The sequence below is a fragment of the Triturus cristatus genome, chromosome 1_1, assembly GCF_964204655.1.
Source record: "Triturus cristatus chromosome 1_1, aTriCri1.1, whole genome shotgun sequence".
NCBI lineage: Eukaryota > Metazoa > Chordata > Amphibia > Caudata > Salamandridae > Triturus > Triturus cristatus.
This window is the reverse complement of record NC_140579.1, coordinates 698132522-698204610: the sequence shown is the minus strand read 5'-3', so window position 1 is coordinate 698204610 and position 72089 is coordinate 698132522.

Genomic DNA, 72089 nt, shown 5'->3' with positions numbered 1-72089 from the left:
GTGTCCTACCCCAGTGTATGTACACCCCTGTACGTTCGAGTCGTACCCCCACCCCTGTACGTGTCCTACCCCTGTGTATGTACACCCCTGTACGTTCGAGTCGTATCCCCACCCCTGTACGTGTCATACTACTGTGCATGTATACCCCTGTACGTTCGAGTCGTACCCCCACCCCTGTACGTGTCCTACCCCTGTGTATGTACACCCCTGTACGTTCGAGTCATACCCCCACCCCTGTACGTGTCCTACCCCCGTGTATGTACACCCCTGTACGTTCGAGTCGTACCCCCACCCCTGCACGTGTCGTACTACCTTGCATGTACACCCCTGTACGTTCGAGTCGTACCCCCACCCCTGTACGTGTCCTACCCCCGTATATGTACACCCCTGTACATTCGAGTCGTACCCCCTCCCCTGTACGTGTCTTACCCCCGTGTATGTACACCCCTGTACGTTCGAGTCGTACCCCCACCCCTGCACGTGTCGTACTACCTTGCATGTACACCCCTGTACGTTCGAGTCGTACCCCCACCCCTGTACGTGTCCTACCCCCGTATATGTACACCCCTGTACATTCGAGTCGTACCCCCTCCCCTGTACGTGTCTTACCCCCGTGTATGTACACCCCTGTACGTTCGAGTCGTACCCCCACCCCTGTACGTGTCGTACTACCGTGCATGTACACCCCTGTACGTTCGAGTCGTACCCCCACCCCTGTACGTGTCCTACCCCCGTGTATGTATACCCCTGTACATTTGAGTCGTACCCCCACCCCTGTACGTGTCCTACCCCCGTGTATGTACACCCCTGTACGTTCGAGTCGTACCCCCACCCCTGTACGTGTCGTACCACCGTGCATGTACACCACTGTACGTTCGAGTCGTACCCCCACCCCTGTACGTGTCCTACCCCCGTGTATGTACACCCCTGTACGTTCGAGTCGTACCCTCACCCCTGTACGTGTCGTCCTACCGTGCATGTACACCCCTGTACGTTCGAGTCGTATCCCCACCCCTGTACGTGTCCTACCCCCGTGTATGTACACCCCTGTACGTTCGAGTCGTACCCCCACCCCTGTACGTGTCCTACCCCCGTGTATGTACACCCCTGTACGTTCGCGTCGTACCCCACCCCTGTACGTGTCCTACCCCTGTGTATGTAAACCCCTGTACGTGTCGTACCCCCCTGTATGTACACCCGTGTACGTCAGAGTCGCACCCCCACCACAACCTCCTAAGTACGGAGCGCACCCCAGGCCCCAACATCACAACCGCATGTACGAGTCGTACCAAGCCACACACAAGGACAGCACCGTACAACCAAATGGCCCATGTACACACCGTACACACGCTAAAAACGCACGTACGCAACCAGGACAAACCAAAACAACACAAGAATACACCATTCGAATGGCACAAAGCCACTAAACATGTCCAACAAACACTAAAAAAACACATTCACTGACCTGCAACTGCCAAAAACAAACAGAGGGCCAAAACACCACCACTCCTTATAACACACCCACCCAAACTTCAAACACAGCCACACCCACCAATGGACCAATAAAAAGGGCCCACACACACAAACCATGAGCCTTTGCAACAGACTCACTGCTGCCAGACACCACATACAACCTACTGCACCATACTACAAGCTTCACCACACCTTACACTTGCACACCTTCACACAACCACCTTCACAAACACCCCCTCATCACATTCACACACACACACACCTGCACAACCACACCCACACACCCACAACCATCCACACACCCCCCCCACCATCCACACCCACACCCCTTACCATGCCCACTAACAAGAGTCCAAAGTTCAGTAACCGAGAGTTGGAGGTCCTTGTCGATGAAATCCTCAGAGTCGAGCCACAGCTCTTTGGAACATTGGTCAGACAGACCAGCATTGCAGCAAAAACAGCCATGTGGCAGACCATCGTCGATGCTGTGAATGCTGTTGCGGACACCAGAAGGACCAGGCATGAATGCCAAGCCAGGTGGTACGATCTGCGGAGGAGGGTCCGAGCCAAGATGCTGGAGGAACACAACCAGGCCAACGCCACTGGAGGAGGGCCCTCCCGCAGACCCGTACACTACCAGCCCTGGGAGGAGAGGGTGATGGCCATACAGCCGGTGAAGGCAGTCGAAGGATTAGGAGGACTCCGAGACCCGGGTGAGTACACAAACAACGCACCTCACATGGGGGGAACGTCATCCACAACCAAAATCACTAACAGGCACGCAACCACCCCAAGCTATCGCATGACTCAACCACACTCCATGAACACGCACATGCCACTGGCGCCACCATGCCCCATGCACCCAGCTGGACAATGTCAAGTCACAGGCCACAGAAGACACCAACACATGACACGGTAACCCGGATGGCGGGAGGGTGGGCCCCAAAATTCACATAGTGCAACTCAGAAGCAGACAACAATGCCCTGTGCCCATATGGCCTAGGTCACAGCCATACAAACACTGTGTCCCCACACAGGAAAGACTCGCCAGCAAATGGCGGACGCCTTGCATCAACACATGGGGGTGAAGGCACTGTTTTGCACATGACAGCAGCTAATGAACAGCCAACATTGTGAAAGAGTGGCAGCACACACCACCACAGCAGCAGCGCAGAGACAGACACTACACCCAATGGGTGCCTGGAGATCAGAAAAAACTCACATCAACAAGCCAAGGGCCATTCAAAGATCTGCTAACAGTGTGTGCCCAGGAAGCTGGGCTGAGGTGACAGAGGGTGACACACAGAGGGAGGGAGAGGGGGACACAGAGGGAGGGAGAGGGGGACAGAGAGGGAGGGAGACACAGGGACACAGACAGAGGGAGGAGGCTGACACACGGAGGGAGGGAGAGGGGGACAGAGAGGGAGGGAGACACAGGGACACGGACAGAGGGAGGAGGCTGACACACGGAGGGAGGGAGAGGGGGACAGAGAGGGAGGGAGACACAGGGACACGGACAGAGGGAGGAGGCTGACACACGGAGGGAGGGAGAGGGGGACAGAGAGGGAGGGAGACACAGGGAGACGGACAGAGGGAGGAGGCTGACACACGGAGGGAGGGAGAGGGGGACAGAGAGGGAGGGAGACACAGGGAGACGGACAGAGGGAGGAGGCTGACACACGGAGGGAGGGAGAGGGGGACAGAGAGGGAGGGAGACACAGGGACACTGACAGAGGGAGGAGGCTGACACACGGAGGGAGGGAGAGGGGGACAGAGAGGGAGGGAGAGCGGGTCAGAGAGGGAGGGAGACACAGGGAGACGGACAGAGGGAGGAGGCTGACACACGGAGGGAGGGAGAGGGGGACAGAGAGGGAGGGAGACACAGGGAGACGGACAGAGGGAGGAGGCTGACACACGGAGGGAGGGAGAGGGGGACAGAGAGGGAGGGAGACACAGGGAGAGCAAATCAGCCGTGTGTTGTGTGGGAATGTCTGCTCGTCAGCAGGTAGACTGCGTGCATGTAGCCAAGGGTGGCCAGTGCCAGAACCCCCCCTTTTCCCCATGGCAAAACACAGGGCCATGTCACAACCTGTTCACGAGCACAACGACAGCTACCTGCATTATATAAGTGTGTGGATCCACTCCATGTGCACATGTACAGTGCTACACGGAAGGCACCAATGCATGGCTCGCCACACCTGCCCACTCCACTGCTGACTGCAGACACACTTGACGCAGCAAGTAAGACTGTGCCACACATAGTTAAAGGGGCCAAAGTGGTGCCCAAGGGACACACCCATGCACAAGTGCACTGTGAGTGGAATGCAAGACAGATCCTAATTGCAAGAGGAAATGTGCCAACGTTGAAACTGATGAAACATGGATGTTGCATGGACCAAAATTAACATTGTCTCTCTCACACACAGGTCAACGTCATGGTTCACCCCCCAACACTGGGGGGGAAGACTCACAGGACCCGGATCTGCGGGAGCCCGATCCCACCGGCTGCGACGACTCGCACCACTCTGTGGACGACCCCGACCAACCTGGCACCTCTGGTGTCCAACCACCTGCAGCACCTGCATCAGGTACAACAGGGCCAACCACCACCCCCACTCCTGCCACATCCCAGGAGACACCCAGGATCCCTGCCTCACCACCACAAAGCAGCCAGGCTGGCCAGGAGGGACACGGTGTCCCGGGCACCCAGGAGGAGGCAGGCGACAACGCCAATGCCACCCCTCAGGGGTCCCGGAGGGGTCCCGGAAACCCGATGTGCCCACAAGGGCAGGCCAGGTGCAAGTGGGCAGGGGTGGCGGGAGTGGAGGACGGCGGAGGCGCCAGCCTGACCAGTTGGCTGGGGAACCGGTATATTCCCATGTCCGTAACATCCTGGACTCATACCGGCAGGACACCACGGGCATGGCCCAGGTTGTGTCCATCCTCGAGGGGATCAAGACCCAGCAGGCCCAGAAACATGCCTGTCTACTGCAACACCAACGGAGGATGGAGGACAGACAGGCTGAGCAAGTGACGGTGTTCCAGGGGATTCACGATACACTCCGTCGGATGGCCGACAACATGGGCAACCCTCCCTGTGCCAGAAGGCGTAGAACATCACCACCCACAGGGAGGGATCAGGAGGAGGAGGAAACATCCGATGGAGCATCCCAAACATCGTCACGGCCTGCTTCTGAGGGTCCCCGCAGGAGGCCGGGTCGTCCACGGAAAGGACCGTGAGGGTCGGCGCTACATCACCATCTCCCAGGACACCTGGCCTGGCACCTGGCCCACTGGAGCAACAGCATCACAGCATCACGAGACATTCTCTGCCACATGGCCTTGCTGGTCACTGTCTGACCAATGTGGACAAAGACTGTGGCATGGACTCTGAGGATTTCCAATGGCAAGGACACCAACTCCCCTACTGAACTTTGGATTCCAAAATCCCGGAAAGCCCCTCACGTCATACCCCCCCCCCCCACCCCCCCACAAAAATAAAAATTCACACCATTAAGAGAAGATGCCTGCTGGTTGCATTATTACCTTACATGTGTCTTGTAAAGTCTAAACATGCCTGAGTTCTCTTTTGACTTCAACCATCCACACCCTGGGGCCTGAGTCTGGCACAGGACACACGGGCCACAGTGTATTAGGCAAGACAGACATGGAGCACCATACACACCCGTGATGGGCCCAACCAGCTGAGGGGGTGGCCGCACAACCGTGCTGACAGACACATTGAGTACAGCAACAGTCATGCGCAGAGGTCAGGGATCCAGTCCAGTGTCCTGGGGGGCACCCAGGTATGTGTAGACAGGTGGCAGAACCATGTCCTGCAAGCTTGAGTCCGGTGGATGCAGAGAATGGGGGCCTGGCCAACGTTGGATGCATGGGGATGACACATGTCACAATACCCACACAGTCATGGACATCATGCATAATACACAGTCTCAGCCCACACACACAGCTTGCATCTTGCTACTCGACACATAGACACATAGCCACTATCAGGGGAAACCCTGCCAGACATGCTGGATGCACCGTGGCAACACACCAGCATTGACTGAGAAGAGGCACCTTGGAGGCATAGGGACACCTTTATTAGTCATGTATTCGGGATTGCAGAGGCAACTTGAAGTACACATGAACACCTCATGTGGAGTAACATGTGGGTCCAACACTGGCACCCCCCTTCTGCAGCACAAATGCGTGATAGCCATGGAACTGGCACACAATTGTCGGCCAACAGCTAAACACCCACAGCTGCTCACGGAGAGACTGCCATACACCATTGATCCGCTGATGTAGAAGTCCCACACCATGTCAAGCCAATGCAAACCGTATGTGTCAGAGAGCAGTGTTACACACATTGATGCCATCATCACAATCCACTATCCCATCACTGATGACTGTCAACCAGTCAGACCATCTATTCAGGTGTACACAGCTGCATGTCGTGTCCCATGGTGATGCTACATGGCTGCAGAGGAACCAAACATCGACAGGGGCAGTGTGCATACATCGTGAACAACTGCCACACCCAATACACCCCTGATGCATCCCTTACCCTAAGGCGACTTCCAAACTTGTCCGTGCGTGTAACGATGACGTGTCCATGAGGAATAGCAGTGCCACAACAATGCAACCAGCAGACGGCATGCGCAAGCACCTGGGGATGAGAGACACACAAGAAGTCAGCCACAAAAAGCACAGCCACTTGCAGGTGCATGTACTCGACACATGTATGGATGACAACATGCTAGGTCACAATTATGACTGGGGAAATACAACCATCACTGCCACCATCACTCCAGTGACACACCCACACACACATCTGGCTCACGTGCCATACATGCAGGTGGAGACACACATCACAACACATGCCACACGTGGATCAATGTGTGCACACTCAGACACTGGTACTCACCACTAAGCAAAGAAGTCGCGTATGAGCCGAGTCCGGATGTCCTCTTGCGGCTCCACATCCTCCACATCACTAGCCCCATTGCCAAGCCCTTCGTCCTCCACAGGTGGATGGTCCTCGTCATGATGATCCAGGATGAGTGGCACAGCTTTCTCAACTGCCATGTTGTGCAGCATGCAGCAGACCATGAAGATTTTGCAGACCTTCGCAGGGGCATATGGGAGCGTGCCACCGGTCTTGTGGAGGCACCGAAATCGGCTCTTCAGCAGGCCAAACGTCCTCTCTATCACTCGCCTTGTCCGGCCATGGGCGGTGTTGTAGCGGAGCTGGGCCGGCGTGATGGGGTTGCGGAGAGGTGTGAGCAGCCATGGCATGTTGGGATAGCCAGCGTCCCCTACATGGGAAGCACATGGACATCGTTAGAAGTGGTGAAGCGGTCGTGCTGGTAGGCTATGCAAAATACAGGACAGACAGACTGTACCCACCAACAACACATGCTCGTTCGTTGCGCAGCTGCATCATCCTTTCAGGAATCCTGCTACGCCTCATGATGTAGGCATCGTGTGCTGATCCTGGAAAACGAGCACAGACATGTGAAATCACCATGTTGGACAGACACACCACAAGGGCATTGATGGAGTGGTAGTGCTTCCGATTGCGGTACGCTACCTCCCGTGCGTGTGGTGGTACCAAAGCTACATGTGTCCCATCTATGGACCCAATGACATGGGGCATCCCTCCCAGGGCATAGAATCCACGCTTGACCCCAGTCAACTGTTCAGGGGTTGGGAACTTGATGAAGTCATCCAGGTGAATCAACATGGCCTCTAAGAAATCATGCAGCACACGGCAGAACATGCTCTGGGACATGCCACCAACATGAGCTATGGTATTTTGAAAGGTACCCGTGGCTAGAAAATGTAGGGCTGCCATTACCTTCAGCTTGGGTGTCAGTGCCGTAGGATACCTGTGCAGCGGTTGCAGGTGTGGTGCCAGTCTCGCTGTCAACTCCAGAATCAACCGTCGTGGGAAGCGGTAGCACCGGATCCGATCATTCTCCCGCATGGCAGCCAAGTCCGGCATTGCTCGGGGAAGAGGCGGCGCTCTGCAGTAATTTGGAAGTGACAAGGAAGAGTGAGTGCACCACAACAACAAATCATTTGTACTGAGCACATGTTAATCTGTCTATACACATATGCTACATACGGAGTGAGGTATGTGCCACAAGCCCTGGACATGTATGGCTGCCAGGTGACACTCCTACCAAGACCCAGCTACACACGGAGATTGAGAACCTCGCCATGCCATGGGATTAGCTGTGTCCCAGTGCAAGTGAACATCCAGACGCAAGACAGGAGTGACATACACCCACACATCAGCAGAAGTAGGAGGCCGATTGCAGAGACTGGTAGCGGAACACTAGAGCCACAGGTCACATGACATTACACTAGGACAGCCCACACACCTTGCCATGAAGGTGCACATGTCATGACTCACCACACATTCATTGAGAGGATGCAGACATGTCCTTGTCATGCTACTCCGTGTCCCATGCATACATGCGCACCTCACATCCGAAACCACATGTGGCATGGTGTGCGGAACAGTGTGCAATGTCAATCTACACACAGACACATGTTGGTTGCTGCAACAGCTGCAGCTTTTGAGGGTGCTCCAACATCAACCAAATGGGAAGCCCACACACATACATGACATAGTCACATCGTGCACCGTGGGTAGTGACAAGTCAGGTGTGCTAACCCCTGTACCGGGCATCAGGGGACACTTCCGTGTGTTGGTGTCCGTGCCATGCCAGTGTCGGTCATCCCAAGTGTGCAGTACGACATGCACACATGTCCAAGGAGTCAAGGGCATGCCTGGCACACATTGCACCGTCACACATTACATCTGTACACATCTCATCATACATCTGGTGCCTTCTCGACTCAGGAGTAATGTGCCACATCACAACCTGTCACACCTGTGCCCCACACATGTAGTAATGCACAGACAATGCCTTGATGTCCATTCATGGACAAGTATGTCCATCCATGGACAAGTATGTCCGCCCTATTCCTTCCTGTGTGCTGCCTGTCACCACTGTGATGTGTGAAAACCGCCGTACTGCTGCTAAGAGGGCCTGTGTACGTTCCCATATCACTATGGGAGTGCTGCCGTATGTGTACCCATCGTGATGGCGAGCGTACAGGCATGTGTACGGTCCGTACCACTACGAGTACGCATACGCAAGAACACCCATAGTGGTAGGGCCGTACACACGCCTGTACGCTCCCTATCACTATGGGTGTCCTCGCGTATGCGTACTCGTAGTGGTAGGGCCGTACACACGCCTGTACGCTCCCTATCACTATGGGTGTCCTCGCGTATGCGTACTCGTAGTGGTAGGGCCGTACACACGCCTGTATGCTCCCTATCACTATGGGTGTCCTCGCGTATGCGTACACGTAGTGGTACGGGCCGTACACACGCCTGTACTCTCCCTATCACTATGGGTGTCCTCGCGTATGCGTACACGTAGTGGTAGGGCCGTACACACGCCTGTACGCTCCCTATCACTATGGGTGTCCTCGCGCATGCGTACTCGTAGTGGTAGGGCCGTACACACGCCTGTACGCTCCCTATCACTATGGGTGTCCTCGCGTATGCGTACACGTAGTGGTACGGGCCGTACACACGCCTGTACTCTCCCTATCACTATGGGTGTCCTCGCGTATGCGTACACGTAGTGGTACGGGCCGTACACACGCCTGTACTCTCCCTATCACTATGGGTGTCCTCGCGTATGCGTACACGCAATGATAGTGAGCGTACAGGCGTGTGTACGGCCCGTACCACTACGAGTATGCATACGCGAGGACACCCATAGTGATAGGGAGCGTACAGGCGTGTGTACGGCCCGTACCACTACGAGTACACATACGCGAGGACACCCATAGTAATAGGGAGCGTACAGGCGTGTGTACGGCCCGTACCACTACGAGTACGCATACGCGAGGACACCCATAGTGATAGTGAACGTAGGCACGCGTGTACGGGCCGTTGCTATGCATTTGGGGTGCCCTAGGGCCCCGGAACGCACCGTACCTCTGTGTGACGCTCCAAATTACATAGGGGACACATGAGGGACAAGTATTAAGGCCTACATGCATGCTGGTTGTCATGGAGACCAAGTTCACATTTTGAATTTGTTCAGGAAGGTGCACAGCAGAAGTCAGTTGGAATGAATCTACTTTGTTGCAATGTGTTTGTGGGGCTGACATCATGCAGGAGAAAAAAACAGATTGAGAACCCACAGACTGCTAGGTTTGAAGGGATTGGAGGAAACATAGGATGCAAATGTGAGTGACCAATCACTCTGTACTCCTGTGCATGAGATGGGCCAGCAAGGCAGATATAAGGCAGCCAGGTCCCATGAGGGAGCACTTGCCTGCACATCTCTGTATTCCATGACCCAGCTGCTGCTACTGATTCCCTGGAACCATGTCAAGGGCTGTGGAGAGGTCACAGCCATTCACCCTGGAGGAGAACATGGCTTTGGTGGATGTGATCCTCCCACGGTACCCCATGCTGTATGGGCGACCAGGTTATCAGGTGAGTTCAGTGTCCACTGGCACAGACTGTGTCCCTTTTTTGTGACTGTGACTTCTGCCATTGTGTCCAGGTGTGACACACATGCTATGTACTGTAGGGGGGTCCCCGGGGAGGAATGCCTGATGTCTCCCAGCAGTGCCCTGAGACAGGAGGGGTGGGTTCCTATCACTTCCAGCAGTGCCCTGAGACAGGAGGGGTGGGTTCCTATCACTCCCAGCAGTGCCCTGAGACAGGAGGGGTGGGTGCAGAGTCCTCCCAGCAGTGCCCTGAGACAGGAGGGGTGGGTTCCTATCACTCCCAGCAGTGCCCTGAGACAGGAGGAGTGGGTGCAGAGCCCTCCCAGCAGTGCCCTGAGACAGGAGGGGTGGGTGCAGAGTCCTCCCAGCAGTGCCCAGAGACAGGAGGGGTGGGTGCAGAGTCCTCCCAGCAGTGTCCTGAGACAGGAGGGGTGGGTTCCTATCACTCCCAGCAGTGCCCTGAGACAGGAGGGGTGGGTTCCTATCACTCCCAGCAGTGCCCTGAGACAGGAGGGGTGGGCGCAGAGCCCTCCCAGCAGTGCCCTGAGACAGGAGGGGTGGGTGCAGAGTCCTCCCAGCAGTGCCCAGAGACAGGAGGGGTGGGTGCAGAGTCCTCCCAGCAGTGCCCTGAGACAGGAGGGGTGGGTGCAGAGCCCTCCTAGCAGTGCCCTGAGACAGGAGGGGTGGATGCAGAGTCCTCCCAGCAGTGCCCAGAGACAGGAGGGGTGGGTGCAGAGTCCTCCCAGCAGTGCGCCTGAGACAGGAGGGGTGGGTGCAGAGTCCTCCCAGCAGTGCCCTGAGACAGGAGGGGTAGGTTCCTATCACTCCCAGCAGTGCCCTGAGACAGGAGGGGTGGGTTCCTATCACTCCCAGCAGTGCCCTGAGACAGGAGGGGTGGGTGCAGAGTCCTCCCAGCAGTGCCCTGAGACAGGAGGGGTGGGTTCCTATCACTCCCAGCAGTGCCCTGAGACAGGAGGGGTGGGTTCCTATCACTCCCAGCAGTGCCCTGAGACAGGAGGGGTGGGTGCAGAGCCCTCCCAGCAGTGCCCTGAGACAGGAGGGGTGGGTGCAGAGTCCTCCCAGCAGTGCCCAGAGACAGGAGGGGTGGGTGCAGAGTCCTCCCAGCAGTGCCCTGAGACAGGAGGGGTGGGTGCAGAGTCCTCCCAGCAGTGCCCTGAGACAGGAGAGGTGGGTTCCTATCACTCCCAGCAGTGCCCTGAGACAGGAGGGGTGGGTTCCTATCACTCCCAGCAGTGCCCTGAGACAGGAGGGGTGGGTGCAGAGCCCTCCCAGCAGTGCCCTGAGACAGGAGGGGTGGGTGCAGAGTCCTCCCAACAGTGCCCAGAGACAGGAGGAGTGGGTGCAGAGTCCTCCCAGCAGTGTCCTGAGACAGGAGGGGTGGGTTCCTATCACTCCCAGCAGTGCCCTGAGACAGGAGGGGTGGGTTCCTATCACTCCCAGCAGTGCCCTGAGACAGGAGGGGTGGGTGCAGAGCCCTCCCAGCAGTGCCCTGAGACAGGAGGGGTGGGTGCAGAGTCCTTCCACCAGTGCCCAGAGACAGGAGGGGTGGGTGCGGAGTCCTCCCAGCAGTGCCCTGAGACAGGAGGGGTGGGTGCAGAGCCCTCCGAGCAGTGCCCTGAGACAGGAGGGGTGGGTTCCTATCACTCCCAGCAGTGCCCTGAGACAGGAGGGGTGGGTGCAGAGTCCTCCCAGCAGTGCCCTGAGACAGGAGGGGTGGGTTCCTATCACTCCCAGCAGTGCCCTGAGACAGGAGGGGTGGGTTCCTATCACTCCCAGCAGTGCCCTGAGACAGGAGGGGTGGGTGCAGAGCCCTCCCAGCAGTGCCCTGAGACAGGAGGGGTGGGTGCAGAGACCTCCCAGCAGTGCCCAGAGACAGGAGGGTTGGGTGCAGAGTCCTCCCAGCAGTGCCCTGAGACAGGAGGGGTGGGTGTGATGCACAGTGTGAGCCTGGCTCATTGATTGTGTAGTTGCCCTCATTCCACCTGTGTCCTTTCAATGGCACGTACTGCTTTTGGCCTTCCCCCAGAGGATCATGTCCCTATGACAAAGGTGCAATGCATTGGATGCACACTATGCCTTGTTGTAAACAGCAAATGTGTTCTAATCTGTGTCCCTGTGACATGTGCCAGTTGTATTGATGTAGTGTCACTTGTTCATCCTCACAGGTAGACGCCTCTGCCAAGGAGCATATATGGCTGGACGCCGTCAGCGCCGTGAGGAGTGCGGATGGTCGGAGGCGGCACCTGTCCCAGGTGAGGAAACGCTGGCAGGATATCCGGTGCTGGACGCGGAGGATCGCACGGGTCCTGCTGGGGGACTCACCTGAGTGCCATAAGAACCGCGGGCGCCGCCGTCTCTCCCACATCCAGAAACGTGTGCTGGCGGTGGTCTTTCCAGACTTGGACAGGCGTCTACAGGAGATGCAGCAGCCGGAAGGGGGTAGGTACATGTGTGTGTTTGTTGTGTTTCACCAGCATTTGTAAGTGCACTGTTCCATGGATACACTTCCAGGGTTTATGGTGCTGTGCAGATCCTGTTCCCCACAGTATTGCAGTGCTCTCCTGCCTCCCTTCCCCTCCTTGCAATGTGTTCCCTGGTCTGTGTGTAGTCACTCCATCACATGGTTATGTAGCCTGACACCTTCTACAAGTGTACAATGCCTGCAGCATCATGTGTGGGGGTGGTGTGTAACAGGTTTTGTGACCTTGCCTGTGCCCTGTCCAGTTCTGGACTTGTGGGTTCCATGTCAGTTGGCACTAATGCTGAGTCCAGACATGGGAGTTAATCTCTCGAGTGGCAGGCCTTCCAGCAGGCATGTCCCATGTGGTGGCTTGTGACATGATGTGCTTGAGTGTGCATTACGCATAGTGCAGGGATGTTAGCTTGTGTTGCAGTCATTCCCATTCAGGAGCATGGAGTTGTGTGGCCACTACTGTCCCCAGGGGCATATTTTCCTAGGTATCATGTGTGTAATCCGAGAATGTCGACAATCTCTGTGTCTACAGCATAGGTTGTGCTCTGTGCCATTGTCCCCTGGCACCATGTTTATTGACGTGAGATGTATTACAAATGTCCACTGTCCAGCCTGACCTGATTTTCCAAGTACATACTCGCGGTGGCCATTGCCTGTGTGTCTTGTAGCAATCATCTGATGATGCCCATTTGTACATGATTATTTGGACAGGCACACCTTGGGTATTTGGTGTGCAATCTTGAATTATTGCATCCCATGTGTATTTCACCCAGACTAAGAGATGTAAGTGCTTCCTGTGTCTCCACAGATTTGTCTCATGTAGGGGGTGGGTGGTGCGGCCATGGCCTACATGTCAAGACCTGTAATCTCCTTGCTCGGACTGGCCAGTGTGTGATGTTTGTCTGGGGATACACTCAAGGTGCAGTGTGCCAGTCAGGGTGGGCATGTTATCAGTATTACCTATGCTGCATGTGCCTCTAGTTCCTGGATATGGTCCCTGCTCATCCCAATTTCCTGCCACGCTGTGTGGTGCAGATGCAGTGCTGTATTGTCCCCAGGGCCTTGCTCCTCAGTCAAAATTCCATGTCATCTCATTTGCTATTGTGTCATGCTCTCCATAGTTTTTCCATGGCATGGTGGGTCACACAACTGTGTCTTGCAGGGCCTACATATGTACCTTGTTTTGTAGTTGTAACTCTTCCTTTGTTTCAGGCTATGCACTGTAACCTAAGTAGATTTGACTCATGTGACATATGTATACAGGTGGATGATTAATTTCTGTCTCTTCACCCTGCCCACAGCATCGTCGGGGGACACGGAGGGAGACATGGACACAGACGGCACGGAGGGACCGAGCACCAGTGCCAGCGGTGACATCGGGGCTGGCACTTCGAGTGGGACTGAGGCGGAGGAGAGTGAACCCGGGGACCTGTCGACTGGCACAACAGAGTATGAATCTGACGGGTCCGAGGATGATCTCTCCGAGTGGGCGGTGGCTGCACCACCATCTGACAGCAGCCCTACATCTGGCACCGCCCCCTCCATTGGCATCAGCCGCCTCCCACGTGCTCGTGTCCCTTCCCAACGTGCCCGGTCACCACATGTCTCCTTCCTGCCAGGCACCGCACCCCCTGCCCCTGTCTCCACTGCTGCCGCCAATGCTGAGTCTGTGGACATCCAGCGGCAGTTGCAGATTGGTCAGACTGCTATCCTTAATGTCCTCCATGCCCACAGCCAGGTCCTCAACAACATGGAGGCATACTTGGAGGGCATTCATTCATCGCAGGCTGACCAACGCAACTTGCTGAGGTCCATAGACTCCACACTGACTGCAGCAGTGGGTCTCCTGCAGCGCTACGTCCCACCCCCTACCCCTGCTCCTTCCACACTTCCCACTCCCATGCCTGTCCCACATACACCCAGACGTAAGCATGCACCCACCACAACAGACACAGGCACCACACCAGCAGGGAAGGTCCGCCGCACACCTCCTGACACGCACACACAGGGTGAAGTAGGCACACCCACTGGGTCGGGGGGCAAATGTGTGACACGCAGCCAGAGTGGGAGTCCGCATTACTTCGTACTAGTTTTTTGCTCATGCTGAATAAAGCTATTTATTTTTTGCCCTTGGAACACTCCTGCTTTGCTGGCATTGCTGTTGGTGGGGCTGCTACATGGTTGTGGGTGTTGGTCATGTGTTGGGTGTGTGGGAAATGTAGTAGTGTGCTGCTCATAGGGGGGACCCTGGGATCTGTGTGCCATCACACGGTGTTAGCTACCTTTCTCCATTCATGTAAGCAGTTGCTGCATGTTGCAATTGTCCCAAGATGTATTCCTTCCTCTGTGTACCCTGACTTCTTCCCTGCAGGGTGTCCCCTGACTTTAGCGCAGAGCTGTGTGTACATTAGCTGGGTGTGTGACGTAGTCCTTCACCTTTGCACATGCATGCTGAGCCATTCTCCACCTGCATCATTCGTGGCATCCTTGGTAGTCATTGTACTTGTGTATGTGGACTATTGACATGACTTCATGTGGACATGTTTTCTTTTTGGCCCTATGCATGTGTATATTCCCAGCCTCGCACACATGTGGTACATGTACTGCAGGGTCTTTGTGCACCTGACTGACATTTGTGGGCATGGTATCTGTGGCTACTCCACCCTTTGCGTTCCATGGGCACTGCTGGGAGTGATGGGCACCCACCCCTCCTGTCTCTGGGCACTGCTGGGAGGACTCTGCACCCACCCCTCCTGTGTCTGGGCACTGCTGGGAGGACTCTGCACCCACCCCTCCTGTCTCTGGGCACTGCTGGGAGGACTCTGCACACACCCCTCCTGTCTCTGGGCACTGCTGGGAGTGATAGGCACCCACCCCTCCTGTGTCTGGGCACTGCTGGGAGGACTCTGCACACACCCCTCCTGTGTCTGGGCACTGCTGGGAGGACTCTGCACACACCCCTCCTGTCTCTGGGCACTGCTGGGAGTGATAGGCACCCACCCCTCCTGTGTCTAGGCACTGCTGGGAGGACTCTGCACACACCCCTCCTGTCTCTGGGCACTGCTGGGAGTGATAGGCACCCACCCCTCCTGTGTCTGGGCACTGCTGGGAGGACTCTGCACACACCCCTCCTGTCTCTGGGCACTGCTGGGAGGACTCTGCACACACCCCTCCTGTCTCTGGGCACTGCTGGGAGTGATAGGCACCCACCCCTCCTGTGTCTGGGCACTGCTGGGAGGACTCTGCACACACCCCTCCTGTCTCTGGGCACTGCTGGGAGTGATAGGCACCCACCCCTCCTGTCTCTGGGCACTGCTGGGAGGACTCTGCACCCACCCCTCCTGTGTCTGGACACTGCTGGGAGGACTCTGCACACACCGCTCCTGTCTCTGGGCACTGCTGGGAGGACTCTGCACACACCCCTCCTGTCTCTGGGCACTGCTGGGAGTGATAGGCACCCACCCCTCCTGTGTCTGGGCACTGCTGGGAGGACTCTGCACACACCACTCCTGTCTCTGGGCACTGCTGGGAGGACTCTGCACACACCGCTCCTGTCTCTGGGCACTGCTGGGAGGACTCTGCACACACCCCTCCTGTCTCTGGGCACTGCTGGGAGGACTCTGCACACACCCCTCCTGTCTCTGGGCACTGCTGGGAGTGATAGGCTCCCACCCCTCCTGTCTCTGGGCACTGCTGGGGGGACTCTGCACACACCCCTCCTGTCTCTAGACACTGCTGGGAGGACTCTGCACACACCCCTCCTGGGAGTGATAGGCACCCACCCCTCCTGTGTCTGGGCACTGCTGAGAGGACTCTGCACACACCCCTCCTGTCTCAGGGCACTGCTGGGAGTGATAGGCACCCACCCCTCCTGTCTCAGGGCACTGCTGGGAGTGATAGGCACCCACCCCTCCTGTCTCTGGGCACTGCTGGGAGTGATAGGCACCCACCCCTCCTGTCTCTGGGCACTGCTGGGAGGACTCTGCACACACCCCTCCTGTCTCTGGGCACTGCTGGGAGTGATAGGCACCCACCCCTCCTGTGTCTGGGCACTGCTGGGAGGACTCTGCACACACCCCTCCTGTCTCTGGGCACTGCTGGGAGGACTCTGCACACACCCCTCCTGTCTCTGGGCACTGCTGGGAGGACTCTGCACACACCCCTCCTGTCTCTGGGCACTGCTGGGAGGACTCTGCACACACCCCTCCTGTCTCAGGGCACTGCTGGGAGTGATAGGCACCCACCCCTCCTGTCTCTGGGCACTGCTGGGAGTGATAGGCACCCACCCCTCCTGTGTCTGGGCACTGCTGGGAGGACTCTGCACACACCCCTCCTGTCTCTGGGCACTGCTGGGAGGACTCTGCACACACCTCTCCTATTTCACAATATGTACGCTCATTACATACACGGATGTGGGTACGATCCATGCATTCGTGGTGGGGGTACGTGTCGTACTTACACTGTTGGGGTGGGGGGTACGCTCCATGCCTTCGAGGTGAGGGTACGTGTCGTACTTACACTGTTGGGGTGGGGGTACGCTCCATTCGTCCGCGGGTGAGGCCACGGGTCGTACTTACACTGTTGGGGTGGGGGTACGCTCCATACGTCCGCGGGTGGGGGTACGGGTCGTACTTACACTGTTGGGGTGGGGGGTACGCTCCATGCCTTCGAGGTGAAGGTACGTGTCGTACTTACACTGTTGGGGTGGGGGGTACGCTCCATGCCTTCGAGGTGAGGGTACGTGTCGTACTTACACTGTTGGGGTGGGGGTACGCTCCATTGGTCCGCGGGTGAGGCCACGGGTCGTACTTACACTGTTGGGGTGGGGGTACGCTCCATACGTCCGCGGGTGGGGGTACGGGTCGTACTTACACTGTTGGGGTGGGGGTACGCTCCATTGGTCCGCGGGTGAGGCCACGGGTCGTACTTACACTGTTGGGGTGGGGGTACGCTCCATACGTCCGCGGGTGGGGGTACGGGTCGTACTTACACTGTTGGGGTGGGGGTACGCTCCATACGTCCGCGGGTGGGGGTACGTGTCGTACTTACACTGTTGGGGTGGGGGTACGCTCCATTGGTCCGCGGGTGAGGCCACGGGTCGTACTTACACTGTTGGGGTGGGGGTACGCTCCATACGTCCGCGGGTGGGGGTACGGGGCGTACTTACACTGTTGGGGTGGGGGTACACTCCATTCGTCCGCGGGTGAGGCCACGGGTCGTACTTACACTGTTGGGGTTGGGGTACGCTCCATACGTCTGTGGGTGGGGGTACGTGTCGTACTTGCACTGTTGGGGTTGGGGGTCCGCTCCATGCATACGGGGTGGGGGTACGGTCCGTACATATCCGTCCCCACGCTATGTGATGCTTGTGCGGGCCGTCCCCAGGCCCTTGCCACGTGGGTACGAGCCATCCCGCCATTGTTGGGGTGACGTAGGTGTGGGCGTGGTACAACTCGTACCCACGCTCTTAAGGCGTGGGTACGGGACGTACCTGTCTGGTTGTGTTGCAAGTTCGCGTCGTCAAGGACTTCCGTTGTGGCGGTCGCTGGCTTGGCTGGACACGGCCCCACCCCCTCGTAGTGACCAGGGCCTGGGAGTCAGGTATGTCCAGGGCATGTGTGCTGTGTGACTATGGTAGGGGTTTTGTGGCCTGCCCCTGGTCCTGCCCCCCCCTTTCCCCCCCTTTCCCCCCTCCCTTAGTTGTTCTGACCTTCTGCGGCGTCTGCGTCGTAACCTGTAGAGGAGGGCGACTGCTATGAGGGCCGGGATGACACGTAGGTTCGGGTCCATGTCTGTCCGTCGCGTACGGGTACTCCTTGTTCGCGTCGTCCTGTCTGTCCGTCGCGTACTGGTACTCCTTGTTCGCGTCGTCCTGTCTGTCCGTCGCGTACTGGTGCTCCTTGTTCGCATCGTCCTGATTTCCCGGCAGTTTTTGGCAGCCGGAAAATATTCACCGTGCGGGATGACGTCGTTGCGAATCGTAATTCCTGGTTCGTGAATGGCAGGCTGCGAGCGTCCCGACGTCAGGTCGGCGCTTTCCCGGATCGCATTTGTATGTTTATTTTGTTCGGTCGGGGTTTTTTACGATTCGTACGGAAATGGTGTTTCCGTGCGAATCGTAATTCCATGTTGGTAGATTTTGACGACTGGGTACGCGTTGGACGGAGAATATGCTCCGTCCGACGGTTCGTACCCGGTTTTTACAGGATCGTGATCGGCGCCAATTAGTTAGGAATTAGAATTTAAAAAACCATGCAAATTCACAGAAAAAAACATAGGTTTCACACACGTTATATTTAGGAATTAGCATTTAAAAAACCTTGCAAATTCACTGAAAAAACCATAGGTTTCACACACGTTATAGTTAGCAATTAGCATTTAAAAAACCTTGCAAATTCACTGAAAAAACCATAGGTTTCACACATGTTATAGTTAGCTGGACATTTCTCTCGTAAAAAAACACTGAAATTCCCCCGTTATAGTTAGTTCAGCTAACTATAACTCGCGCACCCGCAATCCACTGCTGATGACGTCACATATTACATCACTCATGACATGGTCAGTGACATCACTCATGACATCACTCATGACATCTCAAATGACATCACTGATGACATTACTGATGACGTCATCCAGTGAATGTGTGATTTTCTTAAAATTTGCAATATCTTTTATATATATAGGGAAAGGTCTGTTAAAGAATGAGTGGGTGTACAAGTGTGTGAAGGGATGATTTTCTGTGTTGCGTAACTGACTCGATAAGTGAGTCGTTTAACTGCATCTTACTTCAGACTAATGACTAAACTGTATAAATGTTTGTATGTGTCTGTGTGTTGGTGTATAAGTGGCGGCATGGTTTTGTGAATAGCTATTTAAGTGTCTATATGAGTTATTGATTGCTTGTCTCAGTATCTGTACGAGTTCCTGAGTGTTTGTGTGGGTAAGGTGTGTGACTCTGTGCATAGATGAGTGAGTGGGTGATTCTATGAGTGGATGTTTTTAAAAGTGCATCTGTGATGGACTGTATGGTTGAGTGAGTGTATGTATGGCTGTGTTATGGATTGAATGTATATCTCAGTGGTACATTTGTGACTAACTACATATTTGAAAGGCAGTATATATGTGTGTAAGAGTATATAAGTGGCTAGATGTGAGAATGTGTGATTGTGACAGTGACTGTATGGATGAGTGTGTGCTTTTGTCAATGATTCTAATAGAGCATAAAAATGTGATACTATTTTTGTGAGCAAGGGAACTTGAGTGTGTATAACTGCATAGGTGAGTAAATGGCAGTGTGATTATTTGTATGAATGACTAGGTGTGAGAGTACATCTATGGATGATTGGTAGTGTGTGAGTGTCTATATAGGTGTGTGTATAAATTCATATGATACTTTTTTATGGAGTGACTGTAACTATGAGTGACATTACAGGTGAGTGTGTGGAGGTGTATGAAGACCTAAAAGTTAATATGTGGGTATGCAATTATTGGTATTGCATTATTTATGGATAGGCTTTCCTGTTTTCAGTTTCTATTTCTGGTAAATTCTGGTGGGGTTTTTTCAGTGTTTTCAAGTGATTTCAATACCTTAAAAAAACAGTCGTTATCAGTGGTTTCACATTTTCGCACCACTTAAAACAACAGAAAAAGTGTTTTTTCGGTGTTTATGGAACGTTTTGCTTTTAATATTGCTTGCTTTCTGCACTGATAGAACATGGTATATAGACAGTGCACGTTTAGTGTACATGAGGTCCAAATAGATTTTTGCAAATTAAACTTATTGTAGTACACCATACAATACTTCTTCAGTGAGTCTTTGGTCATGTGCGCTCGCTCATTCCTTCACATGTAACCTTCTGTGAAAAGGCCCTCTGAACAATGGCACTTGAGAAGGGCAATGCCAAAACAGCCAGTACACAATTTGTTAACTCTGGTGACTGACATAGCTTGCCATGCCAATACTGGTGAACTTGAAGATTGCGATTCTCAGGGCAGGTTCTACAACATTTGCATTGAGCTTGGCGCTTATGCATATAGAATTATTGAAGCGGTCAAAAATGAAGCAGCACTTTTGAAACTACGGAGGAAATTCCCCTTTACTGAAGGGATCTAGAACTTGCTCAGAGTACCACAGTGAGGTTTCATTGACTATAAATGCCATTGATGGTGAAGGGACATTTCTATGCATCATTGCAAGCCATTTCTCATACATTGTAAATTAAACGTTCCTGAATTGCTCAACATTGCTTTGCTTGTCAAGTGGCAAGCACTCTAACATGCAACATGTTGCAGTGCCAAAGTCACTAAAGGTGTCACCCAACCTACTCTTAAGGAGATGTTTCACATCTACACCAATTATGTTGAACACTTGGCAGACAAGGGTTTTTTCAGACTCTATTTTTTTTTATTATGTCTACTACAGCAATTATGTATTCCTGTAAAAATCTAATAATGCAAATTTCTTTCACATCACTATCAATATGCCACCAAAGATCCTCACATTTCTTGCCTTTGGCATCATCACTCACCAAAAATTCTGCAAACGGTTGCCACATGGATATTATAGCATTCCTAGCCCCTTCGACTGAGAACCATCAGCTAAAGGACACAGTTGGGGTGACTCTTTCTTTGATGCCACACAAAGCACGAAATGATAAATATTTGCGTTTTAGTTCCTGCACATAAGAAAACAGTGCACCAGAATAGATAAAAAAGTCAATAGCATCCCCCATTAACTCTGAAGATTGTAAAGATGCTTTCAGCATACCATCTAACAAGTGGCAAGGATCTCCTACAGGGAATCACTTCAGCTCGGGTATTAATTTTGACAGGTCATCACACAACTTTTTTATATACGTAGCTGAATCACTGCAAATACAAACAATATCACTCCAATCTTTGTTGAACTCGGAAAGAACCATTTTAGCAGAGCATTCCAAGTGACACTGAGTTCCAAGTTTTCCAAAAGTCTGGTGTCATGTTTTCACCACTATCCCAGATGTTTGGTGATATCTCTCTTTATACATATACTTGTCACTATACCTTGCATTGAATGTTTAAAGCCTGAGGTGTTGGCAATTCACCTACTATCAATACTGACCCACTAGAAACTGTGGGTTGATGTATTAAGGGTTTTTACCTATTCTCTGTGGGTAAATGTGATGACAAATATTAGGAAAGATTCTTATGAAACCAGGCATTTTATCAGTAAAAGAATCAGACGCAATCAAAATATCAAATATGATTTTGATATTTCCTGATTCTCTAAGTTAATAAAATAATTAAACAATACCTAAACATGCTTCTGAACCCTGCATCTTTAGACCAAAGACCACAAAAATGAAAAAAGCAAAAGGAATAAGAAACAATATTTTAGTGGCATCCCTAAACAACAAAACTCAAGCAGAATAATGTTAGCCGAGTCTTATTTACTGCTAGCTTGTATAACAAAGTTACATTGTATTGGCCCCTTCTGAAAGAAAAACAATGACTCTTTCACTCTCTTTTTCCTTTCTTTGAATGGGGTTGTGCAGGTGTTTTTTCAGTGTTTATATGTTTTCACTGGTGAGGGCTATTTCTCTTTCAGTGGGGTTTTATCAGTTATTATAGGTTTAAACCTAAAACCCCAAAGCCTATTTATGGATATGAGAATGGAACTCTGTAATTTTGAGTTGGTATATCAAAGGTTTTATAAGGGTGTGAGAAGATGTGGTAATTTATCACATTGATGACGTCATCAGTGATGTCATCAGTGATGTCATTTGAGATGTCATCAGTGATGTCATGAGTGATGTCACTGACCATGTCATGAGTGATGTAATATGGGACATCATCAGCAGTGGATTGCGGGTGCGCGAGTTATAGTTAGCTGAACTAACTATAACGGGGGAATTTCAATGGTATTTTATGAGAGAAATGTCCAGCTAACTATAACATGTGTGAAACCTATGGTTTTTTCAGTGAAGATATATATATATATATATTCACTGAAAAAACCATAGGTTTCAGGTACGTTATAGTTAGGAATTAGCATTTAAAAAACCTTAGAAATTCACTGAAAAAACCATAGGTTTCAGGGGCGTTATAGTTAGCTGAACTTTTCACTCGTACAAAACCATTGAAATTCCCCTGTTATAGTTAGTTCAGCTAACTATAACTCGCGCGCCCGCAAATCACTGCTGATGACGTCACATATTACATCACTCATGAAATGGTCAGTGACATCACTCATGACATCACTCATGACATCTCAAATTACATCACTGATGACATCACTGATGACATCATCCAGTGAATGTGTGATTTTCTGAAAATTAAATATGTTTTATAAATGTATATCTCAAGGTCGATGGAAGAATAAATGGGTATATAAGTGTCTAAATGGATGATTTGTTTTTGAAAAATTGATTGTATAACTGACTGATTAAGTGTATCTTAGTGAATTCATGGCTTAGTGAGTAATGTTTAAATATGTAAATATCTGTATCAGTCTCTCACTTTGTGTATAAGTGGCTGCATGGGTTGGTGAGTAGCTACATGAGTGTCTACATAGGTTATTAGTTGGTTTTTTGAGTATCAGTATGAGTGTCTGAGTGTATGGTTCGGTGGGGGGTATTAAGTAGTGCATAGGTGCATGAATGAGTGACTCACTGTTTGTATGTGTTGAAGACAGCATGTGTGCAGGACTGTATGGGTGGATGAGTGTATGTATGGGTGTGTTAGTGAGTGAATGACCGTCTCAATAGTGTCTTTATGAGTAACTACATATGTTTTAAACTAGTATATGTGATTATTGGTGCATATAAGTGAGTATATGTTAGAGTGAGAGATTGGAAGAGTTCCTGTATGAATAAGTATGTGTTTCTATTAGTGATTGTTTAAAAGACTAAGTATGTGTAAGTTTCTGTAGAAGTAAGTGTGGTAGTGTGTGTATAACTGTATATGCAAGTAAATGGAGGATTGATTCTTTATTAGCATGAGTGACTATGTGTGTGAGTAACTCTATGGATGAGTGGCGTTGTGTAACAGTATGTATAGGTGTATGAGTACATATGATGAGTGAGTACATGTATGAGTGACTGTATAGTACTGTTGGTGAATGAGTGTATGTGTATGTGGATCTTAGAATTACTGAATAGGTTGTTGTAACTGGTATTGGTATGTCCATTGTTTTGACAATTGTAGTTTCTATTTTTGAATGTGTGTATCAAAGGTTATATTAGGGTGAGTGGAGGTCTGGCAGTGCTCTCTATCACAAGGATGATGTCATCAGTGATGTCATTTGAGATGTCATCAGTGATGTCATGAGTGATGTCACTGACCATGTCATGAGTGATGTAATATGTGACGTCATCAGCAGTACATTGCAGGTGCACGAGTTATAGTTAGCTGAACTAACCATAACGGGGGAATTTCAATGGTTTTGTACGACTGAAAAATCCAGCTAACTATAACGCCCCTGAAACCTATGGTTTTTCCAGTGAATTTCTAAGGTTTTTTAAAAGCTAATTCCTAACTATAACGTGCCTGAAACCTATGTTTTTTTCAGTGAATTTCAAAGGTTTTTTAAATGCTAATTTCTAACTATGCCTTCAGAGATAGGACATGTGAAGAAAGAAGAAAAAATATACAGAAAGAAAAAAAAGAAATGCAGAAAGAAGCAACAGAAGTCCTCAAAGACGAAGAAAAGTGCAGGAAGAAGGATAACGTGCAAAAAGAACAAACAGAAGAGCAGAAAGAAGCCTTGTTGCAAAATCATCCTGTACCCTCAACTTTTTCAGACGGATACTGGTGGGAACTGAGTCTGACTAACCAGTCCTAGAGCCAGTGCTATGTTAAAAGACTCTTAGAATACAGTGAAAACACCTACATGCACTAGGGAACACTATGTGTTGGGGTCCCCCTGTGATTAGCATGACCTCCTCTTTAAGCCCCTAGTAGATAATAGGGCAGGGGGATTAAAACTACCTCTTAAAACGTGCCACAGGGCGTGTTTGCACACGTCACCTCAGTCCCCGTCCCCTCCCTTCCCCACTGCGTAAACACGCCCTGTGGCCGTTTTAAGTTGGGAGATTAAGTCCCCTTGAATCCTGAGGGTCCCTAGGGTCCAACTAGACCACTAGGTACCTCCAGTATGCGCCACAGAGCTGTGTTGCAGTGAAATTTAAAAAGGGGCACGGCCTAGACCACCTCTCTGGAACACAGCGCAGTGGCGCTTACTGGAAGCACCTGGTGGGCTAGTTAGCCCGCAGGGGCCCTCAGGATTGAAGGGGAATTATATCCCCAACTTAAAACATGCCATAGGGCGTGTTTGCACATGTCACCTCAGGCCCCGTCCCCTCCCTTCCCCACTGGGTAAACACACCCTGTGGCCGTTTTAAGTTGGGAGATTAAGTCCCCTTGAATCCTAAGGTTCCCTAGGGTCAAACTAGCCCACTAGGTACCTCCAGTAAGTGCCACAGAGCTGCGTTGCAGAAGTGTAAAAAGGGGCGTGGCCTCAGAACACCTGTCTGCAACTCAGCTCCCTGGCGCATACTGGAGATACTTGTTGGGCTAGTTTGCCCTCAGGGACCCTCAGTATTGAAGGGGAACTAATTCCCCAACTTACAACTTGCCAGGGGGCACGTTTGCAGAGTGCTGCAAGGAGGGGGCGTGGCCTCCGGCGCGATGCCGGTCTTTTTATTTTTTTATTTTGTTTATGAAGGGGGGCTGTGTGGCCCCCCTTTTTTTTCATAATTTATCGGCCCTGGGGACCCCATCCCCCAGGGCCTGCCTCCTAATTTTTTATTTTTTTTAAAATCATTTTTGGAAGGGGGCCACGTGGCCCCCCTCTCAAGGCCTTAATCGGCCCCAGGGACCCCAACCCCCGGGGCAAGGCCTTTTTTTTTTTATTCTTTAGTAGGGGGCTGCGTTGCCCCCCTCCTCAGGCCACTTATGGCCCCTGGGACACCATTCCCTGGGGGCGGCCATTGTTTTTTAATATTTTTTTTAAAATATATTTACAGAAACACCTAGGACATGCTGGACAAACCGTACGTACCTATCACCATGACGAATTGCGTTATATTCATTAAAAGGTGACTATGCATACAATGAATCCATGTGGAATGTATTTACACCACTATTGAAGCTCTGACATGTCTGACACCCTACCATGCCTAATCCCGGCGCCCCCGCCGGTGGGTACTCTCCAAGTAGACACCCTTGTCGTTTATTTATACAAACATGGGTAGCTATTGACGGGCACATTTAATATAGGGGTGGGCCGAATTTGCGAAATCCACTTTCGCAAATTATCGCGAAAATGTTATAAATTATCGCAAACACGTGGAAATATCGCGAAGATGCTGAAGTTTTTTTCCCGCATGTTCGCGAAATTTTCTGCATGGTTGCGGCTCGCCAACTTACCCATGTGGTTGCTCGCGGGCGCGGCCATCTTGTTTTCAGTTGTCTCGCGGTGCATGATCGCGAGAAGAAAGACGTGATCGCGCAACGCATGACGTCACTGCGGGCGCGAACTGTCATGAGACAGCGCAAATGGCTAAAAACAATACAACATCTCATGGAGAACGTGACCGGATCAAGAAAACTTGTCGGCGAACGCAGGGATTCAGGTAAGGCGATCGCGCGCGCGAGAATGTATTATTTTACAGCGAGAGCAAGAAACAAATTATTGCCAAGCTGCAGAATGCGGAAATTTTGACATTTTCGCGCTTTCCGCGGAACGCGAAAATGTCAAATTATCGCAATTTCCGCGAACGGAACAAAATTTTAGCCCAGGCCTAATTTAATACACATGCACACCACGCCATTCAAAGGGGATTCGTCAAAAATTCGACCAAAACTATGCAAGAAACCCCCCACACGGTTAATAAAACACACATCCACCGCCGAATGTGTAATACTTTTAATTCTACTCTCTGAAAAGGAGACGAACCTCTCTTGAGAGTCACAGCGTGCTCCTGGCTGAGCCCAATGCTGTGTTACACCCACCAGTTCTGCCGAGTGCCACATGCCTCTGTGTTGTATACCACCAGCTAGTGCGTATGCTATGACACTCTCTAGCCCATGTGCACTGTAATGCCACACTTGCCTTTACATGGGTTATATTGCCCCTTCTAACGTGCCTTCCTCGATGCCTATGTTATAACGCACAGCGCTATGCCATACATATTACAATCTGGGATCCATATCTTTGTCACAGTGCATATGCAACGTTACACTCCCCAGCACATATTTTATATTACAACTTTAGACACTAGTTAGGTTACACAACACTGCCCTGTGCATATTACACTCCAAGGCGCATATCGCATAGCACGCGCTAGTGCCTGTGCTATCTCGCGCTCTCCAATGAATCTGTCATTGCGCACAATGTATTGCATATTATATTTCACGCTCGGTTCATCTTATATCACACTTTTTGGTGCATAGTTTATATCATACACTATATCTAGTTTTCATATTCAATCGTGCTCTTAGGACTATGTTCTGTATAACACTGCGTTCACCTACCCTTTTCACGGGCATTACATTTTGCGATGGGGGTGGAGGGTCAGGGGGTTTTTCTGCCAAGTGAGCCCGGAGTCACAGTCACAAACGTCCTCTTCTTCCTGAATAAAAGTGAGATTATGCTGCACACTTGTTCATATTTTAAGTAGTTCGCACAGACACACATTTTAAAAACAATAACGTTCCTAATACCCACCTTCTCTGAACAGTTAGCTTGCTGCCCCATCCCCCTCCTCCCTATCCTCTGTTGTCTGAATCCATGGACTAGCCTCCTCCCTCCTGCCATGCATGGTCTGATGTGCTGCCACTGCCCTCTATTTAGCATGATGTACCAGTCCACTCCTCCTGCCCTCCATTGCCCAATTCTATGCCCCATCGTAGACCTCCTGCTTAGCCTCTGTGCTTAGCTTGCTGCCCCTATTCTCCTTCCCCCGCCCTCCGATGTCTTTGTGCATGCCCCTGCTCCATCCTTTTTGCCCACCATGTTCCATTGACCTGCTACTCCTATCTACTATGAGTGTTCTGTTGAGCTGCCACTCCCCTCCCACCTGCCTAGCATTGTCAGATGACTGTAACCTATCCCTGCCACCTCCACCTTGCCTGTCCACATGCCATGCCCCTATCCCCTTCTTCCTGTCCTCCATGGTCCATTTTACTGCCACACCCTTCTGCCCTCCCTGGTCTGTTGTGTTGCAACTGCTCCTCCTCCCTGCCCCACGCTGTCTGTTGTGAGGCCCCTTCCCCTGAACTCTCTTGTCTGTGCCCAGGTCCTGACCCTCCCTTCTATCCTCCTTGGTCCTTTGGTCATGCCCCTGCACCCTCCTTCTTGCCCATCATAGCCATTGTGCTGCCACTAACCCTCCCGCTTGCCATACATGGTCTTCTGTGCTGCCACAGCCTGTTCCACCTTCCCTCTGTGGTCAGCTAGCTGCCCCTGACCCCCTCCCACCTTCCCTCCATGGTCTGTGTATATGCCATCATAGTCTCACTGTTGCTCTCCATGGTGTGTCTTGCTTCTAGTGCCCATCCTGCCTGACCTTCATGGTCATCTTGCTGCTCCTGCCCCCTTGCCCCCAGCCCTCCGTTTCCATGTACAGACCCCTATTCCCTCCCTCCTGGCTTGTCTGTTCCATTGTAATGCCCCTGATCCATCCCTCCTGCCTTTTATGGTCTGTTATGCTGCAGCTTACTCTCCCTTCTGTCCATTATGGTCAGCTAGCTACCATTGCCTCTTTCCCCTCTGTTCTCTGTTGTCCATGTGCATGGTCCTGTCCCCTCCTTATTGTTTTCTATGTATTGTTGTGCTGCACTCCCGTCCCGCATGCCCTGTGTGGTGTATTGTGCTGCTGCAAACCCTGATGCCTGCCCTGCAGGGTCAGTTTGGTGCACCTCTCCATGTCCCTCCTGTCCTCTGTTATCCAAGTCCATGGCCATACCGCAATTCCTCCTGCCTTCCATGATCCAATGTACCATACTTGCGAACATTTTGAACTTGGTAAGAGGGAGATTTTGAAAAAAAACTGGGGTATTGATTTTCCCCTTTGAGTTACATTGAAAAAGAGGAGATTATAGACAGGAGACAGATCAAATAAAGCCCATTTGAGCTTAAAAACATTGTATTTTTCCTGGCTGAATCGGGTCTGTTGGCATGTATGGTTGTACTACCACTGCCTCTTCCTTCTGCCCACAATGGTCTATTATATTGCCACAGCCTCTCTTGCCAGTCCTGTATTGTTGGTTTGTTGCCCCTGCCCCCTTTCCACTGCCCTCCATAGTCTGTTGTGCTACTACTGCCCTTCCTGCCTGCCCAGTGTGGTCAAATTTTTGCCTCTGCACTCTCCTACCTGCCTTCAATTTTCAGAGTCCGTGCCCCTGGCCTCTGCCTCTCAACAGTATCCTAATGAGCAACTAGATTGCTAACATTCTATATTTATTACAAAAATGTGGAACACCTGATGTCATCTTGATGTGATCAAAACTGTAATACCTAGAGCATTTCCTTTAGAAATTACATATATGAGAGGGTCTTATTTGCATCATAATTATGGTTAGTGCTCTAAAAACTAAAATGAAGACATATTTTCTGAGTTTTCAAAGAGCGACAAAGCACTTTTAAATTATTTGTTATCTTTATGTTTTTTTATACAGTTGACCACTTGATTAAATGTTGCACTTAGGGGAGAGGATGTGGTGTTACTTCCAGAGCTGCAGACTTTGCAACTGGGAAACCAGGTTGGAGTTTCTGCTTCAGCTCGACATTCTGTGATTCTGGTCAAATCACTTAATCTCCCCATGTCTACAACCAAAATGAATGTGTTCTTGTGTGATGTAACCAATGCTCATGTAAATCACTCCAATACCTGACAAGTCTGCACTATATAAAACTGCAAAAACACAAAAAATAAGTGTTTTGCATACTTCTGTCATTAGGCTATACTTGGGCTACATCTGGGTGATATTTGGGCTACATTTGGACTCTTTTGTCTCTGGTGGCCATCTTGGGAGACTTATTTGTTATGAAGGTTCCTAATTTTCTCATTTACTGCAGTCTCCTCAGTAGGAAATACTTTCAGTTTTTTACTTTGGTTCCATCAAGAAGGCATTCAGATGTGTCACACATTTGCCATGAATTCTGAATGGTAGCATTCTAGTTCGTCATTAGATCACTGTAGTAAAGCTACTGCTCACCAGGGAAGTCTGCTGCTGGTATACAAAGTGCATGTTTCAGTCTGCATGTCTGAATTTTTTAATGAAATAGAAGAGGATTTGAGAAGTCAAAATGTGCCCTAATTTTTCTTTCTGCAGCACTTACCATAATTTCTATGGCAAAATGAACCCCCTCATTTTGTTCCTTTGCAAATTAAATGTTTTAAGTGTTACCACTTTATTCCAATCAAGATGGCTTCAGGTGTGCCATACTTTTGTCATAAGTAAGACTGTTAGCGCTCTAGTTGTTCTTTAAAACACTCTGGGGCATTCTGTCATTGGGCTATAGTTGGGCTACATCTGGGTGATATTTGTGCTACATTTGGGCTCTTTTGTCTCTGGTTGCCATCTTGGGAGACTTATTTGTTATGAAGTTTCCTAATTTCCTCATTTACTACAGTCTCCTCAGTAGGAATACTTTCAGTTTTTTACTTTGATTCCATCAAGAAGGCATTCAGATGTATCACACATTTGCCATAAATTCAGAATGTTTGCACTCTAGTTGCTCATTAGATCACTGTAGTAAAGCTACTGCTCACCAGGGAAGTCTGCTGCTGGTATTGAAAGTGCATGTTTCAGTCTACATGTCAGAATTTTTTAATGAAATAGAAGAGTATTTGAGAAGTCACTCAAAATGTGCCCTAATTTTTCTTTCTGCACCACTAATCATACATTCTATGGCAAAATAAACCCCCTCATTTTATTCCTTTTTCAATTAAATGTTTTAAGAGTTACCACTTTATTCCAATCAAGATGGCTTCAGGTGTGCTATACGTTTATCGTAAGTAGGACTGTTAGCACTCTAGTTGTTCTTTGGAACACTCGGGAAGCTGCAGTAGAACACAAAGGAATCAACTTCCTGTCTCTGGTCTTGTTGGATGTACATGTTTTACTGAGAATGTTAGACTTCATTCTCACATGACTGAGAAAGATAATGTGAATTTACTGAAAATATGCTCTCATTTTAGCTTATAGATCACCTTCCAAACCTCTGTGGGAAAAGCATGAGAAAATATTTTTCTCTCTATCATGATTCATGATATCCCAGCAGAAGGCTTTTTCACATGGTAAAATCACCTTAGAACACACCACAATTCCTTAAATGAGTATGGTACCATCAACAAATGACTTATAATGTAACTAAAGTCTTAAAACCTTCTTTTAACTGCAATGCTTTTTAATGAGGTGCTATCATGTATATTGGCCCCAAGATGCCTGCCAACACTTCTTGGATGAAGTGCTGACAGCTAATCAGATCTCACGATGAGATGTGTGGTTAGGCTCCGCCCAGATATATATGTGATTTTACTTTTGATTTTCTCACGAACTACTTAACGGATTTACACCATTTAAGCAAAAGGCACGACTCTGAACCAAGGTCTACCTACCAGCCAAATTTGGTGTAATTCCGTTCAGCAGTTCGGGCTGTAGCTGCGGCTAAAGGTCCTATGGGAAATTGCGTGGGGAAAACACGTTTTGGGATCCCCCTTTTTTCTCAGCCCCCACTACACGAATCATCCCGAGACTTTAAGGATAGGAGCGGACCGGAGCTGGCCAAAAGTTTTGAAAATTTCACAAAGATTCGTCAACGGGCGCCAAAGTTATTCCAAATAGAATGTTGCAGATTTTCTATGGAAAATAGGTCCTAACTATAACTACCTACTGGCGACCACCAGTAGGTTATATATATATATATGTTTTTGTGTTTTGCAATGCATATGAGTTTTAATCCAGTTATTAGCTGCTACCATGATTTGCCATGTTTCCGCAGTATGCCTAAACGGGCGCGGACACCTGATTTACATGTTCCTGTGGCCCGTTTGCGCTCGTTCTTTCCGGGTGTCAATAACGTATTTAACAGTTATTATATATTTTTTATATATTGTACACTTGTATTGCATATCAGCGATGAAATCTGTTGTCTATGTTCATTGGCAGGATGGGACACATGATCTTGCACTGGCACTTTAAAAGTTCAGGCTTCTGACGACAGCGCCATATGATCAAGGCCTCTGGTAGGCCAAAACGCGTCATGGCGGTGGTGCAGTTTTGGACTGAATAAATGAAAATCAGCACTTACTATTGGGTCCGTGTTTGTCTCTTTGTACGTCTATGGTGTGCATCTCGTGAGGCGATTCCTTGTGGCATATATATATATATAAAAAAAATTCAATTAGTCACTTACACATCTAGTTGTTTTATGCTTCTCTGGCAGCTTTAACATCAATTCTATTTTTAGGGATATTTTCCTTTTCTATTTTCTGCTTTACCTCATTTTTTCTTTCCTTTTTTCACCGTATTTTATTATTTGTTTTACTCTCTTTTACTCTTCAAAATCTTTTTTATTTTTTTATTCAAAGAAATTATTGTTTGCTTATTTCAATTTTTATCATTCAGAGAACATGAGCATGAAACTATGTTATAATTAATCAACTAACCACGGATCTTGTAATTTAGTACATTTTAATCATGGTTGAGATTCATTATTGCATCTTAGTAATTCTGGGGCACTTGCCAGATATTCTTTCTATAGCTAATATATGCTCAATATTGTGATTTGTACTATCTATTGTGATCTTTTGGGGTGTTGAATTCTTTAAAATGAATTCACAAAAGTTTCATGGTGATTTCTCAGTTCTCTAGTATTTCGTTCATGTTTATTGAGCACAAGAGAATTGATTGGGTGTTACTATCTTTTTAAAGGAAGATCCGGTCTCAGCGCGTCAGGTGATCAAGATTGCGGAGGCGATCGAAACGCGTCTGAGGCGGACACTTGTCTGACTATATGGAATAAAGTCGGAATGAAACTTTAAACCGCTTGGTACATTTTCTTTGGACAACAGCAACGTGTATGGTTTGAGGTCCGTACCTGCTTTCTAGACTCCCCAGCTTGGATTGGGAGTTCAGGACTTGTTTGATATATATATATATATATATATATATATATATATATATATATATATATATATATATATATATATATATATTCACTTAAAAAACCATAGGTTTCACACATGTTATAGTTAGGTGGATATTTCACTCGTAAAAAACCAATGAAATTCCCCCGTTATAGTTAGTTCAGATAACTATAACTCGCGCGCCCACAATCCACTGCTCATGACGTCTCATATTACATCACTCATGACATGGTCAGTGGCATCACTCATGACATCACTGATGACATCATCCTTGTGATAGAGTGGCAGTTGCGCGAGTTATAGTTATCTGAACTAACTATAACGGGGGAATTTCATTGTTTTTTTACGAGTGAAATATCCACCTAACTATAACATGTGTGAAACCTATGGTTTTTTAAGTGAATTTGCAAGGTTTTTTAAATGCTAATTCCTAACTATAACGTGTGTGAAACCTATGGTTTTTTCAGTGAATTTGTACGGTTTTTTAAATGCTAAGTTATTTATGTATTATTATTTTTTTTATATATTTATTTTACAATAAACGACGTATTAAAATATTTTTCTTTTTTTTTTGGTTTTTCACCGTGCGCGCACCCCCACGATTTTTTTTAAAAAAAAATTAAATTTTTTTTTCTGCCTTCGGGGTCCTTCAGGGACCCCCTGACAAAGGCTAGGGGGTCAGGAACTCTCTACCCTGCCCCCTTTTCACGTTCGCCACCTTCCTTTTTCACTCTTGCACTGAAAACAAACAAAATGGCGGCCGACACTTCCTGATTTCCACCGATTCGAATGTTGACTAACATGTAACCACCAATCAGAATTACGCTCGCGCACGTTAGATGTGCTCGCACGGTGCGCGCACGGTGCGCGCTTATAGATATTTAAATGCTTTTAAATGCTATTTTCTCAGCAACTACTGAACAGATTGACACCAGACCTGCAAAAGGCACTTCCCTGACCTGAGGACTACCTCTCTGCCAAATTTCAAGTAATTCTGTTCAGCCGTTCGGGCTGTACCTTCGACTAAAGGTCCTATCGAAAAATGCATGGGGAAAACGCGTTTTGGGACACCCCTTTTTTCTCGACCCCCGCTTGACGAATCACCCCGAGACTTTCAGGGTAGGAGCTGAACGGAGCGCCCCATTAGTTTTGAAAATTTCGCGAGGATTCGTCAACCGGCGCCAAAGTTATTCAAAATAGAATTTTCAGATTTCCTATGGAAACTCGGTCCTAACTATAACTATCTACTGGCGACCGCCAGTAGATAATATATATATATATTATCTACTGGCAGTCCCGGGGGCAGAAATAAAAAAGTGTGGGGGGGTCCCAGTCCCCCCCACACTGCCCTGCGGACTGCCAACCCCCGGGGCTCAGAGATACTATATGGGGGGGACCACCACCCCCCCGGGGCTTATAGAAAATGGGTGGGGGGGCTTGCAGACCCCCCAGCCCCGGGGACCGCCACCCCCCGGGGCTTGAAAGTATTTGCGATGGGGGGGCTCTCAGGCCCCCCCAGCCCCAGGGACTGCCACCCCCGGGGCAACTTGTCCATGTGGGAGGGGGGCCACGTGGCCCCCCTCCTGGAGCCAATGATGGCCCTGGGGACCGCCACCCCCCAGGGTCGGCTCCTGCAGTGTCCCGGGGTGCCATGGCAGGGCAGAGCCTCGCGGCTCCCACCCTGTCATTGCAAACTGCTTTGCGTCATTGAAGTGAGAGTAGGGAAACCTGCTCTTGCTTCAATGAAGCAAATCTGATTGCTTTTCCACATGGGGAGCAGCATGTTAGCTGCTCCCCATGTCGAAAAGCAATGCTGGCAGAAAAGATCGGGATCGGGCCGGAGGCCACGCCCCCTCCTTACACCACTCTGCAAACGCGCCCCCTGGCGCGTTTGCAGAGGGGGAACTAATTCCCCTTGAATACTGGGGGTCCCTGGGGGCCAACTACCCCACCAGGAACCTCCAGTATGCGCCAGGGGGCTGCGTTGCAGAGAGGTGTAATGAGGCCACACCCCTTTTTACACCTCTCTGCAACGCAGCTCCGTGGCGCTTACTGGAGGTACCTGGTGGCCTAGTTGGCCGCTAGGGGACCTCAGGATTCAAGGGGACTTAATCCCCCAACTTAAACCGTGCCACGGGGCGCGTTTGCACAGTGGCGAAGGTAGGGGGCGGGGCCTGAGGTGATACTGTGCAAACACGCCCTGTGGCGCGTTTTAAGTTGGGGAATTCATTCCTCTTCAATCGAGAGGTCCCCTAGGGGTCAACTAGCCCACCAGGTACCTCCAGTAAGCGCCACGGAGCTGCGTTGCAGAGTGTTGTAAAAAGGGGCATGGCCTCTGAACACCTCTCTGCAATGCAGCTCCCTGGAGCATACTGGAGGTACCTGGTGGGCAAGTTGGCAACCAGGGGACCTCAGGATTCAAGGGGACTTAATCCCTCAACTTAAAACACGCCACAGGGCGCGTTTGCACAGTGGTGAAGGTAGGGGGCGGGGCCTGAGGTGATATGTGTGCAAACACGCCCTGTGGCACGTTTTAATTTAGGGAATTAATTCCTCTTCAATCCAGAGGTCCCCTAGGGGCCAACTAGCCCAGCAGGTACCTCCAGGAAGCGCCACGGAGCTGCGTTGCAGAGTGTAGTAAAAAGGGGCGTGGCCTCTGAACACCGCTCTGCAACGCAGCTCCCTGACGCATACTGGAGGTACCTGGTGGGCTAGTTGGCCCCCAGGATTGAAGAGGAATTAATTCCCCAACTTCAAACGACCCTGAAAGGTAATTCTAAGCGTACTTACCAGTAACATGTATTTCCTTCCATAGGAATCCATTGTGTTGGATTTCAGCAGAAAATTTTCTCTAAGTGTCCATTTTTGAAACGTACAAATATTCCTCTAAAATCAGCCGAACTACGAATTCCGATTTACTCACCTGTAATCAGGAGAGAACCCAGTGCTGCATCGTTTAGCCCAGCACTGACCCTGAAAAGTAATTCTAAGCGTACTTACCAGTAACTTGTATTTCCTTCCATAGGAATCCTTTATGTGGTTTTCAGCAGAACCTTTTCTAAGTGTCAATTTTTTAAACGTACAAATATTCCTCTAAAATCAGTCGAACTACGAATTCCGATTTACTCACCTGTTATCAGGAGAGAACCCAGGGCTGCATCTTTTAGCCCAGCACTGACCCGGAAGAGTAATTCTAAGTGTACTTACCAGTAACTTGTATTTCCTTCCATAGGAATACATTGTGTGGTTTTCACCAGAAAAGTTTCTAAGTGTCCATTTTCACAAACTAAACATATTCCTAAAAAATCGTCTGTATGACTTAAACACATTCTTTCAACTGTTTACAGGAGGTTGGCCAGTGCTGGATCCAGGATCCACCACTGAGTAAGAAAAAGTAATGATAACACTACTTACCTGCTAAGTGAATTTTCTGCCATAGGATAACATTGGTAATTCTATGTGAAAACATTTCCAAGTGTCAACTTTTAAAATACAATAATATTCCTTAAAAGTAACTACTGTAACCAAAGCGCTTTTACTCAACTGTTTACAGGAGATGTCCAAGGACTGAATCTAGGATCTAGTCCTGTGGTTAGAAAAGTAATCCATAAAGTAACTAATTGCATTTCACTAGAAATTCACATTGAGCTCAATGTTGCTTTGTGTTTGAAATTGTGTTGCCCATTGCAACAACTGTAACTACTGTACTTAAAAGTCTGTTGCCTATTTGCCAAGTAATTCATTCTGAGAAAGTATATTTTGTATTGTAATGTATAATGTAATTATAATGTAGTTAAAAAAAATATATCTAAAAATAAATAGTTAAAAAATATAGCAAATCAGTATAAAAAAAATCAGTATAACAATTAATACATTCAAAATTGTCATTTACAAAACCTTTGAAATTCACTGAAGAAACCAGAGGTTTCAGGCCTGATATAGTTAGGAATTAGCATTTAAAAAACCTTTGAAATTCACTGAAAAAACCATAGGTTTCAAGGGCGTTATAGTTAGCTGGACTTTTCACTCGTACAAAACCATTCAAATTCCCCCGTTATAGTTAGTTCAGCTAACTATAACTTGCGCGCCCGCAATGCACTGCTTATGACATCACATATTACATCACTCATGACATGGTCAGTGACATCACTCATGACATCACTGATGACATCTCAAATGACATTACTGATGACATCACTGATGGTATCATCCTTGTGATAGAGTGGCAGACCTCCTCTCCTCCTAATATAACCTTTGATACACACAATCAAAAATAGAAACTAAAATGTTCAAAACAATGGACATGCCAATACCAGTTACAACAACCTATTCAGTAATTCTAAGATCCACATACACATCCACTCATTCACCAACAGTCCTATACAGTCACTCATATATGTACTCACTCATCATATGTACTCATACACCTATACATCCTGTTACACAACGCCACTCATCCATAGAGTTACTCACACATGCTAATAAAGAATCAAACATCCATTTACTTGCATATACAGTGATACACACACCACCACACTTACTTCTACAGAAACTTACACATACTTTTAAACAATCACTTATAGAAACACATACTTATTCATACAGGAACTCTTCCAATCTCTCACTCTCACATATACTCACTTATACACACAAATAGTCACATATACTAGTTTAAAACATATGTAGTTACTCATAAAGACACTATTGAGACAGTCATTCACTCACTAACACACCCATGCACACACTCATCCACCCATACAGTCCTGCACACATGCTGTCTTCAACACATACAAACAGTGAGTCACTCATTCATGCACCTATGCACTACGTAATACCCCCACCGAACCATACAGACACTCAGACACTCATACTGATACTCAAAAAACCAACTAATAACCTATATAGACACTCATGTAGCTACTCACCAACCCATGCAGCCACTTATACACAAAGTGAGAGACTGATACAGATATGTACATATTTAAACATTACTCACTAAGCCATGTATTCACTAAGATACACTTAATCAGTCAGTTATACAATCAATTTTTCAAAAACAAATCATCCATTTAGACACTTATATACCTATTTATTCTTCCATCGACCTTGAGATATACATATATAAAACATATGTAATTTTCAGAAAAACACACATTCACTGGATGATGTCATCAGTGATGTCATCAGTGATGTCATTTGAGATGTCATGAGTGATGTCATGAGTGATGTCACTGACCATGTCATCAGTGATGTAATATGTGACGTCATCAGCAGTGCATTGCGGGCGCGCAAGTTATAGTTAGCTGAACTAACTATAACGGGGGAATTTCAATGGTTTTGTATGAGTGAAAAGTCCAGCTAACTATAACGCCCCTGAAACCTATGTTTTTTTCGGTGAATATATATATATATATATATATTCATTCAAAAAAAACGCCCAATGTGGAGACGCCACTTGACTCAGGGTTAAAAGCCTTTAATGTGAGGAACTTCAGATCAGTGACAGCTCTTTTTCACGGGCAGTAAAGGCAAAACACACGGCTGCTGAAAGGACGCCTTGATAAGCAATACAAGTCCCGCCCACATGGGCATATGCCGAAGGCATGCTGGTACTTGATGTCCCTTCATTATTAATTCCTGGTGGACGCCGGTGTTCACCTCAATGATTAAAACCAAAGTGTTCCCCCAGTGGGTCAGGTAAGTGCTGCCATTCTCACCATCTGTTATTGTACTCCTCGCACCGGCCCCTCAGTCCCTTGGTGCTCAAAACTTCAAAGCACCCGGTCTGTGCATTTGCGGCAGGGCGTCTCCGCGACCTAGGCCAGGCCGCTTCAAATTCATTTTAAAAAACACCCAATGTGGAGACGCCACTAGACTCAGGGTAAAAAACCTTTAATATGAGGAACTTCAGATGGTGAGATGGTGAGAATGGAAGCACTTACCTGATCCACTGGGGGAACACTTTGGTTTTAATCATTGAGGTGAACACCGGCGTCCACCGGGAATTAATAATGAAGGGACATCAAGTACCAGCATGCCCTTGGCATACGCCCATGTGGGCGGGACTTGTATTGCTTATCAAGGCGTCCTTTCAGTAGCTGTGTGTTTTCTGCCCATGAAAAAGAGCACAGGAGTGCTCGAAACACCTTGGGCTGCAGTTGCATTGGTTTTGAACTGTCACTGTCACCGATCTGAAGGTCCTCACATTAAAGGCATTTAACCCTGAGTCTAGTGGCGTCTCCACATTGGGCGCCCCCCCACTTGGAAAGGAAACTTACCTGGATATTGCCAAAGGATGGGGAGAGAGGATGCGGCAGTTTGCTGCATTAAGGTGCCAACAGTAATTCCATTGCCATCATTGTCTCCCGTGATAGAGGCTGAGGTGATTGTGCATTCCGTGGCCAGCAGGACTGGGACGCCACTTGACGTACGAGTATAGAAATCACTGTATTTTAACTCGCAGCGGGGGCACATGAAATCCCGGCATGGATCACGACGAGCAGCGCAGCCAGAGGCCGTAGAGATTGGTTAATTAACACACTCCAATCAGAAGAGAACTCCCATATATTTAAACAGGCCCCCAGGTGTATTTTCACTGTTGGTTGGAACTGGCACTGAGGAAGGTCGAAAGACTGAAACGCGTATGCCGAGCGTTTCACAACATTGAACTTGGTTCCTGCTTTGCGCCTTTGAATTTTTACAATAAATCTACCAGTTGTCACTGAGCATGTGTTGGCCCGTTTCTGAGTTGGAATGGGGTTGGACTTGATGTGTCACCGGTAAGGCAAGCACCGGTTACCGACACGCCCTCTCGGTTTGGAGCTACGCGCACTGCTTGCTACTCCTGGTCTGTGTATAAAAGTACAGCGCGTCGCCCCCCCCACTTGGAAAGGAAACTTACCTGGATATTGCCAAAGGATGGGGAGAGAGGATGCGGCAGTTTGCTGCATTAAGGTGCCAACAGTAATTCCATTGCCATCATTGTCTCCCGTGATAGAGGCTGAGGTGATTGTGCATTCCGTGGCCAGCAGGACTGGGACGCCACTTGACGTACGAGTATAGAAATCACTGTATTTTAACTCGCAGCGGGGGCACATGAAATCCCGGCATGGATCACGACGAGCAGCGCAGCCAGAGGCCGTAGAGATTGGTTAATTAACACACTCCAATCAGAAGAGAACTCCCATATATTTAAACAGGCCCCCAGGTGTATTTTCACTGTTGGTTGGAACTGGCACTGAGGAAGGTCGAAAGACTGAAACGCGTATGCCGAGCGTTTCACAACATTGAACTTGGTTCCTGCTTTGCGCCTTTGAATTTTTACAATAAATCTACCAGTTGTCACTGAGCATGTGTCGGCCCGTTTCTGAGTTGGAATGGGGTTGGAATTGATATATATATATATATATTCACTGAAAAAACCATAGGTTTCACACACGTTATAGTTAGGAATTAGTATTTAAAAAACCTTGCTAATTCAATGAAAAAACCATAGGTTTCACACATGTTATAGTTAGCTGGAAATTTTACTGATAAAAAACCAATGAAATTCCCCCGTTATAGTTACTGTAGGCAACTATAACTCACGCGACCGCAATCCTCTGCTGATGCTAATACTGTATTTAGACACTTATTTGCCCATGTCTTCTTCCATTAAATTTTAGCTATACATATTTTACAATTTTTTTTTTTTCATAAAGACACATATGTCATCAGCAGAGGATTACGGTCGCGTGAGTTATAGTTGCCTACAGTAACTATAACGGGGGAATTTCATTGGTTTTTTATCAGTAAAATTTCCAGCTAACTATAACATGTGTGAAACCTATGGTTTTTTCATTGAATTAGCAAGGTTTTTTAAATGCTAATTCCTAACTATAACGTGTGTGAAACCTATGGTTTTTTCAGTGAATTTGTACGGTTTTTTAAATGCTAAGTTACTTTACGCCATTCGTGGCGTGCACGCCCACTTAACGCAGTTCGTTCCGTGCGCGCACGGTGCGCTTCGCGCACCGCGCGCCCACTTTACGCAGTTAGTGCCGTACACGCAAGGTGGGCACGCAGTGCGCTACGCGCACCGCGTGCCCACGTTACGCACCGTGCGCACATGGAGGACATATTATGCGCTTCCTTGTGATAGGTAATCTGTTAAATTTAATTTGTAAGTGATGACAATAATATGCCATGCACAGAGAGTGTTTTTTTTTTTTATTAAAATTTTTAGCGTAAGCGCACCGTACGCGTACGGTAAGCGTAATCGGCGAAATTTTCAAAAAATAAAAATGTACCGTTTTTGGCCTTGGGGGATCTTTGAGGACTCAACTAACATGGCTATGTGCATGGGCGCTGTCTAAACAGCCCCTTTATATGTTTTTTGCCTTTGTTTACAGCCCCCCCCTCAGAGTGCGAGAGAGAAAATGGCGGCCGCCGCTTCCTGGTTTCGACCGATTCGAATGTTTACTTAGATGTAACAGCCAATCAGAATCGCGCTCGCGCACGCCACCGTACGCGTACGGTAAGCGTACCGTAAGCGCACCGTAAGCTGGCTCAGATATATATATTGATTTAAAGGCTATTTTCTCAGAATCTACTGAACAGATTTACACCAAACCTACAAAAGGCACTTCCTTGACCTGAGGACTACCTCTCTGCCAAATTTCTAGTAATTCTGTTCAGCCGTTCGGGCTGTAGCCCTGTCTAAAGGTCCTATGGAAAAATGCATGGGAAAAACGCGTTTTGGGACCCCCCTTTTATCTCAGCCCCCGCTTGACGAATCACCCCGAGACTTTCAGGGTAGGAGCGGAGCGTAGCGCCCCACCTATTTTGAAAAATTTGCGAGGATTCGTCGACCGGCGCCAAAGTTATTCAAAATAGAATGTTGCGGATTTCCGATGGAAACGTGGTCCTAACTATAACTACCTACTGGCGACCGCCAGTAGGTAATATATATATATATATATATATATATATATATATATATATATATATATATATATATATATATTCTTCAAACACAAGTGCCCTATGCACAAGAGCGCACTCAAGCCAGTGCTGATTTGTGGCAAAATCTTTATTCAGGATGAAACAGCAGACACATAGAGAGTCAATATCGCCTGTTGTGGTTTCTGCACGTCGCGTTTCGGGCATCACGCCCTTCTTCTTGGTGCCTCACTACAACCTGCAGCCAAACGCCACTGCCACCATTTTGACCAATCACATGCCCTCCAATGGGCCAATCAAATGAATTGTCATCCCCCGCTGAATGTTGGGACTTGCAGTGCGCTTCTAATATAGTGGCCACAATATCTCGCTGCAAATATCTTGGCATACAGCCCTGGATGGGCCCCTCAAAGTACCGCTGTTTCAAATCCACCCTGTCACCGATCTGAAGGTCCTCACATTAAAGGCATTTAACCCTGAGTCTAGTGGCGTCTCCACATTGGGCGTTTAAAAACAAAAAAAAAAATATATATATAGATATATATATATATATATATATAGATATTACCTACTGGCGGTCGCCAGTAGGTAGTTATAGTTAGGACCTAGTTACTATAGGAAAATGGCAACATTCTATTTGCAATAACTTTGGCGCCGATTGATGAATCTTCGTGAAATTTTCAAAACGAATTCTTTGTTGAGATCAGCTCCTATGTTGCAAGTTTGGAGGTGATTCGTCAAGGGGGGCCGAGAAAAGAGGGGGTCCCAAAACATGTTTTTTCAATGTTAATTTCCGTAGGAAACTTTGGACAAGGCTACAGGTCGAACGAGTGAACGGAATTACCCCAAATTTGCAGGGAGAATGGTCTTGGTCTAGAAAGCACGCGTTTGTTTATTTGGTGTAAATCCGTTCAGTAGTTTTTGAGAAATATCAAAATTTACAGATATCGATATTGGGGAATTCTGCCATTTGATTGACTGAGACTTTATGAGCACGAGATTGCTGCTGATTGGCTGTGAGTGCTGCAAGCTTTTGCAACTAGGAAGTGTTGGCCGCCATTTTGTGATTCCGTTGAAGCGAGTAAGGGGGAAAAAGGGTAAAAAATGTGGGAAAGAGGAGGGTAGGAGCACTGTAACATTTGTGGGGTGTTTAGGGTGTCCTATAGAGGGGGTCCGAAGTTAACTAATCATACCTTTGCCATGGCCTCTGCAGTACAGCTGTGGAAGTCGTGTCAGCAAGTGTTTATAACTACTAGGACAAACTACTGACCCATACTGGTCTGAAAGTTCTGGGGTGCGGAAAATATGTGAGGTAGTGTGTAGAGTCTCATGCTGATAGGCTGAGCTGCTGCCGTCCTCGGGGATGAAAGCGTGAGCCCAAACTGTGTGTCATATGCTGTTAAGTCATGTACTCTGGCCGCTATGCCACATCTGTGCAAGTAGTGTCAGCATGTAGTTATAGCTACTTGGAGGAACTTCGCTTCGAACATTGTAACTTGTGTATGGTGCTTAGGGGGTGCTATATAGGGAGTGTGAAGGTAAATTTGTGTGTATGAAATGAATTTGGTATTTGGAACTGACTCCTATGGGTCTGATGGCGCTGGGGGCGTAAGGTGAGGTGCTGCTGTAGTTGGGAATAAACCTGATGAACTACTGACCCCGTGCCGTTAAATGTTCAATCAAACTTTGCAAAATTATATTGTTAGGTTATAAAAGAAAATCATGAACTTTTAACCTGCAGGTGTCGTTGAAGTTTCCAGAAAGTGTGGTGATAAAATAGGTTGAACTTGTGACCTGTATGTGGCGTGGAATAATAAGTAGCTTTTCGGAAGGAAAATTCAAAAGTAACCAATGGAGGTAAGTTTTAGAATGTCGTTGAAGGAATTAAGTATTCTGATTTGTTCTTTACATGTATTTATGTGTGGAGCGACAGAGAAATTGTGCCATTCCTGGTTTCATTCTTGATGAAGTCGGAGCTTTACATGTACTATGTGAGAAAGAGAGAATTGTATGCGTGTGTCATTTGAAATCTGGATAACAACTACAAAGGTGAGTTAGAAATGAACAAGGTGTGTTATGTGTTTATGGTATTGATTAAGTATTTGAGGTGATGTTTTTAATTTTGAAAGTATTTTTTATTTCAAAGTAACAGAGTGTTAGTAAAGTGTGGTGTTTGATATTGGTTATGAAATATGACTGATACTTTTTGTGGAAATAGTGGGGTGGGGGTGGCGGTAGGAGACGTATGTGTTATTAAGTTAAAAGCGATGAAATGCAGAAATGTTATGTGGGCTGGTTGTGGTCTTATTTTTGACACTGAGAGGTAGGTTTGAATGTAAGTCAGGGTAGGTTGTGATGTAGTACCACTGGGAGCACTTATAAAGTGCCATATGGCATGGTATATGTTTTACCCGTAAATTTGCATGTTTTAATATGTTTTGCTGATGAGCTTTTCGGGAGACATCTGTTGAAATTAAGCCTCTGTATGACTATAGTGGTGCTTCTACGTTTGTGGGGCTCTTTCTTTTATTACGTAAAGTTAAGCAAGGGTGGGTGTTGAGGTGGTGTAGTGGTACTATGACTATTTATAAACCGTCTTATGGTATGGTGTATGTGTGAGTTGCAAAATTGCAGGTTTTAATAGCTTTTGCTGATGAGTGTTCCGGCAGACACCTGTTGACATTAAGTCTATGTATGGCTATAGTGGCGGTAACGGGAGTGCTGGGGCTTGTTGTTTGATTTCGTAAGTTTAAGCAAGGGATGGGTGGGGGTGGGGGAGGTGCGTATGTTGCTGATTATAAGACGGATATTTGTAACATGGGCATGTGTAGTTGCTAAAGGTAATGTAGTTTCACTGGGCTCATTTATAAACAGTGCTATAGGATGGTTTATGTTTTACCTGCCAATTTGCATGTTTGAATAGTTTTTGCTGTTAAGTGTTCCGGTAGACACATGTTAAAATTAAGCCTGTGTATGGGTATAGTGGCGCTATTAGGAATGGGGGGTTTCTGTTTGATTTCGTACTGTTAACCAAGGGCGGGGATCGGTGGGGGGGAGATAGTTATGATGCTGTTTGAAATACAGAATATAGTAACGTGGAGATGTGGAGCTACTAAAGGTGATGTAGTACCACTGGGAGCACTTAAAAAGCACCCTATGGCATGGTATATGTTTTACCCGCAAATTTGCATGTTTTAATATGGTTTACTGATGAGCTTTCTAGGAGACATCTGTTGAAGTTAAGGCTGTGTATGGCTATAGTGGCGCTTCTACGTTTGCTTGGGCTCTTTCTTTTATTGCGTAAAGTTAAGCAAGGGTGGGTGTTGCGGTGGTATAGTGGTACTGTGACTATTTATAAACCGTCTTATGGTATGGTGTATGTTTGAGTTGCAAATTGTAAGTTTTATTAGCTTTTGCCAATAAGCGTTACGACAGACACCTGTTGACATTAAGTCTGTCTATGGCTATAGTGTCGGTAATGGGAGTGCAGGGGCTCGTTGTTTGATTTCATAAGGTTAAGCATGGTATGGGTGGGGGTGGGGGATGTGCATATGTTGCTGATTATAAGACGGACATTTGTAACGTGGGTATGTGTTATTAGTACAGGTAATGTAGTTTCACTGGGCCGATTTAATAACCCTGCTATGGTATTGTTTATGTTTTTCCTGTGAATTTGCATGTTTGAATACTTTTTGTTGATAAGTGTTCCGGCACACGCCTGTTAAAATTAAGCCTGTGTATGGGTATAGTGGCGCTACTAGGAATGGTGGGGGTTTCTTTTTGATTTTTTATGGTTAAGGAAGGGCGTGGGTGGTTGTGGGTGTGGGGGAGGTGGATATGTTTCTGATTAAAACACAGAATATAGTAACGTGCAGATGTCGAGCTAATAAAGGTGATGTAGTACCACTGGGAGCACTTATAAAGTGCCCTATGGCATGGTACATGTTTTACTCGCAAATTTGCATGTTTTAATACGCTTTGCTTATCAGTGTTTCAGAAAGTGGGGGTGCTCTAAAAGGGGGGCAAAGCTCTTAAAGGGGTGTGGGCTATGCAAGTCGAGCCGTGGTCTAAATCAAGATAAGTATCATTGTGTGCTTTAAAAAATCCTCTCCAATTATCCTACGTTTGGAAAAAAACATTCTTTAAAGGATTTCCCTTCCTTCTACAATGTGGGTAACGTAGCGTGATGTCTCCAGTTCTCAGTAGTGAGCAAAATAAGCATGCGTACATCAATGTGCATGCTCTCATTGCAGTGCAATAAAAAAAAAATTGACTATGTTTGCGAGGGCCGAAAATAAAATGACTATGTTTGCGAGGGCTGAAAATAGAGCCTGATAGAGACCCTTTTGGAGGCTCCTTGAAAATAAGTGCTGGTCCTCAGACCCGGCCCAATTAAAGCCCAGTATTCATCTATCCTAAGCACTGCGCCATCCAACCATCTTTTAATTGATACATACATTCCTACTTATATACATACATACATCTGTTCCTGCACTTATCTTAAGCATCTATGAGCGCACTCACCTATTGTAAGCACTGTGCCATTCATACAGCCATACACCTATATATCCATAGATACATCTGTCCCATAACCAATCCTAAGCATCTATCAGTCCACCAGTCTATCGTAAGTACTGGTCCCTGTATTCATTTATCCTTCCATTCATACATTGATACATCCATCTATGTATATATGCATTGATGCATCTGGCCATGCATCCACTCGCCTTTTATTCAACTATACGTTCTTATTTTCGGGCATCGTCCACCCCGATCCTAAATAGGACGTATTATACTAATCCATCCAGCCTGTTAAGGGGTCGAAAAGGTTTGTGAAAAGCATTGACAGGCAGATTATTTTATAAAGAATAACAAAGCTTTGAGTTGCTCTTTGTGGAGCATACTTCACCATCCTTCTCTGGTGGTGTTTTAAAGAAAGGTACATATAGCGAAAGAAATGCAAGAAATGTAAAGGAGCTTTAAGTGTAAGACGTTAATTTAGAAACATAACGTTTTGTCGAGTTGTATATAGGTACACTGTTTAAAAGTGTCCGTGACTGACAAATACTGAATACCTGTATTTCTTACATTTGAGAAAGTATACCAGAGAGGTAATTTGGGGTGGTGCAAACCTTGATTTCTATATTTCTGTGAAGTGCAGTATAGGAATATAAAAGGAAGTGGAAAGCTTTTATTTTCATATTAAAGAGGGAGTGTGAGAACTAAGTGAGGCAGGCAATGCGTGTGTTTTCGTAGCCCTAAAACAAGAGAATGTGTAAGGTCAGAGCAGGTTCGTGCTGGAGTTGCTTGTTTGTGGTCGTTAGAAGAGGCGCAACCAGAGCCTAATTTTTTCAGCAATAGGCAGAGTGGGGATTTAGGGGCTGTAAAAAAGGGTGAAAAAGAACAGTCTTCGTTACCAAAAAATGATCTTTTGAAAACCTGTGAAGTACTCGGGTGCGGCTGTGTGTGTGCACTCGGGAAGCTGTTTGAGAGAGTCCGGGGCAATGAGCGATGCGCCCCTGGTGGTGTGTTTGCTAATTACCCCACGATGATGTTGCTCCTGCGTTGCAAAAAGAGAAGGGAAATTCAGAGAGAAAAAGTGTCTTTTTAAAGGATTTCCCTTCTCCTACAATGCAAGTCACCTGGTATGATGTCTGCACTTCTAAGTAGTGAATAATGTGCATGCTCTCACAGTCTCACTGCAGTGTAATAAAGAAAAAAAAAAGGCATGAGGTTTGCGAGGCCCGAAAGTAGACCCCATAAAGACCTGTTTCGAGGCCACCTAAAATAAAGTGCTGTTGCTCAGACACCCACAGACAACCCCCCACACTTAAAACCGGGGGGGCAGTGTTATGTTTGGAAAGTTGTAGATAAAACTGTAGGCTAATAATGGTAAGTTTTGTGTGTGCTTTTTGGTTGATAAGTACATAGATTAAACATTTTTAAAAATACTATCTATAAAGTTGTCTGTGGTGGCTTGCAGAGAGAGTGGTGTGGGGTAGTGGGGTGCGGTGGAGAGGTGAAATGTACGAGGTAGTGCAGTTACATATAAATTGTAAAGGTGTTTGTAAATAATTAAATAAATACTTGCTGTATGTTCTATGGCACTACTTGTCATGTTAGTGCTGCTCTGTCGTGTTCAATCATGTTGCAACACTGGGTGTGAAAGTCATTAGTGGAAGTTTTGTAATTGTATGTTATAATTTTAACATAGTGAACAAATGTGAAAAATAATTGAATCTATTTTTTTTTTCAGAAAATTATTTCGTTTGGATTAAAATTTGGAAATGCCAAGAAGAAGTAAAAAAAAAAAGAAAAAAGAAGAAAAATATATATTTGTGCAAAAGGCAAAAGTTTGTATTTGGAAAAAATGGGAGTAGTACAGAAAAACTTTGTTCTACTATAAGTACAAGATGAAAAAAGATCACACAAGAGGAAAAATAGGAATTTTTCAAGTAAGGTGAAGCAGAGTTCAATTTCAAATACCAGGAAAAGGAAAGATGATAAAGAAATAGTATCTATTACTCGGAGACAAAAGGAGTTTTATGAAACTTGTCAGAGACTTTTTCGATCTAGAGTGATTCAGAATTCAATGAAAGAATGCTTCAAATATAAAAGGAATGTTTTTTTTTATTAAAATAGAAACAGCGTATTGAAAATATAGTGAATAGTGCTTTTAATTTAAAACAGAAGTTATTCAATGTGATTTTGAAGAGAAAGTATTAAACAGAACGTTAAGTTGTTACAAGGACTAGATCTATGTCACGTAAGAAAATATACTGAGAAGTATGGGCATTCTCTGGCTTGTCTTTGAAGAAAAGTTTGTAAAAGTGTTTTTTATCAGTTGAGGATGTTAGCAGTATGTTATTCAGACATGCGGATCTTTGTGAGGAAAGTGTACTATGTAAAAAGTTCTGCATTATTTTTAAGTGAACTGAGTGCAAGTCTTTTATATGCTTCTTTATTAGTTGTTCAAAAAAAGTGTGATGATATTGAAATGCGATATTTTGGTTCAGAGGAGCAGTTCATAGAATGTGAAAGTTTGACAATTACAGATGTTAGAGGAGATGGGAAAGTGATTAGCACTGATCAGTTTGAAGAAGAAATTGGAAAGTTTAATGTAGTGTGGTGTGAAATACGAGACTATGTTTGTGTTTGTTGTCGACGTACTGATTATAAAAGTCAAAGTAGGAATGTTGATTTGTATTTGAAAAGTGAAAAGGAGAACAATGGTAAATGGGTAGAATTTACTATTTACTTGTTGGTGGAAGGTCAATTTGAGTTAGGTAGTGATCAACGTATATGTAAATATTGTTATAACAAATTAGAAGAGAACAAAATGCCTTTTAGAGCAGTACATAATAACTTAGAATTAGTAGCTATTCCGGAGGAACTGGCAGAATTGAATACATATGAGTCTGTTCTAATTCAATGTGTTAATTCTTTTCAAACTATAATTCGGATGGAGCCTAAAACATATAAACTGTCACCAACAGATTTGCAAAGAGGTTTGAAGGAAGAGTGGTGTACTTACCTTTGGATTTTAAGAAATATATATTGAAACTATTGCTGGAGTGAAAGAGGAAAATTAGGCAGTAGTCATTCTAGTAGATGTTGTAGAAACAAAAAGTCAGAAAATATGGAAAGATTTTGTGGGTGTTAATAAAGTTGAAAAGGCTACCTTATATCTTATAGAGAACAATATTTATTACAAAACTGTAAATGTGGGTGAACAGGTAATACGTTTAGAAGATGAATCTTGTTGATCGATATTCTGAAGCTGCAATCGGTACAGGTGGATCATTATACCGTCCACCTTCTCCTGTAGGAAACAGCTGTGGAAAATAATGACCTTCCAAGGTTTTCTCCCATATACTTATTGGAGTTCCCTGTGCTTTTTACATTTCAAATAACTCAATGCTGCTTCCTATTACTTCTTTCGAATGCAAAGGACATATTGTGTAATGTTCATAAATATCTTCAGTCCTTGATTTGTCCACTTTTTCTATTTGACCACTTGAAATTTCAGATTATATTCTGAAGATCCTAGATTTCGACAGTGCATTTTATACATATTTCACCTTTTTGTTTGAAAGTGATCTGTCTTCTTTGTCGTATGCAGTGAACCACATACTTAAAACTAAAGTTCATCAATAAGTTCTTTCTGCGAAAGAATTTGTGGAGAAACTTCAAGAAAGAGATGAAAATTTAGAAGGACACCTAATCAATTTGATGGCATGTCAATGTGGAACAAATGAGTATTGGTATTGTCATCATGAAGAACTCAAGTGTATGTTACGAAACGTAGGTACAAGAACATGGTTTGTCTCACTTAGCTGTGCAGAGTATGCATGGGAAGATTTTCTTGACTTTCTAAGAGAAGCAAATTCCAATATAAAAAATGTTGAAATAAAGACTCGTGGTGAACTGTGTTCATTGGATTCTGTATATGTGTGCAGATATTGTAATGATAGGTTTCAACCTATAATGTCTTTTATCTGCAATAAAAAGAATACAGCTCTTGGAGAGGCTACCGATTTCTTTTGGAGAAAGGAGTATCAAGCAAGAGGTGCACCTCATATACATATACAACTATGGCTCAAGGATGAACCTAAATTTGGAAATGATTCTGATGAAACAGTATTGTCTTTCATTGAATAGTATGTACCATGTGAGATACCAAGAGAAGGAGATAGAAGCTTGAGATCGCAAGTTTTACGTTTCCAAAGTCACAGTTGTTGAAAGTATTGCAGAAGAAACTACAACTTTAAAGGAAAATTTTACACCAGATGTCGGTTTGGTTTCTCCTGTCCAGTCATTTGTAAAGGAAGAGTAAATTATTTTTTTTCTTCTGTAAGGCACACAATAACTCGGAAATCTCAAAAGAATAACTACAAGTTAAAAAGAAGAGAAGGGTCAAAGTATATCAATGATTACAATCCAGTCATTTTAAAAATGTGGAATGCGAACATGGACATTCAGTATATTGAAGATAACTCAATTGCTGTTGCATGGTATGTTACATCGTACATAACAAAATCAGAAAAAATAGAGATGAAAGAACTGTGGGAAGAAATTACACAAGAGAAAAGCCTTAGTAAAGAATTGCACAGCTTTACTTTGAAAATGCTTTCCCACCGAGAAATTGGATTGTATGGATGTTCAGACTGATTGTGCTCTTCAAGTTTAAATTCAAAGTCACGAGGAATCATTTGGGTAAGTTTAGGTCTTGCCTGCAAACGAAATGGAGTCTTGAAATGATTTGAAGAAATTGAAGAATTAGCAGTAAATGAAGCAGACAGTACAGGCAATCATAAAACTAATATGTTGGACACATACTAACCGAAAAGGAGTCAACATCTGGAACAGCTATGTTGTCTGTATGAAGTACTTCAACTTTACAGCTTGAAATGTTAAAGAGAATGTAAACGAAGGAAAATATGCAGTAGTTGGATGTCATGGTTGTTTAGTAAAACATGCAAAGAGTAATCTCATAAACCACAAGAAGGTTATTTGTGAAAGTTTAGATAAGGGAGAATTTTACTGTTTAGCACTTCTGCAACTGTTTAAGCCATGGTGTAGTGAAAGTGAATTATTTGGAGACTTTGACTGTTACGAAGATTCTTGTAATACATGTAAAAGTAGCGTTGCATGTACAATTTTTGCTATATATTTAAAAACGTTGAATGATGAAGTTGAACAGAAAAAGACTATTACAGTTGAAATTAGTAATGAAAGTTCTCAAGATAGTGAAACTAGTGGTCCATGTAGTCACGATCTTGGTGGAGCAATACTGGAAAATGAAGCAGCCATTGCTATGCATGAAGTTGAAATTGCAATGCGGTACAGCAGGTCCGAACAGTAAAAAGGGGTCTTGATTCTATGATTGAGGATGTCAGAAGTTAAAATCTGTGATCATTTCTGTGTAACCCCTCTGACCAGGTGCAATCAACTCTAGGTCCCAACAGTGGAATGGCATCTTGATCCTACAATGGACGATGTTACAACTGCATCTGAGAGTGGAGATGAAGGTACTCCCTTCGACCAGGTGCAACTAACTCTAGGTCCAAACAGTGGAACGGTGTCTTGATTCCACCATGGATGATGTCCGATATTACCTACTGCTTGTTTTTCGCAGAACTCATTCTGTTGAGGTGCATCAGACTATGTGCTTCCGTAGCTAACTGCTGTACAGGATTATTGGGGTTGGTTGAGTGTAGTCACTAGAGTACACCGCAGTACAGCAGGTCCGAATACTGAAATGGGGTCTTGATTCTATTATTGAGGATGTCAAAAGTTAAATTCTGTGTTTATTTCTGTGTACCACCTTCGACCAGGTGCAACCAGCTCTAGGTCCTAATAGTGGAACGGTGTCTTGATCCCAGAATGGAAGATGTCCAATATTACTTGTTGCTTGGTTTTCATAGAACTTCCTCCATTGAGGTGCATCAGACACTGTGCTTCCGTAGTTAACTGTTGCACATGATTATTGTGCTTCGTTGACACCAGTCAGTGGAGTACACCGTGGTACAGCAGGTCCGAACAGTGAAACGGGGTCTTGATTCTGTGATTAAGGATGTGAGAAGTTTTTATTTATTTATTTATGTATTTATTTATTTATTTTAAACTTTATTTATGCTTGAAAAACAAAACAATACATAGATATCGGCTGTGTGTTCAATAGATAGCAGTTGGAGAGATACATTACGACAATTCCGCCCCCTAGACCATAGATAACACATAAGCAAGGCTCAGGGCATCAAGGCCCCATCAACCATCACAGCAATCCCACCCGTCCAAACCCAAACAGGAATATCTTAGAACCAGGACCCTCCATGCGCTCCCCCATGCCACCCCTACCCTCGACCTTCGTATTTGCACTAGCCAATTCATGCGCAACCCACAACTCCAGACCCGAAGTGAGGATGTCCATAGCGCTGCACCCACCCCATGGCCTCCCCGAATGTGTAACTCCGATGCTGTATAGCCTATCCCACCCCTGTGGGTACTATCCCCGAGCTGGAGTGCGATTGAGAGGAGCTCGGCAGGTTTGCGATATATGTTTTATATGGGCCCCAGATGTCCTTGGGCCGTGCCACGGTGGGGAGGAGACTGGAGTAAATCTCGATGTTCGTGCTGCAGAAAGCCATGGCCGTAAGCCACGTCCTAGCCGTGGGAGCTGTTCTATCACCCCAGCGCTTAGCAATTTCCCACTTGGCTAGCAGCAAGCCCAGAGACGCAAGCCTCCGAACAGTCTTGGGGAAATTTACCGTGTAGCCCAACAACGTGACCTCAGGCGTGGGAACCAGCGCAAGCCCCAACATCTCTTCAAGGATCTTGTGCACCTGCGTCCAGAATGATTGCAATCTCGGACATGTCCAGGTCATGTGTGCAAAGTCAGCATGAGGTGCAGCGCATTTCCAGCATGTGTGAGGCCGCGAGGAATCAATTGAATGGAGTCTATCAGGGGTCATATAGCTGCGGCGAAGAAACTTATAGTGCAGGAGTTTATGACGACTATTGAGCGATATCGTGTTAGTGACCTTACAGCAAGCGGCCCATTGTTCGTCCGAAATAGGCCTACCTAAGTCCGCCTCCCATGCCGCCCACAACTGGTCATCCGCACAAGGAACCAGTGCAGCACATGTCTTGTACAGTTTAGAAATAATGTGTGCCCCTGTATCCTTGTCAATGAGGATAGTGAGGGGTTCAAAGGAAGCCGGCTCGAGGGGGAATCCCTTAATTTCCGACCTAGCCTCAAAATAAAGCCGGTTAAGGATGAATTTGTCCATGAACGTAGCCTCGCTGAATCGTGCCTCTTCCGATACCGAGAATATGTGTCCCCCGGGGTATAAATCCCCAATCTTGGTGAGGTTAAACTTCGTTAAAGTACGTTGCACAAGTTTCTCGCCCGTGCCCGGTAACCAACCTGGGTTGGGAAGCGGGAGAGAAGAGGAATAAAGGATAGGCTGGTCTAAATAGCGCGAAAGTCTATTCCAGGCCCAGCTGGTGGTGGATACCGTTTGAATATCCACTGGACTCCTAGGGACACCCTTGGGCAATACCGCCGACAAGCGACCCAGGAGAACAAAGTCTGCCTCCGGACGAAGAAATGGGATCCGTGCGTCAGGGTGGTACCAGGCATAGGCGTGTGCACACTGAGCGACCAGATAGTATAAATACAAATCCGGTACTCCGAAGCCGCCCCTATCATGCAGGAGCGTGAGAGTCCTCCTACGGATCCGGGGGTGTTTTCCGCCCCAGACCAGTCTAATCAAGTGGGACCGTAGGGTGGCGAAAAAGGCCCGGGTGAGGGGAATGGGGATATTATTAAAAAGATACAAAAATTTGGGAAGGACGATCATTTTTATAATGGCTATTCTGGCTGACATGGAGAGCGGAAGCCGCAGCCACCCGTCCACCTGTGTCTCAAGTTTCGCAATCGCGCGGCCATAGTTGAGGCGGATAATTTCGTCTGTGCTCAGGTGTATATGTATGCCCAAATATGGTACCGAGTCGGAGCACTACTCCAACGGAAACTCACACTGCCAAGGGGAGGTGCCGCTAGTCAACGGGAAAATTATAGTCTCATGCCAGTTTATGCCCAGCCTCGAATGGCGACCAAAGCGAAGGATTTCCTGTATCAGGGGAGCAAGGTTAACCTGTGGCTCTCTAACATACAGTATGGTGTCGTCCGCATAGAGGGAGACCAACAGGGGACCCGTCCGGAACTGGAGACCCCTGTGGAGATGTCGTTCCTGGAAGCGCCGGATTAAAGGGTCCATGGCCAGTATGAACAACAGTGGTGATAGCGGACAGCCCTGTCGAGTGCCGCGAGTCAGAGTGAATGGGCGAGACAGCGTACCATTAATACGCAGGCGTGCCGTGGGACGACTATAGAGGAGCCGCGTGGTGGCGAGGAAGCCCGCTGGCATGCCCATTCGATGCATTACGGAAAGAAAGAAAGGCCATTCTACGGAGTCGAAAGCTTTTTCGGTGTCGAGGAGAATCGCTGCCGCGGGTGTGGCCGGATTGATTCTATGTAATAACGTGAATAGCGTCCGCAAATTTAATGACGTCGAACGACGGGGAACAAAGCCAGATTGCTCGGGCGCTATAATAAATTCCATCAATTGGGAAAGTCTGTTGGCCACTATTTTGGCAAGGATCTTATAATCGATGTTTAAGAGGGAGAGGGGCCTATATGACCCACACAACGCCAGGTCTTTGTTCGGCTTTGGGAGCAGAACAATGTCTGCCTCACTAGGGGTAGGTGGGAGGGTCTCCCGCTCCAAGGCCTCCGCGTACACCTCAATGAGCTTGGGCGCCAGAAGATCAGAAAAGGCCTTGTAAAAATCCCCGGAGAAACCATCGAGGCCCGGGGCTGAGGAGCTCCGAAGCACCTTAATCGCCCCTCAAACCTCAGTCACCGTTATGGGCTCCGCCATGAATTCCTGCATTCCCCTGTCAAGGAATACGAGCGCGATTTCCGATAAGTAGGCCTCCCGAGAGGCCGAGGCGTCGCCTAGCTTGGTCATGTATAAATCTGAGAAGTAGGCCAGGAATTCGTCCCGAATCTTGGCGGGCGTCGTGCGGAGTGTGCAGTCCTCGCCCCTAACCTCGGCTATAAAGGACTTATTATACGGCGGTCTCAGAGCCTGCGCCAACGTGCGCCCCGGTCTGTCCCCCTCACCGTATCTACGCGCGGTATGGTATTTTCCTAGATACAGGATCTCCCTGTCTGCGGCCTCCCGGTAGTCGACCAGGAGGCGCAGACGCCTAGCAAATACGTTGTCAGACGGAGCCCGCCGCGCCTCAGCGTCAATCGAGTCTAGCTGAGCCTCTAGCTGAGTGATTGTCGTGCGCAACGCCTTTAGGACCCCAGCATGTTTAGCTATGCAAATCCCCCTAATGTATGCCTTAAACCCCTCCCAGAGCACGGCCCAAGAGTCCACCGAGCTGGTGTTAATCGTGAAGTAGTCTTCGATCGCTTCGGAAACCTCGTGGACAAAGAGGTCATCTAAAAGCGCTCTCCCGGGGAATCGCCACTGCCGCTCAAAACCCTCGGGCCGTGGAACGTCCAAACACAGTAAGAGCGGAGAATGATCTGAGTATGTTCTAGGGAAGGTCTTCAGCGTACGAAACCAGGGGGACAGACCCGGGGACAGGAGCCAGTAGTCAATCCTGGTCCAAGTGTTGTGTTGACCCGAAAAGTGACTGTAATCAGTGGTGTCCGGGTTGCGCCTGCGCCAAATGTAAGTCAGGTAAAATTGGTGGCAGAGGTCTAAGAGTGCGCGCCGCGCCCTGGGCTTAGAGTCAGTGGCCCCTGAGGTACTGTCCAATCCCACATCAAGCAACAGGTTGAAGTCGCCGCCAATTAGGAGCCTGGCCGGTTCAAGGGTTGCGAGCTGGGCAGTAAGCGTGTGGAATAAATCCGGGGAATCAGTGTTAGGAGCATACACACATACAAGAATGACCACGTGACCCATCAACACCCCTCTCACTATGCAGTAGCGTCCCTCTCTGTCCCCTAGAAACTTCTGGCAATGAAACGGGACTCTCTTATGAATCAACACTGCGGTACCTCTAGCATAATTACTGAAATTGGAAAAGTATCTATGTGTGCCCCAGGAAGCCGCAAAGCGGGCATTGACAGAGGAGTGCAAGTGTGTCTCTTGAATAAAAGCAATGTCCACTCGGTGCCGATTCAAATAGTGTATCACCTGTTTGCATTTACGCTGGTTATTCAGGCCCCTGACGTTCCAAGACATTAACGATAGGTTGATGGCAGTTTAATTCATGCCTATTTGAGCCATCGAAGCCATGGAGCAAGCAGTGGGAAACAGAAAGCAGTCGTATCTCCATATATCGGCAAGTTCAACACACACCAATCAATGTTAATGAGATCAAAATAACCTACCCTTACCCCCCACCCCCCACCCAGCCAGATCACGCAAACTTGAGGCGAACCCAGACCTGTGAACAAAAAGAAAAGCTCCAAACAGCATCGCCAGTTGCAATCAAACAATAACAAGCGGAGCATCATAACCAAAAGTAGTCCCAGCGGTTTCCACCAAAGGGGGATGACAACGACCCGATATCAACCCAGCACTGCAGAACAGTTGAATAAAAAGTGTACCATAGTCCCCAGGTAGCAAGAGTTTAAAGGAACGAAGCTTGGACATGGGCGCTATCTCACCCGACCCCGGAGCCTGCAAACAAGTCCTGGCTGACTGCCGATCCACTGTGTGGGGGAGACTGCCCATCCTCATCCCCCCTGGGAGGGCTCTTGCATGGCTTGTTCGTGCGGCAGAATTCCTGCACCTCAGTAGGATTGTCAAAGAGCCGAACCCGGCCGTCAATCTCAACCCGCAGCTGGGCCGGGTAGAGCATGCCATACTTTAAGCCAAGATTGCGGAGCGCAGCCTTCGCCCCCACATACTTCCGTCGGGCCTCCTGGACCATAGCGGTGAAATCAGGGTAGAACGAGAGTCTCGAGCCCTGCCAGGTTATATCACCTTTCTCCCTAGCCAGACGCAGGGCCGTGTCAGGGTCCCGGAAGTTCATGATGCGGGCAATCAGCGGGCGAGGCGGGAGCCCCGGATTAGGCCTCGGTCCCAGGGAGCGGTGCGCCCTCTCAACCACAAAGCCCGGTGTGAAGGATTCTCTCCCAAAAATGTCTGACAACAGTTTTTCCACAAATACGTCCAGTCTGCCCGTAGCCGTGGACTCCGGGACCCCAGTAATTCGCACGTTGTTGCGCCGACTGCGCGATTCCAAGTCCTCGTTCTTGATGGCCACTTCTTTCAAGATGCGCTCCATTCTATCTATTCGCTTGGTTTCTTGCACAGCGCTATCTTCTATGGCTGAGATCCGGGCCTCAGCCTCAACCAAACGCTTGTCATGGGCCTGGATCTTGGCCCCCATTGTCTCCAGCGTTTTATCTAGAGCGTCAAAGCGACCATCAATGGACTTGAACCCAGCTCTCATCTCTTGCAAGCAGTCTGGGGATGGGGCACCAGCCGCCGGTCCGCCGGACACGCTCTCAGCCGGAGCCGTCATGTCGGGGCGCCTCTCCGCCGGTTGCTCAGCAAGCTTTTCAAACGGCAGCGTTTTCTGCTTCGGGTCCTTGCGACCCATGCCCCCAAACGACCGACTGGAAACCAGCCAGCTCCCCTCAGATCAAAGGTGGCCCAAAGACGGTGCAGCGTCAGCTCAGCAAGGCAGCCCAATGCACGACCGATCGGCACAGCTCCTCGGACGGCGTAGCCCTCCCAGGGGCGTCAGTCAAGCCCCGACTCAGCAGTATTCCGGGCAAGGGCCGCGGCTATGTACAGGCCAAGCAGCATGGCGACACCCCAACCAACTGGACCAGGGAGCGCCTTCACGGAACTTCAGGACCCAGGCAGGACAGGGGAGCAATCCACAATGGTGCCACCAGCAGCCGTGGTGCCGCGGCCTCAGCCCGGTGTTGGAGGATGGGGTGAAGGAGGACAGCCAGCACAGCCCGCGGAACACAGGACTCCCTAAGAGAGGGCCCGAAGACAGGGGCAGAAGCTGCCCGGGTGCTCGGCCCACCCCGGAGTCCCCCCCGCCCCCCCCGCCACTAACAGGCCGTCCCGCTCCCCCCTCGGCCCCACGACCAGATTAGCAAGGGGCCCAAGGGAGGAAGACGAGCAAAGCCGCGCCCGCAGCGCCGGGCCAACGCCGAGCGCCCGGCCGGCCCCCAGCCAGCAGCAGCGCAGGGAGCAAGGCAGACCCCCGCTAGACCGCACTCAGGAGCTCAGAAACCCCCTCTCAGCCCCCCCAGGGTACCTATCTCCAAACCAGCCGCCGCCGCTCCTAGCTCTGCTCCCGATCACCGATGCAGGCCGCCATCTTGGGGTGTCAGGCCGCCGGGTTCCTGCCCTCTGCCGGCCGCAGTAGAGACATTCGGGGCCCAATCTTCATCGCGTCGTGTTCCGGGGGGGTCAGGAGGAGTAACGGCAGCGCTTGGCGTCCAGCGCCCGAGTCAGCAGGCTGGGGACATCCGTGTATGTGCTGGGTCGACGCCGGAGCTTCAACGCCGTGTGGCCATCTCAGCTCGTGGCTTGGCCACGCCCCCCCAAGGATGTGAGAAGTTAAAGTGTGTGATGATTTTTGTGTATCCCCTCTGATCAGGTGAAACGAACTGTAGGTTCCAACAGTGGAACGGTCTTTTGATCCCACAATGGAGGATGTTAGAACTGTATCTCAGAGTGGAGATGAAGGTACTCTGTTCGACCAGGTGCAACCAACTCTAGGTCCCAACAGTGGAATGGTGTCTTGATCCTAGAATGGACGATGTTCGATATAACCTTTTGCTGGGTTTTCACAGAACTGTCTCTGTTGAGGTGCATCACACTTCGTGATTCTGTGGTTAACTGCTGCACATGATTATTGGGCTTGGTTGACTGCTTTCGCTGGAATAGACCGTGGTATAGCAGGTCCGAACAGTGAAACGGGGTCTTGATTCTATGACTGAGGATGTCAGAAGTTAAAGTTTGTGATGATTTCTGTGTGCTCCCTCTGATGAGGTGCATCAAACTCCAGGTACCAACAGTGGAACGGTGTCTTGATCCCACAATGGATGATGTTAGAACTGCATCTGAGAGTGGAGATGAAGGTACTCCTTTTGACCAGGTGCAACCAACTCTAGGTCCCAACAGTGGAACGGTGTCTTAATCCTACAATGGACGATGTCCGATATAACGTGCAGGTGAGTTTTCAGAGGTCCTTCTGTTGAGGTGCATCAGACTTTGTGCTTCTGTAGTTAACTGCTGCACATGATTAATGGCCTTGGTTGACTGTAGTTGGTGGAGTACACCACGGTACAGCAGGTCCGAACAGTGGAACAGTGTCAGAAGTTACAGTTTGTGATGATTTGTGGTACCCCCTCCGATGAGGTGCATCAAACTCTAGGTCCCAACAGTGAAACGGTGTCTTGATCTGACAATGAAGGATGTTAGAACTTCATCTGAGAGTGGAGAGGAAGGTACTCCCTTCGACCAGGTGCAAGCAACTATAGGTCCCAACAGTGGAACGGTGTCTTGATTCCACAATGGAAGATGTCCGATATTACTTGTTGCTTGGTTTTCATAAAACTCCCTCCGTTGAGGTGCATCAGACTCAGTGTTTCCGTAGCTAACTGTTGCACATTATTATTGTGCTTGGTTGACACTAGTCGGTGGAGTACACTGTGGTACAGCAGGTCCAAACAGTGAAATGGGGTCTTGATTGTATGATTGAGGATGTCAAAAGTTGAAGTTTGGTATTATTTCTGTGTACCCCTTCTGATCTGCTGCAAGCAAGTCCATGCTTTTGAATTGAACGGTACATGGCTGTCAGGTGTTAATGAATAGTGAGTCTGGCCTAAAATGCAGACAGAAGTGTTCACAATTCAGATCGAGTGCTTATTGTTTAATTATAGAATCCAGTAGTCAAGTAACTACAAAGTCTATTGGAATATACATATTATGTTTTTAGTATACTTCTTTGAAGACATTTTTTGAAATGACTTATAGGTTTAGCACAATGACCAGATTTAATTTGCAAGTGCAAAGGAACACTGAATAGTCTGCACTGTAGACAGCAGAAATTTGAATTGTTTTGTTTTATTTATTGCAGATTTTTCTGCAATTTATGTTGTTGTCTTTTGTTAAGAGGAAGTGAGAGAAAGTATTCATGAATGTCTGTGTGAGTACTGTTTACAATTAACACTGCAGATAGCAGTGTTCACAATTCGGATCGAGTTGGTCTTGTAGATGATGCAGTTCTGTAGGAAAAGACATTGCTCCAGTGCGCTCTGTCTACACCATGATACGTATTATTACAGGCTCCAGACACGCTTTTTGTTGCTTCGCGTATGACAAACTGTGTAGCTGAATTCCACCTTACGTAGCTGTGGGCCCTTGCTGACCACTCTCTCTGGCCTACACTGTAGACAGCAAAGTTCACAATTTAGATTGAGTTGCTATTGCTGATGATGTTCTGTTAATTGCAACAGATATTACTCCAAGTGCGGCCTGCCCGTCTACAGCACACATCATTGCTGGTTGTTGACATGCTGAATGATTTTGATGTGGCTTTCTGAGTGCACTTAAACTGATGGACCCTTTATGATAAAATCTTTGTGTATTATTTCTGATCTATTAATCGTGTCTCAGTATACCATCAGTCGTGTTTCTTTTACGATAGAATATTTTTCGGTATTGCTTCACATCTACTGTCCCTACCTTACTACAGTACAAACTATTGATTCATTTATTATTGAATGTCTGTGTGTGATCCAATGATTACTTTTATAGTAGATGATAGCAGCAACTATTCCTTGAGGAATAGTTTACACTGACTCCACACGCATCCACCACAGACGTTACTGGATATGTGACCCTGGTAATATAAAGGTGTAAAGCGCATGTGCTCATACCCACTTCCACTATCTATCTGTGTCCGTTTGTTCATTATCTATGCATGATAGTGCCCCTTGGCCGTATGATATTACATTGTGCTGTGGGCAGTGAATGTAACTATGTTACCTCTGGTAGTGGGGAAAACTTTGGTTATGTAACTTGTAGGTGTATGGCTATCACAGGTGGAAGGCTACTTTACCGACCATGAATATTGATGAGGATGATGGTTGCATGTTGTGTGTAGTGTAAGATATGTGTACATTGCAAAAAGTTTAGAAAAAAGCTCTCTAAGCAGAAGAGATGTGTCTCATCAAATGCAGTACAGAGATTGACTAAAATGTGTGGCGTTTTCCAACTGTTACAATGGGAAATGTTATGAACTAATGAAGAGCTTTTTTTATGGTCACATGGCAATCGTGCACCTAGTGCGCAAGGAGACCGCACCCGACGTGATTTTGAGAAAATATAATTGCTAAAATATAAGTTTATTACAGTTAGAAATATATAAATGTTTAAAATATGTTAGATTATCGCTTGCTCTCATGTACACTTTAAAGTTATTTAGATATAGTTTTGAGACAAAAAAATTAGGGAATGGTGTATGCATTCGCAATGTGCAGCAGGTACGACCCCATACATACATGACGTAACGCACGGCTTGGTAGTGCGTACCCGTCGCATACTAAAGTAGCAGCTGGCACGACCTCATACGTACATGTTGTTATGCGGGACGTGGTGTTACAAACCCGTCGGATACAAAATGTGCATCATTTAAATGTGGTGGATAGGATTCGCGTGCTGATCGAGGTTGGTAGAGTACCAGTATGGGACTGTAGTTTTCTCAACAAAAAAAAAAAAGTTTGGTTTACATATTTTTGGGGGAAGATATAAAACATTACATAATTTTTAAAGTTAAAAAAAGGATAATAGAGTTGCAAAATATTAAAAAACAATCAGAAAAGATATAGGTTTTATTAATATTAAAACATGAAATTAACATTTAAAAAACCTTTGAAATTCACTGAAAAAACCTTAGGTTTTACAGACGTTATAGTTAGGAATTAGCATTTAAAAAACCTTAGAAATTCACTGAAAAAAACATAGGTTTCAGGGACGTTATAATTAGTTGGACATTTGACTCATATAAAACCAGAGAAATTCGCCAGTTAAAGTTAGTCGAGCTAACTATAACTCGCGCTCCCGCAATGCACTGCTGATGACGTCACATATTACATCACTCATGACATGGTCAGTGACATCACTGATGACATCTCAAATGACATCACTGATGTTATCACTGATGATATCATCCACGTGATAATCTGATGCACATACGGATGCCCTAATATAAACTATGATACACGCACTCTAAAATACAGACTACTATTTTTGAAACCATACACACAAAAATGCCAGATACTACATAGCACCGACTATTTCCTAGGTCTATACACATATCCAGTGTCTTACACATACAGTTACTCATCAATACAGTACTATAATATGTACTGATACATCTATACCTAGTCACACTCTAGCACTCATCCATAGAGTTAGCCACACACCTAGTTAGTCATGCAAAGAATGAATTACATACTCATTTACTCATGTATACAGTTATATACACCAACTGAGTTATTTATACACACACCACATCACTTACACACACCACATCACTTATTTATGCAGATACTGAGACATTCTTATTGTCTTATACAATCAGTGATACAAGCAGACACTCATTTATACACCCACTCTTCAAATAACTTACTCTGACATATAGTCATTTATATACTCCAACACTCTCATATACTGCCTTAAAACATATATAGTTACTCACACATATACCACTGAGACATTCATTCACTCACCACACACCCATACACACACTAAGTCACCCATACAGCCCGTCTCAGATGCACTTTTGAATCCATACAACTAGTGAATTACCCACTCAGACATCTGTGCAGAGTCACACCACCCTCCACCGACCCACACAGACACTCAGGCACTCATACAGATACTCAGACAAGAAATCAATAACCCATATAGACACCTATGTAGATACTTACCAATGCATGCAGCTGTTTACACACCAACTGAGAGACTAATACAGACTTTCACACAGTTTAGTCACTAACCCATGCTTTCAGTAAGACACGTTCAATCACTCACTTATACAGTCAGTCATTTGCCTACTAAATAATCCCTTCAGGCACTTGTAAATCCACTCATTCTTCAATACACCTTGGCATAGATATATATGAAAAATATTTAAAGTTTAGAGAAACACACATTCACTGGATGATGTCATCAGTGATGTCATTTGAGATGTCATCAGTGATGTCATCATTGATGTCACTGACCATGTCATGAGTGGTGTAATATGTGACGTCATCAGCAGTGCATTGAGGGCGCGCAAGTTATAGTTAGCTCAACTAACTATAACGGTCACATTTTTCTGAAATGTCCAACTAACTATCACGTCCCTGTAACCTATGGCTTTTTCAGTGACTTTCTGAGGTTTTTTATATACTAATTATCACCGATGACATCATCCAGTGACTGTATTTCTGAAAAGTTTAAGTATGTTATATATATATATATATATGGTGTATTGAAGAATGAGGTGCCGATCACGATCCGGTAAAAAATTCCCCCGTGCGACTCGTATCCGGTCTTTTTACCCTACGAATTGTACAAGTGCCGTACGAACTGGCAATCACGATTCGCATGGTAAAAAGTCCATACGAACCGCATTGGGAATATTTCCCCATACGTCCTCGGGTCGGAAAATGTGTCCGATACGTCCTCGGACGATTTACCGTACAAACGTGAAAAGTCAAGTCCGACCGAGGAATCACGATCCATCCCGTGCGTCCGAACTCACAACCGTATGGAAAAAACACCGTCCGCACCGAACTCCTACAGCAACCATGGAGACATGTGCCCGCATACGCGCCCAACACTCCCCCCAGCCCCCGTACGTCCGACACGTACCCCCCGTGTATGTACACCCCCACCCGTCTAGGTACACCCCAGTACGTCCGAGTCCTACCCCCACACCTGTACGTGTCATACCCCCGTGTACCCACACCCCAGTACGTGTCGTCCCACCGTCTATGTACACCCCAGTACGTTCCAGTCATACCCCCACCCCAGTACGTGTCGTACCCCCGTGTACCCCCACCCCAGTACGTGTCGTACCACCGTCTATGTACACCCCAGTACGTTCCAGTCGTACCCCCACCCCAGTACGTGTCGTACCACCGTCAATGTACACCCCAGTACGTTCCAGTCCTACCCCCACCCCAGTACGTGTCGTACCACCGTCTATGTACACCCCAGTACGTTCCAGTCCTACCCCCACCCCAGTACGTGTCGTACCATCGTCAATGTACACCCCAGTACGTTCCAGTCCTACCCCCACCCCAGTACGTGTCGTCCCACCGTCTATGTACACCCCAGTACGTTCCAGTCGTACCCCCACCCCAGTACGTGTCGTACCCCCGTGTACCCCCACCCCAGTACGTGTCGTACCACCGTCTATGTACACCCCAGTACGTTCCAGTCGTACCCCCACCCCAGTACGTGTCGTACCACCGTCAATGTACACCCCAGTACGTTCCAGTCCTACCCCCACCCCAGTACGTGTCGTACCACCGTCTATGTACACCCCAGTACGTTCCAGTCCTACCCCCACCCCAGTACGTGTCGTACCATCGTCTATGTACACCCCAGTACGTTCCAGTCCTACCCCCACCCCAGTACGTGTCGTACCACCGTCAATGTACACCCCAGTACGTTCCAGTCGTACCCCCACCCCAGTACGTGTCGTACCCCCGTGTACCCCCACCCCAGTACGTGTCGTACCACCGTCAATGTACACCCCAGTACGTTCCAGTCGTACCCCCACCCCAGTACGTGTCGTACCACCGTCAATGTACACCCCAGTACGTTCCAGACCTACCCCCACCCCAGTACGTGTCGTACCACCGTCTATGTACACCCCAGTACGTTCCAGTCCTACCCCCACCCCAGTACGTGTCGTACCACCGTCTATGTACACCCCAGTACGTTCAAGTCCTACCCCCACCCCAGTACGTGTCGTACCACCGTCAATGTACACCCCAGTACGTTCCAGTCCTACCCCCACCCCAGTACGTGTCGTACCACCGTCTATGTACACCCCAGTACGTTCCAGTCCTACCCCCACCCCAGTACGTGTCGTACCATCGTCAATGTACACCCCAGTACGTTCCAGTCCTACCCCCACCCCAGTACGTTCCGGTCCTACCCCCAACACAACCTCCTAAGTACGGAGCGCACCCCAGGCCCCAACATCACCACCGCATGTACGAGTCGTACCAACCCACACACAAGGACAGCACCGTACAACCAAATGGCCCATGTACACACCGTACACACGCTCAAAACGCACGTACACAACCAGGACAAAACAAAACAACACAAGAATACACCATTCGAATGGCACAAAGCCACTAAACATGTCCAACAACCACTAAAACAACACATTCACTGACCTGCAACTGCCAAAAACAAACAGAGGCCAAATACACCACCACTCCTTATAACCAACCCACCCAAGATTCAAACACAGCCACACCCACCAATGGACCAATAAAAAGGGCCCACACACACAAACCATGAGCCTTTGCAACAGACTCACTGCTGCCAGACACCACAGAACCACACTACAAGCTACACCACATCTTACACTTGCACACCTTCACACAACCACCCTCACAAACACCCCCTCATCACATTCACACACACACACACAACCATCCACACCCCCCCCAACATCCACACACCCCCCCCACCATCCCCACCCACAACCCTCACCATGCCCACCACCAAGAATCCAAAGTTCAGTAACCGAGAATTGGAGGTCCTTGTTGATCAAATCCTCAGAGTCGAGCCACAGATCTTTGGAACATTGGTCAGAAGCACCAGCATGGCAGCAAAAACTGCCATGTGGCAGACCATCGTCGATGCTGTGAATGCTGTTGCGGACACCAGACGGACCAAGCAGGAATGCCAGAACAGGTGGTACGATCTGCGGAGGAGGGTCCGAGCCAAGAGGCAGGATGAACACGACCAGGCCAACGCCACCGGAGGAGGGCCCTTCCGCAGACCCGTACAGTGCCATCCCTGGGAGGAGAGGGTGATGGCCATACTGCCGGTGGAGGCAGTCGAAGGATTAGAAGGACTCCGAGACCCGGGTGAGTACACAAACAACGCACCTCACAAGGGGGGAACAGCATCCACAACCAAAATCACCAACAGGCACGCAACCACCACAAGCCATCGCATGACTCAACCACACTCCATGAGCACGCACATGCCACTGCTGCCACCATGCCCCATGCACCCAGCTGGACAATGTCAAGTCACAGGCCACAGAAGACAACAACACATGACACGGTAACCCGGATGGCGGGAGGCTGGGCCCAAAAAAGCACATAGTGCAACTCAGAAGCAGACAACAATTCACTCGACCCATATGGCCTAGGTCACAGCCAGACAAACAGTGTGTCCCAACACAGGAATGACTTGCCAGCAAATGGCGGACGCCTTGCATCAACACATGGGGGTGAAGGCACTGTTTTGCACATGACAGCAGCTAATGAACAGCCAACATTGTGAAAGAGTGGCAGCACACACCACCACAGTAGCAGCGCACAGACACAGACACTACACCCAATGGGTGCCTGGAGATCAGAAACAAACTCACATCAACAATCCAAGGGCCACTCAAAGATCTGCTAACAGTGTGTGCCCAGGAAGCTGGGCCGAGGTGACAGAGGGTGACACACGGAGGGAGGGAGAGGGGAACAGAGAGGGAGGGAGACGGACAGAGGGAGGAGGCTGACACACGGAGGGAGGGAGAGGGGGACTGAGAGGGAGGGAGAGGGGGACAGAGAGGGAGGGAGAGGGGGACAGAGATGGAGGGAGAGGGGGACAGAGATGGAGGGAGAGGGGGACAGAGAGGGAGGGAGACGGACAGAGGTAGGAGGCTGACACACGGAGGGAGGGAGAGGGGGACAGAGAGGGAGGGAGAGGGGGACAGAGATGGAGGGAGAGGGGGACAGAGATGGAGGGAGAGGGGGACAGAGAGGGAGGGAGACGGACAGAGGGAGGAGGCTGACACACGGAGGGAGGGAGAGGGGGACTGAGAGGGAGGGAGAGGGGGACAGAGAGGGAGGGAGAGGGGGACAGAGATGGAGGGAGAGGGGGACAGAGATGGAGGGAGAGGGGGACAGAGAGGGAGGGAGACGGACATAGGTAGGAGGCTGACACACGGAGGGAGGGAGAGGGGGACAGAGAGGGAGGGAGAGGGGGACAGAGATGGAGGTAGAGGGGGACAGAGATGGAGGGAGAGGGGGACAGAGAGGGAGGGAGACGGACAGAGGGAGGAGGCTGACACACAGAGGGAGGGAGAGGGGGACTGAGAGGGAGGGAGAGGGGGACAGAGATGGAGGGAGAGGGGGACAGAGATGGAGGGAGAGGGGGACAGAGAGGGAGGGAGAGGGGGACACAGAGGGAGCGAGACACAGGGAGAGCCAATCAGCCGTGTTGCGTGTGTGAATGTCTGCTCGTCAGCAGGTAGACTGCGTGCATGTAGACAAGGGTGGCCAGTGCCAGAAGCCCCCCTCTTCACCATGGCAAAACACATGGCCATGTCACAACCTGTTCACGAGCACAAGGACAGCTACCTGGATCATATAAGTGTGTGGATCCACTCCATGTGCACATGTACAGTGCATGGCTCGCCACACCTGCCCACTCCACTGCTGACTGCAGTCACACTTGACGCAGCAAGTAAGACTGTGCCACACATAGTTAAAGGGGCCAAAGTGGTGCCCAAGGGACACACCCATGCACAAGTGCACTGTGAGTGGAATGCAAGACCAATCCTAATTCCAAGAGGAAATGTGCCAACTTTGAAAATGATGAAACATGGATGTTGCATGGACAAAAATTAACATTGTCTCTCTCACACACAGGTCAACGTCGTGGTGCACCCCCCAACACTGGGGGGGAACACTCACAGGACCTGGATCTGCAGGAGCCCGATCCCACCGGCAGCGACCACTCTCACCACTCTGCGGACGACCCCGACCAACCTGGCCCCTCTGGTGTCCAACCACCTGCAGCACCTACGTCAGGTACAACTGTGCCAACCACCACCCCCACTCCTGCCACATCCCAGGAGACACCCAGGATCCCTGCCCCAACACCACAATGCAGCCAGGCTCGCCAGGAGGGACACGGTGTCCCGGGCACCCAGGAGGAGGCAGGCGACAATGCCAATGCCACCCCTCAGGGGTCCCGGAGACCCCATGTGCCCACAAGTGCAGGCCAGGTGCAAGTGGGCAGGGGTGGTGGGAGTGGAGGACGGCGGAGGCGCGAGCCTGACCAGTTGGCTGGGGATCCGGTATTTTCCCATGTCCGTAACATCCTGGACTCATACCGGCAGGACACCACGGGCATGGCCCAGGTTGTGTCCGTCCTCGAGGGGATCAAGGCCCAGCAGGCCCAGCAACATGCGGAGCTAATTGCCTGTCTACTGGTACACCAATGGAGGATGGAGGACAGACAGGCTGAGCAAGTGACGGCATTCCAGGGGATTCACGCTACACTCCGTCGGATGGCCGACACCATGGCCGACCCTCCCTGTGCCAGAAGGCTGAGAACATCACCACCCACAGGGAGGGATCAGGAGGAGGAGGAGGAAACATCCGACGGAGCATCCCAGACTTCGTCACGGCCTGCTGGTGAGGTTCCCCGCAGGAGGCCGGGTCGTCCACGGAAAGGACCGTGAGGGTGGCTGCTACATCACCATCTCCCAGGACACCTGGCCTGGCACCTGGCCCACTGGAGCAACAGCATCACAGCATCAAGAGACATTCTCTGCCACATGGCCCTGCTGGTCACTGGCTGACCAATGTTGACAAAGACTGTGGCATGGACTCTGAGGATTTCCAATGGCAAGGACCCCAACTCCCCTACTGAACTTTGGATTCAAACATCCCGGAAAGACCCTTACTTTGCCCCCCCCCCCCCACTAATAAATCACACTATGATGAGTAGATGCCTGCTGGTAGCATTATTAACTAACATGTGTCTTGTAAAGTCAAAACATGCCTGAGTCATCTTTTGTCTTCAACCATCCACACCCTGGGGCCTGAGTCTGGCACAGGACACATGGGTCACAGTGTATTAGGCAAGACAGACATGGAGCACCATACACACCCGTGATGGGCCCAACCAGCTGAGGGGGTTGCCGAACAACCGTGCTGACACACACATTGAGTACAGCAACTGTCATGCGCAGTGGTCAGGGATCCAGTCCAGTGTCCTGGGGGGCACCCAGGCATGTGTACACAGGTGGCAGAACCATGTCCTGCAAGCCGGAGTCCGGTGGATGCCGAGAATGGGGGCCTGGCCAACGTTGGATGCATGGGGATGGCACATGTCACAATACCAACACAGTCATGGACATCATGCCCAATACACAGTCTCAGCCCACACACACAGCTTGCATCTTGCAACTCGACACATTGACACATAGCAACAATCAGGGAATACCATGCCAGACATGCAGGATGCACCGTGGCAACACACCAGCATTGACTGAGAAGAGGCACCTTGGAGGCATAGGGACACCTTTATTAGACATGTATTCGGGATTGCAGAGGCCACTCGAAGTACACATGAACACATCATGTGGAGTAACATGTGGGTCCAACACTGGCACCCCCCTTCTGCAGCACACATGCGTGTTTGCCATGGAAGTGGCACACAAGCGTCGGCTAACAGCTAAATACCCACAGCTGCACACGTAGAGCCTGCCATACACCATAGATCCGCTGATGTCGAAGTCCCACACCATGTCCAGCCAATGCTAACCGTATGTGGCCGAGGGCAGTGTCACACACATTGATGCCATCATCACAATCCCCTATCCCATCACTGATGCCTGTCAACCAGGCAGACCATCTATTCAGGTGTACACAGCTGCATGTTGTGTCCCATGGGGATGCGACATGGCTGCAGAGGAACAACACATCGACAGGGGCAGTGTGCATACATCGTGAACAACTGCCACACCCAATACACCCCAGATGCATCCCTTACCCCATGGAGACTTCCAAACGTGTCCGTGCCTGTAACGCTGAGTCAGCCCACGATGTCATGTCCATGATGAATAGCAGTGCCACAACAATGCAACCAGCAGACGGCATGTGCAGGTACCTGGGGAAGAGAGACACACAAGAAGTCAGCCACAAAAATGCACAGCCACTTGCATGTGCATTTACTCGACACATGTATGGATGACAACATGCTAGGTCATTATAATGACTGGGGAAATACTACCATCACTGGCACCATCACTCCAGTGACACACCCACACACACCTCTGAGTCACGTGCCATACATGCAGGTGGAGACACACATCACAACGCATGCCACACGGGGACCAATGCGTGCACACTCAGACACTGGTACTCACCACTAAGCAAAGAAGTCGCGTATGAGCCGAGTCCGGATGTCCTCTTGCGGCTCCACATCCTCCACATCACTAGCCCCATTGCCAAGCCCTTCGTCCTCCACGGGTGGATGGTCCTCGTCATGTTGATTCAGGATGAGTGGCACAGCTCTTTCAACTGCCATGTTGTGCAGCATGCAGCAGACCATGAAGATCTTGCAGACCTTTGCCGGGGCATAAGGGAGTGCACCGCCGGTCTTGTGGAGGCACCGGAATCGGCTCTTCAGCATGCCAAACGTCCTCTCTATCACTCGCCTTGTCCGGCCATGGGCGGTGTTGTAGCGGAGCTGTGCCGGCGTGATGGGGTTGCGGAGAGGTGTGATCAGCCATGGCATGTTGGGATAGCCAGCGTCCCCTACATGGGAAGCACATGGTCATCGTTAGAAGTGGTGAAGCGGTCGTGCTGGTAGGCGATACAGAATAGAAGACAGACAGACTGTACCCACCTACAACACATGCCCGTTCGTTGCGCAGCTGCATCATCATATCAGGCATCCCGCTACGCCTCATGATGTAGGCATTGTGTGCTGATCCTGGAAAACGAGCACAGACATGTGAAATCACCATGTTGGAGAGACACACCACAAGGGCATTGATGGAGTGGTAGTGCTTCCGATTGCGGTACGCCACCTCCCGTGCGTGTGGTGGTACCAAAGCTACATGTGTCCCATCTATGGACCCAATGACATGGGGCATCCCTCCCAGGGCATAGAATCCACGCTTGACCTCAGTCATCTGTTCAGGGGTTGGGAACTTGATGAAGTCATCCAGGTGAATCAACATGGCCTCCAAGAAATCATGCAGCACACCGCTGAACATGCTCTGGGACATGCCACCAACATGAGCTATGGTATTTTGAAAGGTACCCGTGGCAAGAAAATGTAGGGCAGCCATTACCTTCAGCTGGGGTGTCAGTGCCGTAGGATACCTGTGCAGCGGTTGCAGGTGTGGTGCCAGTCTCGCCGTCAACTCCAGAATCAACGGTTGGGTGAAGCGGTAGAGCCGGATGCTGTCATTCTCCTGCATGGCAGCCAAGTCTGGAATTATTCGGGCAAGAGGCGGCGCTCTGCAGTAATTTGGAAGTGACAAGGAAGAGTGAGTGCACCACGACAACAACTCATGTCTACTGAGCACATGTTAATCTGGCAATACACACATGCTACATAGGGAGTCAGGTATGTGCTACATGGCCAGCACACGTATGGATGCAAGGTGGCACTCCTTCCAAGACCCAGCTACACACGGAGATTGAGAACCTCCCCATGCCACGCCATGGGAATAGCTGTGTCCCAGTGCAAGTGAACAGCCAGACGCAAGACAGGAGTGACATACACCCACACATCAGCAGAAGTAGGATGCCGATTGCAGAGACTGGTCGCGGAACACTGGAGCCACAGGTCACATGACATTACACTAGGACAGCCCACACACCTTGCCATGAAGGTGCACATGTCATGACTCACCACACATTCCTTGTGAGGATG